Below are 71,860 nucleotides of genomic sequence, written 5' to 3'. Positions count from 1 at the left end.
CGTAGTGAGCGCAGAGCCCGATGCAGGGCTGGATCCCACAACCCTGAGTTCATGACCGAGCCAAAATCCAGAGTTGGTTGCTTATCTGACTGAGTCACCCAGGCGCCCTGGGGTTATAGTTCTAACCCAAGGCTGGAGGGCTCCAAAGCCTGTGCTCATTCATGCCGCCTTGTTTCCAGTCCCACATGGGACCCTGTGCTAGAGCCCAGTGCTGGGGCAGGGAGAGCTGTGTGCAGGTACAGTGCCTCGATGCCTTTGATGCAGCTCTGAGCACTGCGAGGAGAAAGGTATCATATATGAGCGTGACCCACAGAATGGGCAGGCAACCGTCTTCTCCCACCATGAGATGCCATCCTCCGCTGCAGGGTTAGGCCGGCCTGCACTGGAACCCAAGTGTTCAGTACCCGTCAGGCTTTCTCTGACCCTCAGGTCCCTTATCTACAAGAAAGGAGATAGTAATTCTTCCTTCACAGAGTTGCTGAAAAAATTAAACATCCATCTAGAGAGTGCCCAACTCATTCCAAGAGCTGTCTCTCTTCCCTTTGCCCACGAGGAACCTCAGAGCCCGTCTGGTGCCACGTCTGTACCAGCTGTGTGGGCATAAGGGCCTTGATTTCTGCCATCAGTTATCTCCCTCTGCTCTGCTCTTCCTATGGCTTTTCCCCTTGGTCCTGAGGTTTTACTTAACACTTGCTGGTTCCTTACGTGATGTGATAGTTGATTTCATGAGTCACCTCGATGGGCCTAGGGGATGTCCACACAGCTGGTGAAACATTTCCGGGTGTGTTGTGAGGGTGTTTCTAGAGGAGATTAGCATTTGATTCAGAAGACTGAGTCAAGAGATGGCCTGCGTGGGCTGCATTGACTGATTCTGTGCGAATGGAACGAGCGGGTGAAGGGCAAGAAGAACAGAAAGACAAGAACATTTCCTTTTCCTTCTTGAGCTGGGATAGCCACCCTCTGCTGCTTTTGGACACCGGAGCTCCTGGTTCCTGGGCCCTTGGACTTGCAGTAAGTGATACCAACAGCTTTCCTGATTCCCCAGTTTGCATGTGGCAGATTGTGGGAGTTCTTGGCCTCCATGTGAGCCAATTCTTATAATAGATCTCCCTGTCTCTCCCTCTCTGTGTCTGTCTCTCTGTCTCTGTCTCTCCCAGTGTTGTGTGTGTGTGTATCTTCCATTATTTCTGTTTCTCTGGAGAACCCTGACTGACACACATGAATTTCTGCTAGAAGCTTATTAAAAACAAAACATAACAAGGAAATAAATAAGGAGACATTTCATGCAGTGTTGCTTTTGATGCTCTGGGGCCTCAGGATTATTTTCCCTGTGCAACTCAGAAAACCTGGGGGGCATTAGGCATGTGCTTCTTGACACACAGGGTCAAGGGCTCACTGGGATTGGCTGGAAAAGAGGAGGCGCCAAACTTGTTGAGGACACATTAATCCCACACAGGAGTTGATGTAGCTCACAGCCCCACCCATACGGTGGAAGAGCCAATTTATGGCTGTTGTGGTTTCTAGCATTTTCAATGTTATTGGCTAGACAGCCTCATCCTCTTCATCATCATTATTATTTTCTCCTCAATTAATAAGCATATCATGGCACCAATACGAACTTTACTGCCTTGCTTAAGGGTCGCACTATCATCCCTATCCCCAAGCCCTTGCTCTCGCTTTTAAGAGTTATTTGTCAAAACAAGCTTTCACATTATTCTTGGGTGCTTCCATGTCAGGTTGCTGAAGCCCCTGGAGAGGGTCCACCACTGCTGTGCAGACCCCCGGAGAAGCAGCCTGGGAAGCAGAGCAGAGGTGTGTCCCAGCAGATGTTCACTAGATGTTGTGCAAGGAGCATGGGCTGAAGGGCATGAAGTTGGATTTTGGTCAACTTCTACCCCCAGCTCACTGAGTCCTCGACAACAAGCTCCTTCTCCAGTCTGTGGACAGTCTTCGTGTCTCTTCCAGAGCTAACCCACATTCCCTGGATCCTTTCCAGTAGACGTGGTAGGAATGGCCCTGGAGAGGCAGGGATGGGGGGCCTGTTGCTCCTTGTACTGGGGCTGCCCTGTGTCCTCTTCCTGCACCGGACTCTCTGTCCTTCCCCCCTCCATGGCCGTCCCCTCCCCGCCATGGCCACGGTCCAGTCCAGCCCATCCGGAGGCACCTCCGGCTCAGCAGGTTTCTTGACCTTCTGTCAGCTATGCTTCGTCTATTGCTCACCTGCTGGAAAATACCATTTCCTCTGACAGTACTTAGCACCCTGAGAGGGGGAACATGTGTCTTGCCATCTTTCCAGGGTGATACACACTTGGAGCAGGAAGATTGCTGGAAAGCACACATCTAATCCCGCCTCACACCCCATAAATCTGGAATGAGGGTCCTTAAGGTGTGACGTAGGCAAAGGAGGGTCTGTTTTTGAGATTCTGCAGAGCACAGGGCGCAGGGATGGGGTCGCTTCGTGCCCCAGCAGGGAGCCCCGGGGGGCAGGAACCTGGTCTGCTCACTGCAGCTCCACCCACAGCCTCTGCCCTGCTCTCCTTCTTAATGGGCATTTAATGGGAGCTTCTAAAATTAAATCATACATCTAGCTTGGGAATCCCATGAGTTTCAGTGGACTCAGGCATTGAAGACCAATGAGAAAATGTTTCGACAGAAAGGCAGTGGGCAGCGGAGTAAGCAGGGTGGGCTGTAAGTGCATGGAAGGCTTCATCAATTGACGCCAATGAGTTCTTTCCTACTTTGGCTTCTTTCTTTGTGTGTTCATGAGTCATTTTCAGTGGGTGGGTGTAGACTTTGGAGAAGTTGTTCTTTTTCCTTAGTACTGGTATTTTGCTGCTCACCAGTTAGAGCCCTTGTCAATTTTCTCTTCTTTCAGAACATCCGGTTCCTAAAGGCAGAGTTGCGCATGACCAGGCTTAGCAGGTCCCACATCCTCTCAAACTCCTCTGAGTCTAAGACTACAGGACTTACGGCGTATTGTCTATTTTCGGTGAGCTCTTGCTGAGGCTGCAGGCAGTATTTTTCTTTATGGTCTTATAAGAGGCTGTCCCCTGGTCCCCTTTTTATTATTTATCTTCACCCTTGCACTCCCATTCTGGCACAAAAGAATACACTATAATTTAATCCAATTCAAACTAGATGCGATTCAACTTCCTTCCATTCAACCATTTCTATGGCGCTCGTGTGTCAGACGTGACGCCAGGCACTGTTACCCTTGCATTCAATTCCCCAAGTGAGAGCCATCTAATGGGCATCAATTCAGTCCCATTCCTGGGCAGCCACAGAACTGGAGGACACCAGGGCTCAAGAACTAGCCAGGGGCGCAGCCTCCAAAGTGCTGAGCAAGGAAGAAGGTGGGTGCCTCAGATGCAAAAGGAAGTCATTGAGGGAACTGTGTTTGGAAACATGGAGAGGGAAGAAGGGAGCAAGACCGAAAGGCTGGGATAAATAGGATGCAAGAGGAAAAAAAAAAAAAAAGGAGGAAGAAGAGAACAGTGGTCCCAGAGGAGTCAGTGGCTGCTCCAGAATCTCTCCATGGGGCCCAGGAAGTTCCCAGGAGCACACAGAATACAGAACGGCAGGTGACCTGGCCGCACAATACTCTTGGGTGGAGTAGCAGCAGTGCCTTGGGGTTATGGCAACTGAACCCAGGAACATTCTTGAGTTTAGGACGTAAGATGACAGTACCGATGAGTACCAAGAACGAGGCCGATAGGAACGGGAGATGCATGTAGTGGTTGATTGAAGCCAAGGGCCGAGATTTCCAAGTTTCCGTGGGTGAAGTAGGCAATTCCAAGTTCAGACAGGAGATTGTAGTTCTGCTGAAAGGTGGCTGGGAACAGAGGAGTACAGCCTTCAAGATGACAAGCATCCTATCTGTCCCCATGTGGGGGCTGAAGTTTGCAGGGGCAGGTCAATAGGGGGGGAAGGCAGGGAAATGTGGCAGGAGTTAAAGCCCTGGGAGTAGGTGGGTGCATCACACAGGAAGGGATGGCATTGTGCCTGGGGGTGAAGGGAGGGGTTAGGAAGCCAGGTGATGCCCTGATGTCCTAGTTTTTATTTCCCTTTGCCAAGTTCCTTGTGCCTGGTAGGGTCATCAGTCTTCATGACTCCTTCAAAGCTTATCTCAGCGATGGGTACATGACTCAGGCCTGGCCAATCACAGCATCCTTAGCAAGGGACTGGTCCAGCGGCTGGGACCGTGACCCAGGCAGGGTCATTGTGTTTCATCCCATGGAATTTAGTTGCATTTGGGTTTGGTTTTTGCCTTGTTTTTTATTGACAGAGTCCAAGCACCTAGAACAGAGGCTTTCAGTAAATATTTGTTAAATGAGTGGGTGTAGATGTTGGAAAAATGTTTGCATCTGGAATCAAATGGTTGCCAATCTGGAATCCTGTGATGCTGAAGCAGCTGGTGACCGTCCTGGCCACCCCATGGGGTGAGATTTTCTATAGAAAAACACCAAGCCTAGAAAACCAGAGAACAGAGAGGGGAAGAGGCTGAGAGGGACCAGAAGGAGGTGGAGAGGGGAGCAAAGGGGAGGGAGGGGAAGTGATTAACCTCACGGCCCGGAATCCCAGCTCCAGCTCCAGAAGCTTCAGTTCCTCTGGAGCTCCCTTCACCTCCATCCGGCATCTTTTCCAAGCATGCAAGCAAGAAGTCTCCATGGTTCGCTCTAGTTCGCTTTCTGTTTTGTGGTTGGAAGACATAAGACGGTGTTCCTCGGGGTTCTCGTGGCTGTGGGGAGCCCGGGAAGTGGGCCGTCTTGACCCGTGACTGTCACCCGGTCTCAGCTGATAGGCTTCCCGGCGCGAGCTGCCCGCTGTGCAGGCTTGATCCTGCCCCATCCCCTGGGACCTTACACCACACTTTTAAAAACAGCAGTTGTCCTGGGGATTAGGGGAAAGGCTTTGCCTTTTGTCGGGATTATTTTCACGAGGAGCCAGACAGACCACCGGGGTTTAGCCTCAAGATCTCGTCTCACGTCGCAAAGAGGCAGGGCCTGCAGAAGCGGACACCTGTCCACTCACTAGGTCGCAGTGAATCACAGGCTGGGCAGAGCGGCCAGAAGGTGGGACACCACATCCACCCACAGGTGGCTGGACCTGGGGGATCTGCCTGGCACGGATGACCAAGGTGCTGAGAGGTGGGTCCCCAGGGCTGGGGCCGAGGGCACCCAGGGCGAAGGGACCCCCTTTCCTAGCTCTGCCTCTGCAGCCTGAGGCAGGCCACACACGCCGAACGACAGGCAGGACGGTCTCTCTTGTATTAACTGGGAACATTTCGTTCATTACTCATCATTACTTCATATTTAATGAGACTCCAATGTGTGCCCAGCACATTAGTAGCTCCACTAAGGACCATAGAGATGGATCCCCCCCAATCGAATTATTCGTAATAAAAATGGGAGGTTGAACAGATAATCTCACAGTGATGCACGGCTGCCTCTTATCTATTTGCCTCTGCTTTGGCTCCTTCTTCCACTCATGGTGCGTCCTCCACATGGGGGGCCTGAGGGATGGGGGCCAAGCCTCTGGGAGGGGGGGCAAGAGGGACACGGGATGGTGAATGAGACAGGCCAGGCCAGGGCAGTTGTATAGTGAAAACGTTTGAGAATTGGGCTGGAGTCCCAGGAAACCTGGGAGCGAGGAGGGTGACATGCGGGCCACGACGTTTCACAGCTGAAAGGAGGCCCCGACTCTGGTCACCCAGCCGGACACAGAGCCTTTCTCTGTAGCGGTGACTCTGCTTCTGTGATTTTCCACGTCACACGAACTGCTGAAGGGTAACCACACAAGGTGAGATGTGCAGAAAGGAGGGTTGTCTGAATGTCTTTGTTTCTCTTTAAAACGAAAAGCCTTCCCCAAATACGTTATCTGGCTTTGTTGGGTGGCTTTGAAGGACACACCGGTCCTTGTGTCTGCAATGGTCAGAAAAGACTTTGCAAAGAAGCGGATCTGCAGAAAATGTTCCCACTTTCGGGGGGAATCTGAGGGCCTTCCTGTGGAGGTGGAGGGGACGCTACCTCGTGTTCCCTGAAAGCAGGACTCTGGGCTCATGCTTGGGGAGGCCGGGGAGGCAAGGTGTGCCTGCCTCACAGCGTGGATCCAGCAGATGGGAAATGCTATTTTTTTCACTTAGGGTTAAAGTCGTTCATAACCCATGCAAGGACTTTGACTATATTTCAAATGAAAAATACTTTTTTCATCTCATTTCAGATTACAGTGGGGAGAGTTCCTTCGGTGGCACATTTTAGAAACATATAGAAGGAATAACAGAGCAGTAATAGAGTTACAAGTCAGGAGATGCTCATCAGCTATTTGATTTTGGACAATAAGATATTTTCTTTTTTCTTTTTTTTAAAGATTTTATTTATTTATTCATGAGAGACACACAGAGAGAGAGAGAGGCGGAGACACAGGCAGAGGGAGGAGCAGGCTCCATGCAGGGAGCCCGACGTGGGACTCGATCCCGGGACTCCAGGATCACACCCTGGGCCAAAGGCAGGCACCAAACCACTGAGCCACCTGGGCTGCCCCAATAGAATATTTTCTTACCTGTAAAATGGGGAGACTCGTACCTACCTCATGTGGGGTTATTGTGGGGTTATCTGAACGGCGACGTGGTGGAGCATAATATTGCACTTCAGCAAATGGGGGCTCTTGTTGTGCTATTTATGTGAAGATCCTATTAAGTTTAGCCATTCAGAAAGGGGAAGACGGTCCTACAAAATAGCATACAAAGGTTTTGGGATTCATAAGCTCTGTATAAATTGGTTGTATTGGTAGCTCTATGATAAAGGCAACAAAACATTGTGCTTAGTATGATTTCCTTCCACGAGGTAAGTTTGAACTCTGCAGATTATCGAAGGTTCCATGGCAACAGGAATTGTCATTCATCAGCCACTGGACTCTGCAGTAGGATGTCACTCAGCCTTCCCGCAGGGATGAGAGGCTCAGGGAAAAAGGAGTTTTGAGACTGAGCAGTAGGGAGTGGGGACTCCACCCGCCAAAAAGGTGTCTTTCATTTCACTGTCGAGTAAACATGGAATAGACACTGAGCATCTCCGCCGTCCCCACCACCACACCACCGGGCAGGGCACCGGGGTTCCAGTCCCGTGGCCGATGCCAACCCACCCGTGCATTTGGGTTTGGGACTCAGAGCCTGTGGACGATACGGAAGCCTTGAGCCCTGCAATCTTTGGAGGATTCCCCGAATGCAATTTCTTTGGTTGCTCTTCAACCTTCCTTTGTCCCTTTATTTCCACACATCGCCAGACTTCCTCCGTGTGGGTCAGGCTGGCTTCGCCGACCTTCCACTGGCCACTGCAAACAGCCGTCTCCTCTCTTCCTCTTGTTCCCAGCAGGCTTCTCCCAGGGGTTTGCCTGAGTGGGAACCAGGCCACTTTGGAATACACCTTTCCCTGGTGGTCCTTTTATTTTTTTTTAAGATTTTTTTTTTAAATTTATTTATGAGAGACAGAGAGAGAGAGAGAGAGAGGGTGAGATATGATGCGGGACTCGATCCCGGGACCCCAGAGTCATGGCCTGAGCCGAAGACAGATGCTCAACCACTAAGCCTCCCAGGCGTCCCTCTCCGGCGGTCCTTTTGAGATGTCTGACCATTTGTCTACACCCCATGAACCCACAACCTGGTGGGAATCATGGTGGCTTCCTTGCTTCTCCTTTGTCATCTCCAGGATTCATCCCTATTTATGCAAAGACATCTTCTCCCCATCTCACAGATTCTGGGATCCCTGTCTCATCCCTGCCACCAAAGACCCTTAGGATCGCTCCCTCATACATTTGTTAGGGGTCTGGAAATTTCCTCAATCTTCTTGCGGCTGTCTGCAGGCACTCCCATTCTTCAGCTACTCAAAGGGAGCGATCTTTCTTCTACTTTACTTCTATCTTTCAGGGTCATGGTTACCTGCCACAAGGTCATAATCCAGAGCGACTCCACCTCCAAGGTCATAAATTTGGTATCAAAGAGTTTTCAGACAACACTGCGACTTGGAGGAGCTGCTAACATGAATTCACGGAGTTGGCCGGTTGTAAGGTCATAATTGCCTAGAGGCCCATGTCCAAACTAAACATAGCATTTGCCTGATGACAATGCCTTTTATTTTTATTTTATTTTTTATTTTATTTTTTATTTTTTTTAATAATCTGAATTAAAAAAAATTTTTTTTATGATAGTCATCACAGAGAGAGAGAGAGAGAGGCAGAGACACAGGCAGAGGGAGAAGCAGGCTCCATGCACCAGGAGCCCGACAAGGGATTCGATCCCGAGTCTCCAGGATCGCGCCCTGGGCCAAAGGCAGGCGCCAAACCACTGCGCCACCCAGGGATCCCAACAATGCCTTTTAGAATACGGAGGGGAGCTAGTAGGGGGTCAGGGAGAGCCCACGTAGGTGGCATGCATTCTAGAAGGCTCCCCTGTACTGGCTTCTCACCAAAGCAAACCTCTCATCCTGAAACAAAGGCCCTGTCATCACAGGCAGATCCCACTCTCAGTACCTGTCCCTGAGCACTGGTAGCGCCTGCCAGGCCCTGCTGCCTGCAGGAAGGAAAGGAAGGAAAGTGGAAGTTTGGGCCGCTCAGGAGCCTCTGGGGCTGCAGGGTGAGGCGAGGGGCATTCAGCATCAGGATGGTTCCCTCCAATGGGAGCAGATAGGCCTGCACTCCCCTGTGAGCCTGCACTCCCCTGTGAGCCTGCACTACCCTGTGGGCCTGCACTCCCCTGTGAGCCTGCACTCTCCTGTGAGCCTGCACTCCTCTGTGGGCCTGCACTCCCCTGTGAGCCTGCACTCCCCTGTGAGCCTGCACTCCCCTGTGGGCCTGCACTCCCCTGTGAGCCTGCACTCTCCTGTGAGCCTGCACTCTCCTGTGGGCCTGCACTCTCCTGTGGGCCTGCACTCCCCTGTGAGCCTGCACTCCCCTGTGAGCCTGCACTCCCCTGTGGGCCTGCACTCCCCTGTGGGCCTGCACTCCCCTGTGAGCCTGCACTCCCCTGTGAGCCTGCACTCCCCTGTGAGCCTGCACTCTCCTGTAAGCCTGCACTCCCCTGTGAGCCTGCACTCCCCTGTGAGCCTGCACTCCCCTGTGAGCCTGCACTCCCCTGTGGGCCTGCACTCCCCTGTGAGCCTGCACTCTCCTGTGGGCCTGCACTCCCCTGTGGGCCTGCACTCCCCTGTGAGCCTGCACTCTCCTGTGGGCCTGCACTCCCTGTGTAGGCCAGGAAATCTGCACCAACAGGCCGCCTCCCAGTCAGAGCATCCTTGCCACCGGAGGGTGATGTGCCAAAGGGGGTCCAGGCAGGAGTCTTAGCCTGTTCAGGCTGATATGGCAGGAAGCCCCAGGCTCGGTGGTTCAAACCACAGAACCTTACTCCTTACAGTTCAGGATCCTGGCCAGTCAGTTCCCAGTAAGAATACTCTTCCTGGTGTGCAATGTCCTTACTTGGAGGAGGGGAGGGAAGGGGAGGGAGGAGGGAGAGAGAGGGAGAGGGAGGGAGACAAAGGGAGGGGGAGGGAGGGAAAGGAAGGGGGAGAGGTGAAGGTCAGGAAGGGGGAGGGAGGGAAAGGAAAGACGAGAAAGGGAGGGGGATGGAGGGGAGAGGGAAGGGGAGGGAGGATGGAGAGGGAGGAAGAAAGGGAGGGAGGGGGAGAGGTGAAGGACAGGAGGAGGGAGGGAGCGGCAGGAAAGGGGAGGGCAGGAAGGGGGAGGGAGAGGTCTTTGTCATCTCATCTGGACACCCAGCCTGCTGGGGCCCACCCTCATTTTCTCACCGAAAGCTCATCAGGTCCCCAAGGTCCCCTCTGGTACCATCACCTCAGGGGCTAGGGCTTCAGCCCACGTATTTGGGGGGCACCCAAACGTGTGGTCCGTGATAGTACGAGATGATAAGGAAGCAGGTTTTAGCTCCATATCACGATGGACCTCGAAAGGATGATTTTATGTGGTCATTGAACTCACTGGACAGATGTGAGGTGAACGCAGCGTGTGGAGGCCGGTGTTGGGCCCTGGGGGTGCAGGGCGGGACAAGCTCACCTTCCAAGGACGACGCGGACACCACGCAGCCTAATACACCTGCTTTTCCTGCGGTGTCTCTCCTGTGTGCAAATGGCCCCACGTGTCAACACGGTCACGTCGGGATACCTGTCGGCATCCCACGAGTAAAAAATAGACCCGCTCGTTGACGGAATGATAAATACTAAGGCAAAGGGACACAGCCTTGCTTAAAACTTCTGTCGAAGCTGTTGCATGACAAGGGCCAAGGCCAGGCCTCCGGCTTCCGTCTCACACTCAGAGCTGGCTCGCGCACGTGCGGGCCTCGGTGCGGCCTCCGTGTGCACAGATGGCCACCGGCTGACCTTGGCAGTGGCACATCACAGACACGGCCCGAGGCCGCTAGACCACAGGGACTTGCAGATTCAACTGTGAGTGGAAGACGGGGAGGAAAGGGACTGGGGGGAGGGACGCGGAATCACGGAGCACAAACACGCGCGCAGGAAGCCAGCTACACGTGTCACGTGCGGGCAGCACCTCCGGGGCTCAGGCCCTGGCTGCGTCACTGGGCAAATTCTGTTCTCTGTCACAATCTTACTGAGATGTGATTTCTGTACCCAAACCTTCAGGCTCCTGAAGGGTGCGAATCAGTGGCGTCTGGGATATCCCTCCCTGCCGACCAGCATCCTGTAGCTCTCTGTCCCCTGGCCGCCCCTAATAGACTCTGGGTTTCTATGGGTTTGCCTCTCCTGGACATTTCTTACAATGGAATTTCTACAGTATGGGGTCTTCTGTGTCTGGCTGTCGTTAGAATAAAGGTTTTATGGATTTCCCCGCGCGGTGGCCTGCATTAGCACGGCTTTCTTTAGGACTCAATACGATTGCCTTTGTATGAATGCAACGTATTGCGATTACCCGCTTATAAGTTGATCGACCTTTAGGTCGTTCATACTTTTTTGGTGAATAATAATGTTTCTTCGAACATTCACGCAAAAATTTTTGTGTGCATGTTTTTAATTCCCTGGGTGCACTCCAAGGAGTGGAAGTTTCGGGTCTCATGGTAACTCCAGGCTTAGCATGCTCAACTGTTTTCCAAAGTGAAGCATCATATTTCAGCCCTACCAGCAACATGGGGGGGGTCTACTTCCCCTCTATCATTTTATTGCAGCCGTCTTAGCGCACACAACATGGTATCTCACTGTATCCCTATTCCTGTGTGCATTTTCCTCATCACTAATGATGTCAAGCTTTTTAAAAAAACGTTTTTATTATCTGTGTACATACCTTCTTTAGAGGTAATATGCATTCAAATCGTTTGTCCATTCAAAAATAAGGTAATTTGCAATTTTTATTATTGAGTTTTGAGTCCTTTAAGATATTCTGGATAGTAGACCCGTATCAGATACATGCTTTTCAATCTTTCTCCCATTCTTCGAATTTCCTTTTTACTCTCTTGATAGTGTCCTTTGAAGTACAAAATTTTTCATTTTGATGCAGTCCGATCTATCTACTTACCAAAATCGCTCATGCTTTTTATGTCATCTCTACCCAAACCATTGTCATAAACATTCACTTGTATGTTTTCTTCTAGGACCTTTATGGTTTAGGTTTTTACACTTCAGTCTTTGATTTAATTTAGTTTTGTGTGCAGTGTGACTTTAGGTTCTAACTCCATGGTTTTGCATGAGTGATCTAATTTTCATATAATTTGTTGAAAAAGGATGTCTTTGCATCCTTGTTGAAATTTAAGGGTTTTATCTGGATTCTCTATTCTATCCCTTTGACCTATTATGTCTGTCCTGATGCCAATATCACATTGTGTTGATGACTACAGTTTGACAGTAGACTTCGAAGATGGAAAGTGAGAATTCTCCAAGAACAAGTTCTCTTATTCTTTTTCAAGTTTGTTTTGGCTATTCTGGGTCCTTTGCATTTATATATGAATATGAGCATTAGCTCCACAAAGAGACAAGCAAGGATTTTGAAGGGATTGCACTGAATCTGTAGATCACTTTGGTTACTCTTCCAATTTCAACAATATTAAGCATTCCAGTCCATGAATATCGAAGTATTTCCATTAACTTAGGTCTTCTTTAATTTTTTCAACAATGTTTTGCAATTTTCAGTGTACAGTTTTGCACTTAAAAAATATATATTTTTAAACATTTTGTTTTTTATTATTTATGAGAGACACACACACACACACACACAGAGGCAGAAACACAGGCAGAGGGAGAAGCAGGCTCCAGGCAGGGAGCCCGACATAGGACCGATCCTGGGTCTCCAGGATCAGGCCCTGGGCTGAAGGTGGCAATAAACCGCTGAGCCACCCAGGCTGCCCGCACTTAAAATATTATTTTCTAATTTTATTCTTTCTGATGTTGGTTAGAATTGTTTTCTTAATTCCATGTGTAGATTATTAATCTACAGTGTATAGAAATAAAATTGTTTTTTGTATATTGAGCTTGTATCTGACAATCATTTGAAACACATTTATTAGTTATATAAATTTTGTGTATGTGTGCATGTGTGTTCTTTAAGATTTTCTGTGTTCAAGATTGTGGCATCCGTGAATAGAGTTTTACTTCTTTTCTTTTTTTAGGCTGGATACCTTTTATTTCTTTATCTTGCCTAATTGTCCTGGCTAGTAAAACATTGAATAGCAGTGCTGAAATCTTAGGGGACAGCATTCAGTTTTTCATCAATAATTATGATAATATTAGCTGTAAGTTTTTAATAGATCTTTATCAGGTTGAAATAATTCCTTTATATCACTAGTTTGTTGAGAGTTTTTATCATGAAAGGATGTTGAAATTTGTCACAAGATTTTTTCTGTGTCGGTTGACGTAATTATGTGTTTTTGTTCTTTTTATATTAATTTATTAATTATTATGTTGGTTGATTTTTGGATGTTAAATTATGGTTGGATTTCTGGATTTCTGGGTTAAAGGCCACTTAGTCATGTCATAGAATCCTTTTGGTAAACAGTTTGATAGTATTGAGGATTTTTGTGTTTATATTCATAAAGGATATTGGTTTGCAGTTTTTTTGGTGATGTCTTTGCTTGGTTTTGATATTAGTAATACTGCCTCATAGGATGAGTTGAAAATTGTCTCTGCCTTTTCTGTTTTTTAAAGGAAATTTGGAAAAGATTGATGTTAATTAAGTCTTTAACATTCAGTAGCATTTACCAGTAAAGTCATGTTATTCTGGACTCCTCTTTGTGGTTAGCTTTTCTGATTACTAAGTCAGTCCCTTTACTTATTATAGATACCTTCAAATTTTTCTTTTCTTTTTGAGTCTGTTTCAGTCATCTGTGTCTTTTAAGGAATTGTCCATTTCACCTGGATTGCCAATTTGTTGGCATACAACTGTTCATAGTATTCTCTCTAGTCCTTTTTATTTATGTATGGTCAGCAATGATCTCTCTTCTTTCATTCGTGTCCTTAGTAATTTAAGTCTCCGCTCTTCTGTTTCAGTCTCAGTAAAGGTTTATCAATTTTGTTGATCTCTTCAAAGAACAAGTTTTTGGTCTCAAAAATTTTCTCTATTGGTTTTCTCTTCTGTCTTTCATTTATTTCTACTCTCACCTTTATTATTTTTCCTTCTTCTTGCTTTGAATTTAATTCATTTTTTTCCTTTTCAATTTTCTTAAGATGGACGCTTAGGATACTGACTTGAGATCTTTTCTCTTTTTTACTGTAAGTGCTTATAGTCATAAATTCTCCTCTAAGCACCGCTTCAGTTGCTTCCCATAAATTTTGGTATGCTGTGTTTTTGTTTTCACTCATTTCAAAGTACTTTCTAATTTTCCTTGCACTTTCTTCTTTGACTCATTGATGTTCACATTTTAAAATTTGTCAGATTATCTTATGTCATTGACTCATAATTTCATTACAACTGTGGTCAGAAAGTGCACATTTTATGATTTCAATCATTTGAAATTTGTTAAAGCTTGCTTTAGGTTCCTAAATTATTGTCTATCCTAGATATGTTCTTTTTAAAAAATATTTTATTTATTTATTCGAGAGAGAGAGAGAGAGAGGCAGAGACACAGGCAGAGGGAGAAGCAGGCTCCATGCAGGGAGCCCGTTGTGGGACTCGATCCCAGGACTCTGAGATCACGCCCTGGGCCAAAGGCAGATGCTCAACTGCTGAGCCACCCAGGGATCCCCATCCTGGATATGTTCTATGCATACTTGAGAGGAAGGTGTGCTGTGATGCTGTTCAGTGGAGTCTTGTGTAGATCTCTGTTAGGGCTAGTTGGTTTGTGGTATTGTTCAAATCTTCTATTTCTTTGTTGGTCTTGTACTTAGTTGTTTTATATATTACTGAAAAGTGGCATACTGGGATCTCTGATCACTGCTGAATTGTTTCTTTCTCCTTTCTTTTCTGTTAATTTTGCTTCATGCTATTGTGAAGGTAAGTAGTTAGGTGCCTATGTGTTTAAAATTATCATATCTACATGGTTATATTAAACTCATGGATTGACCTTGTTATCCCCTGCAGCCCCTTGCAGGCAGTCAGAGGCAAACATGGCTCAAGTTTGGGGATACTTGCTTCCCTGCTCCATCTAGCTCATCGACTGCTTTCAATTGCTCATCAGTAGATGTAACTACATCTTGTTATAGGAGAAGCAGATGTGGAGAAAGAGGAACTGAGTCTTGAAGGATGAAAAGAGCTTAGTCAGAGCTTAACCTCTTAGTGAGGGAAATTTAGACATGAAAGTAGAACAGAGCAAAACGTGTTCAGGCTGGTGTATTTCCATCAGAGTGGTTGGAAGGTAGCGTAGGAGGAGGCTCACTGTGAGGCTGAGAAAACACCAGGACAAGATCTTTTTTTTTTTTTTTAATTTTTATTTATTTATGATAGTCACACACAGAGAGAGAGAGAGAGAGAGAGAGAGAGGCAGAGACACAGGCAGAGGGAGAAGCAGGCTCCATGCACTGGGAGCCTGACGTGGGATTCGATCCCGGGTCTCCAGGATCGCGCCCTGGGCTAAAGGCAGGCGCCAAACCACTGCGCCACCCAGGGATCCCCAGGACAAGATCTTGAAGGACCTAGGAAGTCAACCAAAGGTGTCAGATTTTATTCTGATGGCTCTGGGGCTCCAGAGGAGGATTTTAAATAAGGGTGTGATTGCAGATATACAAGTCAGTAGTGCACCATTCTGGCAACGTGGAGAGCTCACTGCTGGGAAAAAGCAGAACAGTAAACGAAGAGCAAATGGTGAACAATGGAGTAAGGCAAAGAAGCGAGGCACCCTGAGAGGTGCAGAGAAGTGTATTTTACAAGACTTTGGTGATTGTGGATGAAGAACAAAGCTGCCGCATTTCCACCTTTAGTGAGTACGATTCAAAAGAGGTGGAGCCTACAGAAATGAGACCACTGTCTTTTAAGAGAAGGTGGTGAGACTGCAGAGCTGAGGGGCATCCAAATAGAGGTGCCCACTAAGCTGTCACATGTTAACGTGAGGCGTTCGGGAGATTAATCTGGGGTGGGTATGTTTATTTAGGGCGTATTTTCTTTTTTTTTAAAAAAAAGATTTAGTTATTTTTATTTTAGAGAGAGAGAGAGGAAGTAGGAGTAGGAGTAGGAGAGGGGAAGAGAGAGAGAGAGCATCTCAAGCAGACTCCTCCTCTGAGTGTGGAGCCTGATGTGGGGCTCGATCTCATGAGATCATGACCTGAGCTGAAATCAGAAGTCGGACGCTTCACCGACTGAGCCACCCAGGTGCCCCTGGGGTGTATTTTCATATAAAATTTAACTATATGAAGCCAGAGAAGAAGTGAGATCATGTAGGGAGAGCATTTAATTGAGATGAGTGTGTCTGCAAGATAGCTTTGGAAGAAAACAGCATTTGAAACAGGGCAGAGGAAAGAACTGCAAGAAAGATCCCGAACAAGCACAATCAGTAGAGCTTTCTCTGTCTTCCCCTCCAGCCATGCAGCACAGAACACACACAGCACAGTGTCGTGCCAGCCGTCAGCGTCCAGGGCGGCCTTACGGGAGCTTGTGACATCCCAGGGCAGCAACTACAGTGTTTGGAATCTCTTACTTTCAACAGATGGTCTGAGCTGTGGCTCGCAATTCCTTGGAGTATACATCAAGCCTGTTCTTTAAACACATATTTAGTAAGATAATATTGTTTTGGAATCAATTCAACATGCCCCCCGCTTCCTAAAATTGAGACCATTGGCCACACTGGCCTAGCCCCGGAATCAGTACCTTTTCCTCTTTGGGGCCCTTTGAGCTTATCCTACATCCATATGCCTGCAAATAACGGCCCAGGGCCCATCTTTTGTTCTGGAAATCTTCATTTGACTCTTACTGTGTTTGTGATGGAGTAGTAAACACTCAAGGTCTAAGTTAACCAACCTTTAAGTATTTAGAAGAGTAACTGCACCAAAGCAAGCAGTTAATACAGATGAAGTATTTTATCATTGTCCCTACGGTTATTTAGCGGAGGCTCACTTGCAAAGCCAAGGGATTGGGTGGCACGTGATTGTGGGCTCACTGCACATGCTCCCCATTCCCCTGAAGTGCCCGTGGCCCAGGTGGCCCTGTAGAGCGCTCACTGAGACAGCAGACCCAGCACAGAAGAGCAGTGCAGGGTCTGAGGAACCATGTGACGAGGCCACACTAGAGGGTTGCAGGGCTAAGAGTAACCGGAAAATGACCAGGTGGTGACATCTGATCTGTCTTCAGAGACGAAAGTGAGCATTGTGCTCACGTGGGGTCAGCCCTGCAGCTCCAAGTGGGACCTGCCCCAGGCTGCGGTACTGCCTGCTGGAGGGTGTGTGCCCTGCCCTCCCCAGAGAGGGGCTCTGCTCTTTTGATGCTATTTTTTTTTTTTTTTGAGATTTTATTTATTTGAGAGAGAGAGAGAGAGAGGGAGAGAGAGAAACTGAGAATGAGCAAGGGGAGGAGCAGAGGGAGAAGCAGTGTCCACTGAGCGGGAGCCTGATGTGGGGCTCAGTCCCAGGACCCCGGGATCATGACGTCAGCTGGCAGCAGACACGGAACGACTGGGCCACCCAGGCGCCCTTGTTTTGATGCTTTTTCTTTCCTGTTCTGTCCACGAGCACTGGCGGTGTGTCCAGCGTGCTCAGATGAGGCGGCTGCTCAATGGCCGGACACCCCGGGTGGAGGGAGCACAGCTTGGTCGGGGGCCGCTGTGTGCTTGAGAGAAGAATCCACCGGCTTTGGGTGATGGACTGTTTCTCTGAGGCTTACCCATCCTCTTCATCCCAAGTAACGTGAAAGAAGAAGAAAAGTGGTTCAAACTGGCTTGATAGGTTTCATATGTCCAAATTGTTGATATTTTGGACAGAAGAACTCAATAGCGTGAGTGCGTTTGGCAGAGACTGGAATTGAAGCAGATTGCTAGATTCCATTTTCGTAAAGTCTGCTTGGTGGGGGGGTGCCTGGGGGCCTCAGCGGTTGGGCACCTGCCTTCGACTCAGGTCGTGACCCCAGGGTCCCGGGATCGAGTCCCACGTCGGGCTCCCTGCATGGAGCCTGCTTCTCCCTCCACCTGTATCTCTGCCTTTCTCTGTGTGTCTCTCATGAATAAATAAATAAGATCTTAAAAAAAAAAGTGTGTTTCTCCCCTTTGCGACCCCAGGGCAGCTCTTGTTTGCCCACAGGCCAGGTATTTCTGTGTGTGACTGCTCTTTGGGGTTCAGGCTGGTTGATGGGGTGGGAGTGGGGGAGCCTCGTGTCACCAAGGCAATGACTTGAGCATTTCCCAGGGCAGCCCGAACCCCGCAGGGCCCCCGCCTGACTCTGGCCACCAGCCCACAGGTGACAGCCCCCTGACCCCGAAGTGCCTAGGACACCCTCTGACCTGCCCACCCCACGCCCCTCGAAGGGGAGAGAGAGCCTAACCTGACTTGAAAGATAGTTGGCAGGCAGTGCGTGCAGAGTCCCCGGGGAGAGATGATTGTCCCCAGAAGTGAGTTTTTCAGGGAAAGCCAGGAGACTTCACAAGCACGTGGGGCATCATAAATGTGGGAATTTCTGAAAGTCTAAGGAGCTAAACTTTGCAGGTGTCCCAGAATCACGAGGCGTGGGTAAGTCAACATGCCCCGAAATGCCTGGTTTTCTCACTCAGTTTTGTGAATTTAGCCATTTTCAGCAAACCCCATCCCGTGGTCACAAATCCTGTGTCACACCCCCCGCCCCCCGCCACCGCCGGGCCTGTTGTGAAGCACCGTGGGGCTAAGAAAAAAAAATCAGCAATGAAGTCTTGCAATATCTCCTTACAGAGGTGCTTCTTAACTTTGGCTACAGATTGGAGTCCTGGGGGGACCTTTACAAGCCCCGCCGCCCAGACTAGGGTCCATAGCGGGGGGGTCGGGAGGTGGGGGTGCCCGGCAAGCTGTCCTCAGAGCCTGGCTCGGTGCTGCCTCATGGGGAGACCCCTCAGCTTCTCCTGCCTGCAGCACAGCACCCGTGCCCACCTCTGGTCCTCGGCGCTCCCTTCCCCTTCGGGTAAGCAGCCCTGGCACAGGACGGGTTCCCTCCTTCCTTCTGCATCTTTGCTCAGGCCACCTGGGCCTTTGGGGCCGATGTGGGTTTGAAGCGAGAGAAAGTTAATTTTTTGCTTTCTTCCTCATGGGCTCATAGGCTGCAGTGTTTTGACTTTTGTTTTTGCTTTTTGGTCGAGAGATGCAGAGGGCACTGCAGGGGTGATGAGGGGGACAGCAGTCCTTTCCCGGGCACAGGGACAGGGGCAGACAGCAGGGGCTGTTGCCGGCCCCTCGCCCAGGTCTGCAGTGGACAAGCTCCTCGCGGGGATGCTCAGGGGGCCAGGAGCCCATCCTAGGCCTGCTGAGAGGGCTTCCTTCTGGGCCTCCAGTCTTCACGAGAAGCTGGAGTTTCCAAAGAGCTGGAGAGCCTTTGAGGCGTCACGGGGAGGCCACAGCCATCCGTCCAGTTCAGATGCTATTAGATTCCTCTCAAAAGGGGTTTGGGAGACAGAATGAAGGGCTGTGCCTTCCAGAATGCACACAGCATTATAGTTTAGAGAACCCCCTTGGTGCATTGCAGGTACTGATAATGCGGAAAGGAAACGTATTGGTGGTGAGCGGCAAACCTTTTTTATGGGGACACCTTACAAGAACAGGCCGGCTCTAGGGGAACCTGGGTGGCTCAGTTGGCTAAGTGTCTGCCTTTGGCTCAGGTCATGATCCCAGGGTCCTGGGATCGAGCCCTGCATTGGGCCCCCTTTTCAGCAGGGAGTCTGCTTGCCCCCCCCACCCCCACTCATGCTCTCTCTCTCTCTCAAATGAATAAATAAAATCTTAAAAAAAAAAAAAAAAAGAACAAGCTGGCTCTGCTTTGGTTCTCAGCTCCGTCTGCATATTTTGGTCACTCCCAGCGGGACGGTCCCCAGCGACACCACCCATCACCCATCAGGCAGTGAGCCTGAGCCAAGAACCGTGTGGCTATTCACCGTGCCCTTTGTTTTCTGTATCCCGACCCTCGGACACCTGGGCCTTCGCTGACACTGGAGTTGCTACTTCTCCAGGGGAAGCCAGTTCTTAGAGATGCAACCCAACCGACCCAAAGCCCGAATGCCCCCACCTCCTCTGTCGCACTCTGGGCCACTCTTGTGGCTGCTCCAAACGCCCCAGGCCTAGGGACCAGACAACTGGGGACAGTCCCTGCCCCCCACAGACCCCACAGATGCTACACAAAGTAGCCAATGCTAAGCCTGTTCATCCTGCCTCGCCTGTTCTTTACTATGGAAACCACGAGGAAGGATCTTCCCCACATTTCCCCGTCTCCCTCTGCCTCCTGACTGACCTTGGTGCTCCCCTGACGATCCCCCACGGTCTGTCCCCTCCTGTTGGGATCTGTGAGACACAAACCATCTTTTTAATGGCAGTCATCTCTTGATCTGTTGACCTCCCCGTACCTCAATAATCATAAAACCTATAAGAAAACAGCCCAAGAGCTTGGCCGTGTATCAGCAAGAGGTTGGGGCTCTCAGCCATCTCAGATTTAGAGACGTTCAAGGACGCCTTTTCTACCACATTTGCCCGTGAAACAAGGTATGCGGCTTCCATGGCCTCACTGCTTCGCACTTGACAATGATGTACAGCCACCACGCTAGGCCCTAAGTACAATCCTCTAAATCTATATTTCTTACTGAGCCAGATTATTTGTCTTTCTGACAATATTAGGCCTTGGAAATGTAATTTTTTAAATTAAAGAACTTTATAACGTGGTTCTCCAGAAGAGCTCCATCCAGCCCAGATGAGGACATTTGTCTCCAGCTTTGTCCCCTCGGTGATATTTTAATATTACATAATTCACTTAACAATGCACCTATTCATTATGGGCGAATCTCGCCACCATCTTCTTGCACTGCTGCTAATTGGCTAGTTTGAGGAAAGTTTTTCTCGGTTAAAATCCTTGTCAGTTTTCAGAAGTAATTTGCTTGGCATTAGCACCAAATTAAGATGTTTTCCAGAAGACGTTCACAATTTAAGCCGCACACTGTGAAGGATTGTACGACGCATTGGAGACGAGATACGTAGAAACCCCATGCACCTGTTAGGAGTGCAGAGGATCCTGGAATGAGAAGCCCAACCAAACACCAGGCTGGCGGAGGGCTCAGAGGTGTCCCCAGCCGGCAGTCTCTCTGACTCCACCTCCCGTGTCTCTCTTCTGCCCTGGCTCTGCTCCCCATAGGGCCACGGTGTGCGATGGCAGGGCTGGTCTGAGTCCTTCTGGGGCAGGTCGAAGAGTGAGCCCTGCAGTTGTTCATCCTCCTCATCGTCAGGTGGGCCGATCTTGTGCCAATGCCTGGGCCCAGGTGGATGGGCTTCTTGACCGGCCGCCCAGAGGAGAGAAGGCAGGACTCCTGGGAGAAAACCAGGGTCTGGCCCTAAAGGAAAGGCCCCAGAAGCTGATGGCAAGCCACACGTATGTCCATTATGTATTCCTAGAGGGATGCTAGGCGATCCAGTGCTGAATAATTTCTGATATAAATCAGTACTCTTGTCATTCTCATTCTGTATTTTGGGAAAGGAAGCATTTGTAGAAACAGGGAGCAATTCTTACACATAATACAGGTTACTAAGGTGTGCGTGTTATGCTTCGAGTAGAGCACCTCATAAACCTACTTGTGTAAAGGATATAAATGCAAGTATATGAAGTATGTAAATAAGTGTGATGCTTTAAGTCATGAATTAATGAAAAGATTCTTCACTGGATTCTTTTCCTTTAACATATCTCACTGTGACCTGAGGTTCCCCATGGTAGATTCTCTTAGGGTTGTTTTGGTAAGAGCACTTGGTATTTTTCCAAAGACAAATGAGAGAAGTTGCTCAGCTATACCAAGAGGGACGTCCCGCCTTCCCAGCCTCCAGATGACCCACAGTGCAGTGCTTAATAGTGCTGCTAGCACATGGAGAATGTGTCGGTAGTGGTTGTGTACTCTAAGTCAAAACCAGAAGGGACTTACAGGGTGTTAGGAATGCTCGCCCAGGAATAGCACTGTCCACTGCACCTTTCTGTGATTCTGCAAATGGTCTAGACCTGCTCTGTCCCCTCTGGTTCCCACTAGGTGTATGTGGCTATCGGATCCTCGATGTGTGGCAGGTGCAACTAAGAAACTGAATGTTCAATTCCATCTAATGTTAATTAATTAAAATTAAAATTCAAAGAGATACACATGACTGGTGGCTACCAACTGGGGCCGTGCAGGTCTGGAGCATTGGCACGATGAAGGGGAGGGACGTTTGCTGTTTGGAAGTATTCATAGCTTCTATGTCATGTAAGAAAAAAGAAAAGGACTTGATCAGGAAAAATTCTAGATCTCAGGTGTATTTAACTGTTGCGCAGAAAGGCTTTGCATCCGGTCTGTTTGCAGTAATTACCAAGGACCAAGTGGGAGCTAGACATCGAAGACGGGGAACCTGGCCTCCCAGCTTCTCACTAGCTCAGCCAGCATCCTCGCTGTCCTGGGAATCCCGGGCGTTAGCAGCCCTCTTTAATGCGGTTGTCCAGCAAGGGGCTGAAGCTTGGCTGTCATTTAACCTCCATAGACTTAACTTTCTCTTGCTGAGGCTCGGCATCTGCCAGCTTCACTAGTGCATGTGGGCACATGGTGTGTTGAATGCTGTTTCTGGAGACAGATGGATCTGCCAAGGCAATTATGCTCTGTTAGAAAAAAGCTTCTAATGCTTAGCAATTCTGAATATTATTTTATCTGAAAAAAAAAAAAAGATGTCTCATAAATGTGCCTCAGAAGACTGCAGGGTTGACCCTAACGAAGTGTTAGCAAGATAGAATTTGAGCCCCGGAAGGACCTCATCCCGTGAGTTCACTGCACAGATAGGAGGATGGAGCTCAAGGAAACTGATGTGCCTCCAGCCATGAAGTTAATTAGTGGCAGAGATGAAACTAGAATTCAGGTCTTCTGGTCCAGCTTTCCTTTTACTACAAAATATGGCTTATCTGTGGTTCTGTGGAAGGCACATCCCACTTTTGACAACATTTCCACATTAGAGACAAGCTACTCTATTAGCAGTTTTCTCCTAAATCTTCATGCCTCCTGAGCAGATAAAGTCCATTTCTGATGAAAGAATTTAACTTAAAGAACGCACTTCACTGCATTCAAATAAGCCCTTTAAACATCCTGCACTTCAAGCTTTTATTCTAGATTCCATTGTAAGGTGATAATGAGGAGCTGAAAACTAATTAGCTCATCAGACAAAACTGTCTGGTCTGCCATCTGCTGAGTCTGGAGAGTGATAGTCCCTGGTCGAACTGAGAAAAGGGACTAAATATATCAATTTTCCCCTTTCCTCACCCCATTCTTGCCTGGTTGCATGATGGAGAAGGGGTAATGGAAGACCCTGGGCTAGTTTGCCCTGCCAGTCGGGGATGCGGTCACACATCTCTGGTGTGGATGTCAAATCCAGTGTTTCCAAGTATTACCACAAATGTAGTTGTATGGGGTTGTCTTCATTGCTGTGAACCCCCTTCCAATATACGTGTCCCATCATTTGGGGAGGATGAAAATCATTTGAGGGTCAATGTGCAGTTTTCACGTTAGTCAAGTTGCCAGGACCCCAAAGTCTCCATTGGCCAGGTGTCTCCCACTTAGATTTGGAATGAACCCTTGAACTCTTCTCTGTAGATGACCTCTCTTATCATGAGCTTGAGTGGCTCTTGTCTCTGGAACTGGGCAACCTTTCTTTGTTTATGCAGGCATCTTGTCTTCTATTTTACTGAGAACCAGACTCAATCAGCAGATTGGCTTCCCCAGAATTGTCAGAGAGCCAACAACTGTTGACCTTTACACCGGTATTGACCCAGTGGGCACTAATTAGCTCAGAACAGGGGCCCTTCACTTATTCAGTCTCTGTACCCTTGGCTCCGATTTTCAGAACCCTCTGGGAGAAAAGTCTCAGCCTTTGGCAGTCTACTTCAGATGACAGGGCATGAAGTTTATGCAAGGGCCCGTCTTGTCAAATGATCCTGGCTGTCATTTTCATATTATGATTCAGAACTGAAAAGTCAGATTCCTTTGAAAGTTATCAACCTACATACTCATGTCTAAACCAAAGCAATAAGAGAAACAAATTCAAAACTGGAATTCAAAATTCCAAATTCTTGGTAGGGCATACACCAGAAGGTAGTAATGCTAAATAAATCATGGAATTTTGGGTTTTGGGCTAAGATGGGACTTTTAGGATATTCTTTCTCTTAAAAGTGAGGGACATTATGAGCTCTCTAAATTGTATTCTGAAAAATTCACATGACTTGTATTTACACAGCGCTTTCATATCAACTCTTTTACTTGAAATAGATTTTTGTTGGCTCCAAACACATCAACCACAATGGGCTCAGTAATATGTCAGAACTCCTCTGTGATTAAAAATAAACCACCACAAATCAAACAACAGCTACCACAGAAACAGACAACCAAGAAGCTAACAAAGTGAACAAAGCCCAACTACCCAGATTTGATCTTGAAGTGTGTTAATTCAGGTCTCTTAATGAGGCCTGAATGGATTTCCAGTTTATTTATGGCCCCATTTCTGGTTGCTTCACCATTTTAAGAGAGCACCGAGTGGCCATCCATCCATCCTTATGATAACTTAAGTTTCCTGACCCACCACCTTCCAGCCTCCAGAAGATGAGGACAGTGATTCTGCAGCATTGCGATGCACTGGTCAGCATGAACTGGGTACGCTGCCGATCCTCCCTGCTTTGCCCTTGTCTTTGTTCATTGGTCTGTCATTCTGTTCATTGGTCTGTCATTTTGTTCATTGGTCTGTCCCGCCCCTAGACCTTTAGACTGTCCTTCTCTTCTAGGAACCATACTCACTCTGCGGAAATTATGATTTTGATCAATTGTGGACCCTAATTCAGGACCCTAGATCCTTGTGGGTCCTGAATTAACAGCCTCTGAGTTTGTTGTAAACACAGATCTGAGAATCATGACCAGCCCTGGAACTAGTTTCCCCGATGGTCGTGCCCACATCTTAGTTCTGACTGTCTTTCTGGGCCGTGGGATTATTTGTCTCTTTTTGGCTCCAGGTCCTGATCCTCCTGGGGCCCCACCTCATCACCAGCTCCTATCCCACAGAGACTCTCATTGGGAATTATCTGAGAACAGTTTTCATCCTCTGATGGTGAGTGGAGAACACTTCGGTGGAGCCTTGTCTTGGATAGGGATGCACTGATGTATTGGTTTTAATTATCGTGTGTGTGTTTTTCTTCCTCTAATAGTTTATAAACTCCCTTCAGAAAAGAGTGAATTTCTGATTCATCTCTTTCTGATTCATCCCCTGATGGGCCTCAGCTAGCAATACATTACATTTATTAAATTAACAAGTGCATGAACATGATGTAGAACGGCTGAGACTTGGGATTTGCATTTAAAAAGTCACTTGAGTAGGGATTGGGGATCTTTGACAATCAAACAGTAAAGTTTGAGAGAGAAAGAGACACTGATCAGAAATGCAGTAGACCTTGTATTACCAATGGTATCTTCCAGCCCCTCAAAGGGCTACCTAACAATTGTCTATGCCCTACTGGCTGAGTCTTGTTTTCCTTGCATTTGTAGAATGGGAGGTTGGTACCAAAGTCATGATATTATTGGGAGACATAATTTAGATAATGTATGTAAAACGCATAACAAATTGCTTGACTCGTAATAAGCCCTCAATAAATATGTATTTCCCCACCCCCATTCTAACTCAGCGGAACTAAGACATGCAAACTGTGGGTCTTGGTTATGAGCGGATCACAGAGCAATGACATTTAAATTCAATTATTTTCTCTCCATGTTTTCTAAAAAGGGAAATTGGGGTAATTTAAAAGTAAGAGTATTTGTCCACAAGGAAACAAAATAAAACCTTTTCTAGTTCAGCCGTGATTGCAAATACAAGATTCACCACCGAACAGAAACTATAACATTTCTGGAGTTCAAGGGGAGTTGGGAGATGTGTTAAGAAATCACACTTGGAGGGAAGAGCGAAGTGCTGCTTCTGTTCTGCCAAACAAGAGGAAACTAAAGAAGTTTCTCGTGACAATCTTTTAATCGGGTCCCTGAGTCAGACAGTGGAAATGTTTATTTCATAACAATGATCCTGAATAAATATTGAGCGCATAGCAATGAAACTCAATTAATTGAAGGTCATTTTCCCCAATTCCTTCCCTCATTTCTAAATGCCTCCGACTCTAAATGAGCTTCCGATCTCCTTGAGCCTGTGTGGCCCCCTCTGCACAGGGCTCTCTTGCCGGCCTGGGGCCTCGGTGACTTATTAGTGACTGATTTATTCATGTTTCTCTGTAGGTTGTGAGGACGAGGACCATCTTGATAACTTTGGAGCCATGATGGCCCACGGGGGTGCCTGGCACAAAGTAGGTGGCCATCAGTGAAGGGACAGGTGAGCGCAGGTCAGGAGCAGTGCTCACAGCTCTGGCTGTGCTTACGACATCTCCGGGGAGCTTTTATGTAATACCCGCTCCTGTGACCTTCCCGGAGAATTCTTGATCCAGTTGACGTGGAGTGAAGAGCTGCCGTAGGTATTTTCGTAAACTACTCGAGTGATTCAATGTACACTTGAGGTATTGGAGCTGAGAGCCAATAGGACAGAGTATAAAAATATACTATTCAATTTAAGTATGTTATAGTATAATAGTAACTAATTACTGCATTAAGCTAGATAGTGCTTAATGAGGAGGGCAGTCCTTGTCCTTGAACAGCTAGCAGTATGTTGGCAAGAGATGGGTAGTCATTCAATAACCACACGGCACAGCGATGAGAGAACTAGTCTACCAAATGTGTGCAGTGCGCCAGGCACCAGGCCCTTTCCAGTGGGCATCGCCTCAGTTAACCTCTACAACCACCTGGGAGAAAGGCAGTATAATGATTTAGTCCCATTTACAAGATACGAGAATTGAGCTGAAGCGAATAGAAGAGTTTGAACTCGTTTTCCAGTGAGCTTAACATCGGTACTTTTATTTTGGGGGAGGGCGTAAGCTTCCGAGGTTCCCTTTTTAGACTCTAAAGTACCCCCAAAGGGGACAGAAAATATACCAGGGGATGCACTGGAGCTGCTCGTATGAAGCCTGGTGCCTGCATTGGGTACCTCTGGGCTTAAATAAAGGGGGGGGGGATAGCAGGTGTCTGGCTGGCATTAAAGGTGGAGCTGAGTAGGCCCAGACGTGGGAAACATCTTGACTAAGAGTCACGATGAGGAGCTAGAAGCTTCCTCATTTTACACATGTGGGAAATGAGGGTCAGAGTTTAAGAACTTTAGTCTAGGAACCAGGATGCACACCCAGGAGGGCTCTGTCCTCTTGCTGCCCTGCTTGGATGGCCCTTAGCAGTGCCAAGGGAAGTCTGGTAGATCTCAGATGGGACACCCTGTTACACTGAAGTATTTGAGGAGCTGGTGTCACTACAATTAAAATTTTTCGTTTTAAATCCAGACGTGGGCTCAGTGGCCTCGCAGGTATAACTCGGGTGGTAGGAAGCAAGGTCTTCTGGCTCTCAGCTCACTAAATGTCTCCTGACCCTCCACAGACTCATTCCTCGGGTATTGATTTTAGAGTCGCAAAAGATTTTAAAGACGGAATTTTATAAGCTGCCAAAATAGTAGAGTTCCTTGTTTTACTTTATTTCCCTCCTACTCATGACTCCCACGGCTTCACTCTATTTCACACCACCTCCATGGGGAGCTACAAGCATCGCATCCCTCAAGTGTTTGAGTTCCAGGTCGTTCCATTCGGGCAGACTTTTTCTTTCTATGCAGTGGGGGCCCCACTGTGCGCACGCACGCACACACACACACACACACACACACACACTCTTTTTTTGTTGTTGTTGCTTCTTTTGTTTCTTTATCCACATTTAGGTATAAACCAAAGTCCTGGTAAGTATTCATCAGCATTTCTAGAAAAATGCATCTGGAAATGTCCAGCGTAGGAGGGCCTTTCATATGGTTGGTTGCCTCCTACCATCGGGGGGACTAGGGGTTCAGGAATCATCGTGCCGGGCCCACTAGGGGCAGCGCCTGGCCTGGTGCTCAGAGTTCCTACCTCCTCTCCAACACATCTTTATTAAGAGGCTGTCAGGTCCCAGGCACTGGGAGTTTGGATTAAAAAGAAACCAGCCTTCCAAGGGTTTATAGCCCAGCAAGGAGGACTTTTTCAAAGGCAGGGATGTGCCTAAAACATTTCCTGATGGTTTTCTGTTTTAAGATCCTTTGAACCAGACCTGTGAAGGAGAATCAAAATAACCCTTAAACAGACCCCATGGAAGGCTTGTGCCACTCCAGTGTTCCTAGAGGGATGTCGGAGGGGATGTCAGGGGGACCTGTCCCCATTCCGGTCAGTCTACCCGCCAGCTGTAGCAGTGATCTCCAGCACGCTTCCCAGAGGCTTGGGCAGGCAGGAGTCCTAGGAATGGGCTGCATCTAAGCTCAGGCCAGGACCAAGTGATCCCTGGTACCTAACACTGAAGGTAAAGATGATGTGCTCCTCGTCGCTAGGTTAAAACCAGGGAGGCAGCCCCGGTGGACCAGTGGTTTAGAACCACCTTCGGCCCAGGGTGTGATCCTGGAGACCCGGGATCGAGTCCCGCATCGGGCTCCCTGCATGGAGCCTGCTTCTCCCTTTGCCTGTGTCTCTGCCTCTCCCTCTGTGTCTCTCATGAAAAAATAAATAAAATCTTAAAAAAAAAAAAAACTAGGGAGGTTGATGCTGAATTCAGGAACACATATAGGCTGGTTCACGCCTTCATATTCTGGGGTGTCACCACTCCTTGGCTCTGGCTCAATCACAGTCGCTCGCTGCTTTCGCATCCACCCAGGGACAGCCCATCTGTAGACGGCCTTTTCAGCGTGCCTCCATCAGTCATCTAGAACCTCTTGCTGCAGGGGGCTCTTTCTCTTTGGACCCTTACTGAACGCTACCTGTCCAATGACTCATTTCCTTAGACTTACTCTTCTTGAACCTTCTAGGGTAAAATCACTGACCTGATAAACGGTGGCGAGAATTGTCTCCGATGCTTCACGTGGTCTCTTGTGAGCAACGTAGGGACCTCATGATTTTTATTTTGTCAATTATTTATTCATCTGAACCTTCTCCCCAGTTTGTTCCCAGAATGCACGGAAGCCATCTTTCGCCCAGAAGAGGTACGAAAAATGACATTAGCAATTGGGGTGAGGAAGACCAAGTACGAATGGGAGCAGGAGACATACAGTATTGGCCCAGACACAGAGGCATTTGACTCACTTGTTTGCTAAAAGAAGCCACAAAGGAGGTGCTTAGAGCGCTGGGAGCCATGGCTCTGCATCTTTGTCTGGAGAGTCACCAGCGGCAGAGAGTTAGACGGAGCGTAGGGTTTCTGAGCCTGGAGCCCCGTCCGTGCTCAGGTCTCACACCATGAAGTTGGCCCTCCAGGTTCCTTCTGGATCACAACATCCTTCCTCTCACTAGAGACAATCACTGTTCTAATATCTACGTTATTCTATATGTTGGCAAATTGGACACCAATAAAAAATAAATTTGTCAGTAAAAATAAATAAATAAATAAATAAATAAATAAATAAATAAATAAATAAATATTCTCATAAAGAAAAAAACCAAAAACAATAATCAACTCCTTGCCTTTTTTTTTTTTTTTTTTTTTTTTTTTTTTTTTTTTTTTTTTTTTTACAGTTCATTACCTCCCTGTGCATCTCCCTAACAATGGATGGTTTTCACTGATTTTCTGCTATAGAAGTGAAGCTATCTGGGGAAGCTTTTCATCCCCACATTAGTTACTTCTGCTAGCCTAACCCACGGTGTTGCCTGTCGTTTATTATCATTGTCAGTTATCGTCATTGCTCTGAATTACATCCTTTTATGAATATGGTACAATTTATGTGTTCACTTGAATGCAGATGGATATATGGGCTACTTCCCATTTGGGGATGCTTTGATTATTATCTCACACTTATTTGTCCCGATCTCCCAGGAAGGCTCTGGCCCCCCTTTGCCACGTTGCTTTAGGGTCTGCGAGCTCCTGGGATGGGGATGAAGCTGTCTTAATTATCTTTGAATTCCAGCACCTATTGCAGGCGCTTTGTGGCCACTCTTGAAACAGCAAGATAGAGGAAACGATATGATACAGCGGTGATGATATCAGGCTGTGAATTGAAGGCCAGGTTCCAGCCCGTTGTAACCAAGTAGCCCCAAACAAGTCAAATCAAAGGGAAATCTGTTTATCATTTTCTTCAAAATTTTCAAGAGGCTCCTTTCTGGTGAGGACTGCATTGACTTGACATCTGCAGAATTTCCCAGGACACACACAGACCTTCATCCGAAAAACCTAAGACAGAGAAAAAGAGGAGAGAATGAGAGTATTGGAAGGCGGTGTCTTGCCTAACTGTGGTAGATAATTCTTGTGCTAATCAGCACGTGCTTCCTAATTTGTTTTTTTTTTTTATTTTTTTCTAATTTGGTTTTAGAGCTACTAAATATTGTTTCTCCAAGAGGAAGTGGAGAAATCAGTAAGAAATAGGAATCAGAACCTAAGGAGTCATTGTTAGGAATCTAGGCATTAGGAAGGCATCTTAGCTTCGAATGTGCCAACAGACCACGGGGAGCAGGCTGGAATGCAATCCCAGGGTCAGGGTCAGAGTGGGCTCCTGGAGGTGTGGCATTGCAGGCAAGGGAGGGGTGAGCATGTGACACAGAAGCCAGCAAACACCGATCTTTCTTTTTTTTTTTTCTTTTTCTTTTTACGATTTATTTACTTATTCATGAGACACAGAGAGAAAGAGAGGCAGAGACACAGGCAGAGGGAGAAGCAGGCTCCATGCAGGGAGCCCGACACAGGACTCGATCCCAGGACCCTGGGGTCACACCCTGAGCTGAAAGCAGATGTTCAACCCCTGAGTGACCCAGGGGTCCCCAGATTGATCTTTCTTGCGGCTCTCCCAGTTTGGTTTTCTCCCTCCATCTTCCCAAGACTTTCTCCCCAGAGCTCGACAGCACAGGAGGCATAGTTCCACCCTCCTGAAGTTCTTGACTTTCCGCCCGAAAGGCAGCCGACCTCGTGGTGTAACACCCCCTTTCTGTCCAGTGGAGTGTAGATCCGAGTGGCCTTTGGAGCTGGTGGGCCCCGTGGCCCGTGTGCCTTCGCTCACCTGCTTCACAACTGAGCCCGTGTGGATCCTGGTGTCCGACGGGGTGGGCATTGGGAGCAGTGAAGACAACGCTCCCCGCATTTTAGCTTCTTCTGGCTCAGCCGGCGGCTGTGTGCGGGGAGGCCGGGCAGGCCGATCCGCGGGCCTGTGCCAGCCCCATCGCTCCTGCAGTCCAAGGCTGCTTTTCTCCTGATGAATTCTTGAATTTCTAAGCAAACATTTTGCCAGTGCTGGTGAGCCAAGTGGCACACGGCTCTGAGTCGCTGTCGGAGTCTGGCTCGGCGCCTCGCTTTCTGGTCCCGAGGAACCACTAACAGAGCAAAGCTGAGGCCCAGGAAGACAGACCCTTCTGTGTTTGTTTATGAGCTTCCAGGAGAGCGGAAACAACCCGCCAGCTCGGCTTCCTCGGGCCAGTTGAAGCGAAACCTCGGGCCAGCAAGGATTGTCCACTTACCTTGATCATTAAGGCACAGAAAGATCCCTGCAGTTTGGCTGTGATGCCTTCCAAACCGAGGGTGTGATGGTCTCAGCGAGCGGGTGTGGACGGGGCTTTGGATCCATCAGGCCTGTGCGGTGATTTCTGAGTCACCTCTGGACGACAGAAATGGGCCCCTGACCCGGCGCTCAGAAACATCTTCCTGTGCTGAGCAGCGTTACAGCTTATCTTCTGCTTAATTTTTATTCTTGAAGCGTGACCTCTGTGGTGATGGCCGTGTTTGTGAATTCAAATACAAGTGTGGCTTGTTGGCTCTAACGGGTCCAGGTGATAAAATGTGGAATCACCTGCTTTTCCTTGTCTCCAACATTTGCACAAAGCTCCTTTCTGGTGCAGAGTGATCTCAGGGGAGTTTCCCAGAGCGCAGGGCTGTTTGGGCCGTCGACGGATGGAGCACAAAGGCCGTGACCCTGCGTGCCCTGCATCTGGTCTTCCTGGTGAGCCACACGTGGGCCCGGGCACAGCAGAGGCCCACCCATGCGGACAGTCCTTCTGCAGAAAAACGAAGCTCTGCGTTTTCCTGCTCCCCCCCCCCCAATCCAAGGTTTATAAATAAAAAAATTGAGACCAGGCCAGTCTATTATCCTTGGAGTATTATTCATGATTCTAGGAAAGAACACTCAGCAACCAGGAACTGCATCAGTTAGAGAAACAACAGCAAAAAAGTCACAGGTGGGTAGACTTTTCCAGAAAGCTTGCGACCTTGTTGAGTAGCTACAGAAATTGATCATAAATGCCAGGCTTGGAAAGTCCTGCCTCTTGTCAAGAGCTTTCATTGTACCCAAACATACAAACAGCAGAGAAATGCTTCAGTCCCCGAGCTCAGCTCTCCACACGGCTCTTAGAAACCACCTTGTAGGTTGTGTGGCCAACTTGGCGCAGAACAGCCAGCGGGCCCCAGCAAGCCCTTGATTAAATGCCAGTCATAAAGAGAAGAAAGAGAAAGAATGAAAATAAAAAGGAGGGGTGAGAATGAAAATAAAAAGCATGTGCTTGGTGACCGAGGGGCACCTTAAGCCAGCGGAGGAGCCTGTTACGCTGCCCACTGCCCACTCTTGGGCTAAAAAGAGCAAGCAGCCATGGGCGGGAAGCAGGACTGACCCGGGCAAATGGGGACGTCGAGGCATCATGGGCCGGGAAGCCGGGGCCGAGGGCTGTGCTCTGGAGGGCTGAGGGTGGCCCCGGGTGAAGGAGCCCGGCTTCCTTCAGAGACCTTGCGGGGGCCCAGGAAGGAGCCCCAAGCCTCTTGGCGGTGCTGGCGGCTGCGTGCAGGGACCTGGGTGCTTGCAGAGCTCCCGAGATGCTGGCCTGCCGCTCTGAGGCTGGTACCTTCTGCGCCCAGCACCCATGGTGCCCACCCCCGCCTCTGGCACCCACCGGTGCTCCATCTCTGTATTTACAGGTCAGTTTCTCCTTTTTGTCTGTTTTTTTTTCTTTCATTTTGGTCTTTAGATCTCAAATACAAGTGAAATCAGAAGGCATTTGTCTGACTTCCTTCGCTCGGTGTGATGTCCTCGACGTCCACCCGTGTTGTCTCAAATGCTAAGATCTCACCCCTTCATTACACCTGGAAGCCTCTGCTTCTGTTGGAACTTAGAGGGTTTTAAATTTTTTTTTTTTGTTTTATTTGGTCAAGTTTCCCTGCTGCCAGCGGTAGGCTTGATGATGTGGGTGCTCGGCAGGCCCTGAGGGAAAGCGCCGTGATCTTTGGGCCCGGAGCCAGGTTGTGGGATGAAGCCCCGCACGGCGATTGTGTGGTGCGCAGGGCACGTCTGCTGCAGGCCACGGTCACCGGCAGGGGGCCCTGCGGAGGGCGTCGGGGCCTAGTGCAGTGGCCACCTCATGGGGAGCACCAGGTTTCAGGGGTGCACGACTCACGGGGCATGCCTTCTGCCTCTTGGGGTGGGGTCACCCCACTGGTGCCCGTTCGGCCCCACAGGCGGCCCCAGGAGCCGGAGGCTGGCAGGCGAGGCGGAGCAGCAGGCGCAGGTAGGCACGGGCGGCTCATGTCCTCAATACCATGGGCACGTGTCCGTGTGGCGGTCCCAGGGGGCGGTCCGGGCCCCGGCGATGACACTCGGAGCTTGGCAGGTGAGCAGCTTCGTGGGGGGGGGGCAAAGCCTGTCGGGGGGTCCCTGCCCGAACCGTGGGCAGACTGCAGGTGCTGCTGGGGGAGGCCAAGGTCAGGGAGGACGGAGGGGCCCGTCAGAGCCGGGTCTCGGCGGGGCCGGTGGGGATGGGGACAGACACCCAGGACTGCACGTGACACGCAAGGGATGCGGTTGCTGCTGAGCTCCGGGCTTGCTTCCCAGGGAGGAAGGAGCTCTGGAAATCCAGGAAAATGAAAGTGCACGGATAGGGTGACCCAGGGAAGTGAGGCCTTCTGGAAAGGCCTTCTCGACACCGGAGGCCGCCCTCAGGCTCCCGGCCGACCCTGGGGTCCTCCGCCTTTCTCCTGAGCCCCTCCCCCCTGACTGCACCCCGCCAATGGGCGCTGTGCCCTTGGTCCCCCTGGGGCTCCGCGGTCCCACCCCGCTAACAATAGGAGAGCAGATGGAAGGAAGCTACGGGAAGTGTGATTTGTGATTATCGAGGGGGGAGGGGGGCACCCTCTGCTGGGTCACTGAAGCTGTTCATAGAAGAGGCAGGTGAGGCTCTCCAGGGCGACGCTGAACGTGGAGCGGCAGGACGCTCAGGGACCAGAAGATGCTCAGAGGAGCTCATTCCTGCAATGCTGCATGGGCTGCATGGATGGGGCTGGTGCTCCCAGGGGCAGGATGTGCACGAGGCACTTGGCCCAGACCCACTCCTCGGGGTGGAGCTCCTTGGGGCTCCCACACACTCCCTCCCTGTGCAGGGGGCGGGGGTCACTGCTCCTCTCCCAGCCCCAGCTCTCTGCTCCCAGGACTGGTGGCTCTCCCAGCCCCGGGCACTGTCCCCCCTGAAGTGGCCCGGCCGTGGTTCCCCTATTCCACGCCTACACGTGGGTGATTCGTCCTGTTTGTAGAGAAAACTTCCTTGAATCACTCTGTTTCTTGGCACAGAAACTATTAACCTCTGAATTAGAAAGGAAACATCCAGAATGGGGGGCCCCTGGTGGCTCCGTGGTTGAGTGTCTGCCTTTGGCTCAGGGTTGATCCTGGGTCCCAGGATCGAGTCCTGCGTCGGGCTCCCCATAGGGAGCCTGCTTCTCCCTCTGCCTGTGTCTCTGCCTCTCTCTGTGTGTCTCATGAATAAATAAATAAAATCTTTAAAAAAAAAAAGGGAAAGAAGCATACAGAATGAACATAACCAACAAGTCCCAGGAGAGATCGGAGGGACACTAAGGTACGACGTCAAAAAGAGGGATCTCTGAATGAGCTCGATGAGCAAATACTAAACACCTTGGAACATTTTTAAAAAATAGCTTTTTTTAAAAAAAAAAAAAACATGATGAAAGGAGAGAGTTTGATGTGAGAAAAAAAAGGTTTATTCTGACAGCATTTTCAATTCAATACAAGGGAGCGTGTTTTCTGAAAGCAACAGCAGACAGGGCCCCAGTGGAGAGAACACCCGTATGTGCTGAGGTCTTGGCTGGGGAGCTGGAGAGGCGATTAGAAGGCAGGAATTCTTTTTTTTTTTAACAATAAATTTATTTTTTATTGGTGTTCAATTTGCCAACATACAGCACAACACCCAGTGCTCATCCCGTCAAGTGCCCCCCTCAGTGCCCGTCACCCAGTCACCCCCACCCCCCGCCCTCCTCCCCTTCCATCACCCCTAGTTCATTTCCCAGAGTTAGCAGTCTTTACGTTCTGTCTCCCTTTCTGATATTTCCCACACATTTCTTCTCCCTTCCCTTATATTCCCTTTCACTATTATTTATATTCCCCAAGTGAATGAGACCGTATGTTTGTCCTTCTCCGTAGGCAGGAATTCGATGCCTTTCAAGGCATCTTTCAAAGTCAGAATCCACAAAACAAAAACAAAAACAAAAACAAACAAACAAAACAAAGTCAGAATCCACGCTTTCACCCACTAAAGGCTCTGCGTCGTAGGAAGAAGGCCATCCACCTGCTAGAAATACGTCAGAACAATGTGCCGTGATGCCAATCCCGAAACCGAGCCAGGACTTGCATTCCCTAGGTGCCTCCTGCCTTTTGTGACCTGCGGTGGGGCGCCTGTGGGCTGGGCCTGGACGGTCGTGGTGGCAGGTTGGCGGCGTCCCAGGTGTCCGGGAGCCACGCTGGGTAGGGACTGTGGCCAGACCTTTCACAGACCTTTCACTCGGGGGTGGCTGGTGCCTCTTCAGACCGACCCACGGTCCCACTAATTCCCTTGCTGTCAGCCAGTGCCATTCTGCTCACTGAATTGTTAAATGAGTCTGTTTAATTGGCCGCCAAACACGACTCCGGCCAGCGGCGGCATCCCACAAGCTCACTGCATCCCAGGGTGGTGGGAACAGGGCAAGCCAGGAGAACCTCTGGAAGGAGAATTCTTCCTTTGCCTGAACGACCTTTAATGAATGCCGTTTTGCTTCAGCATCAACTCTCAGGCCCTCTGGGGCTGGAACCACAGGGTCCGCTCCCGCTTGCTTCCCTTCTGGGAAGCATCACAGCCGACTTTTCCTGGAAATTGATACCCTGAGATGGGAAGACGGTGTCCTTCGCTTTGGAGATTTATGTAGAGGCAATTTCTCAAAGTTCCTCATTGTTGTTACTTTATGATACGTTGGTCTGTGCTTTGAGGAGAGGTGGAACATGTTTACCAGGTCTACAGAGTATTCACTGTGCAGGATGGTTTTGTTCCTCTTTTCCCTTGAGAAATGGAAGCATAGGCTCTGCTCAGGATCTAGGGAGACAGGTTGATGGAAAAAGTCTCCCAATCAGACCAGAAAACAATTATATTTTTAAGTTGTCAACCCTAAGCAAGATAAAGCCATCGGGCCAAGGACAGGACATCAGCCCAAACCACCTCACTTACCCAGTAAGATTTGGGCAGCAGAGACTGAGGGGGATCCCGCCTTCTGACTCTGAGGTGTGCAGCACTGGACAGCTGAGAGGCCACCCAGGTGTTCAGGTGGTACCTCGAGGTCAACACTGGCCCCTTGGATCAAGAAGCCAACTCTTGGTCAGGAGGATCAGTGTTGTAGGAGCTTTAGGCAAATTCCCTTAAATAAAGAAGTCCAGAGTAATTTAAATTCTTTTCAAGATTTATTTATTTATTTATTTATTTATTTATTTATTTATTTATTTGAAAGAGAGAGAGAACAAGCGAGCATGGTGGGGGAGGGTAGGAGCAGAGAGAGAGGGAGAGAGAATCCTCAAGTGTACTCTGTACTGAGTGGGGAACGCAACGTGGGGCTCGATCCCACCTCCTTGAGATCATGACCTGATTGCAAATCCAGAGTCAGATGCTTCACTGACTGCACCACCCCAGGACCCCAGAGTAATTTTTTTTAAACTTAGGGACTAGGTAGGATTAGGGGGAAGAGGGATAGGTGCTAGAGCCATCTTTCCCTTCTAGAACCTCTTCCAACAAGGAGAGCCGCTCTCACATTGCTGTTTCTAGTGTCAGGTGTTTGTAGTGTCCGGTGCACGGGGTGTAGCTGGGGGGCTGTGGGGAGATGGAATGGGCCATAGATGTGTTGTTCCCAGAAGACAGTACCAAATAATAGGCACATCCCTGAAGGCGCGCTGCCCGGAGCACAGCATTTTTGTGAAAAGTGAAGGTTCGTGGTGCATGACATTGCCCTTTGTGGATGTACTATGACCAGTTAGAAATTGTCATAAAAAATGAAATGACCATAATCTGTTAATTCCTTCAATAAGTTAAGTGTAGAGGGTTGAAGTTGCGTGACATTTTTATGAGGCTACTCTGGTCCTCATTGCCTCTGTTTGGTAAAGCCTGAAAGAAAATGTGATAAAAGATGTCAGTGTACTTCAGGAACACTCCTAAATTTTATGTGAAGCTTTACATTATGGACCTAAGGTCTTGTGTAAATGGTAAAAAATTTAGAAAAATGACAAAAAGAAGGCCTTTCAGCTTGCTGACATGAACAGAGCTGCAAGTGGAAAATTTCAGCTAATGGATTCCATCCAAACTGCCCCTGTGATTCTCCTGTTGCTTCGTTTTCCCCTGCCTTAAATAAAAGCAATGAATACTTGCACTTTATATACTTTGTCCTTCTGAAAGTCTCTCTTGATTTATGCTTTATTTCACTAGGTGCATTCGTGGACTCCGAGAGATCGGCATAGAGAGAAGGGCTATTACAATCTCCAAGGGACTGATGATGAGTGAGCTGAGATCAGAGATGTCGGGGGAATATCCCAGGGGAAATAGTCAGTTGGTGGAAACCCCCGGGTCATTACCTGATGCAAGAGGCCAGGAAGGGCAAGGTGTCAGGAAAGCATGTCTAAGAGGAACAGTGTCGGGTGCCTCTTCAGAGAGGAAGACCCTTGGGGGCTATGTGTCCATCAGAGATCTGTGGTTGGAAGTCTGATGACGTTTGCACAGAGACCAGAGAGCGATTGGGGGGGTGGGGGGAAGCCGTGTGAGCCTGTGGTCAGGAACATTCCAGGCCTTCCAGTAGGGCTGTTGTGGGCTTGTGTGAAGCTCCGCACGGCCAGTGCAGTGGGAGCACAGGAAGCGAGGGGCCCGCCAGAGACAGGAATCCCGTGGGGTCTTAGAAAAGGCAGAGTCTGAAGAAGGTGGATGGCTTCTCGCCCAAGTTAGACGGAAAGTCAAAGGAGGAATTAAGCAGATGAGCGGTACAACCTGGGTCATAGCTTTAAATAATGCTGCTGCCCACAGGGTGCGTAAATGGCCCGGGGAGACCCTCGTGGCACTATTTTAATAGTCTAGGTGAGGGAAGGGAAGGCTTGAGCTTCAGGGGTAGGCTTCCCGATGGTGATAATTAGTTGCATTAGGGAGGATATATCTTGAAGGGAATAAGATGTTTCTGGAAACCAAGAGACAGAGCTCAGTCACAGGGCTCTTGCTGCTCCTCTGCTCCCTGAGACCATGCCAAGCAGAATTCCAGGATTTCATAGAAACCTTCCGGCCTTGTGCCCGGGGTGGGATTCTTTGGCACGGCCACACGCTGTCCTGTTAATTGAAGGGCTGGACATCAAGGGGTAGGGGTTCTGTGCATTTAAGCTCTGTGAGTAGAACTGAAAACAGTTAAGGGGTGGGAGGAGTATTCACCTTTCTCCTTCAGAAGGATTGGGTGGATATGTGGGGGACCCTTAAACTCTCTCTTGTTTGGGGCTTGGAATGGCAAGATTCTTTGCCTCATCTAGTCTAGAAAAAACTTCCTTCCCTCCCTCCCTCCCTCCCTCCCTCCCTCCCTCCCTCCTTCCTTCCTTCCTTCCTTCCTTCCCTTCTGTCTTTTTCTATGGGTCTATGTTATGAAGAAGGGCCACACAACTCTTGATACCACTTACTTAAAAAGAATACGAGTAGTTACAGTTTTTCTAATTTGATCTACTTTCAAAGGGAAAGGAACAACATGCCATGGTGCTACACAGGGTTCTCAGGAATTTTCCAAGGGTTTCTATGACCCAGAATTGTAGAAATATTATAGACTATTGAGCGAGACCTTGACACAAGAAAAATCGATAACATATTATAGTTAGAAATACCCAAGAGGAAGAAACGGCCAAGGGAGACAGTTGCCGGTCAGACCAGAGGCTGGCTTAAACCTGCAGTTTTCTTGCACTATTTTCACTAAGTACCAAGGAAAGTAATGGCGTCTGACTTTTTATTCTTTTAAAAAATATTTTATTTTTTTAGATTTTTTTTTAAATTTTATTTTAATTCCCATTAGTTAACACACAGTTTAGTTTGTTAGTTTAGTAAACACACATATTAGTTTCAGGTGTAAAATATAGTGATTCAACACTTCCATACGATGCCCAGTGCTCATCACAAGCATGCTCCTTCATCCCATCACCTTGGTGTTTGACTTTCTATATGCACGTGGATTTATCCATTTGCTCATGCAGCACATTCAGGTCCTCTAGGTGTCAGCCCTCAGCTAGGAGCTTGGTTCAGAGGCAGAATCAAGCTGGGGCCTGCTTTGAAGACACTTAGGCTACATTTGCATGATGGCCAGTTTCAATATATTTGTCATGAATTTGGATCATAAAAGTGGCCTTCAAATTTCCCGGTGCTTCTTGGCAGCATCACCACCTTCCAAATGGGCTTTGTGCTCAGGGGTCTGGCTTCTTCTTTCACTGTTTGCCTCCATCGGGCCAGGCCCCCTGCTGACTACTTGCCCTAATCTTCCATGTGTCATAAGTCCACTCCACCTTGTGTCTCTTCAGAGGAATCATCCCTCCCAGCTTCTAGGCAGTGGGTTAACTGTTGGACACATGGGGTTCTTTGGCCAACCTTCACCTTAGTGATCTTGTGATAGGTCTTTGTGAACTTGCGCAGTGAATGGAAAGAGCAGAAGAGACTGCCCAGCCCCTGTGAGGATGCAGAGAATGACACAGATGTCCTCATGGACCACTGTCTTAGTCAGCCCCGGTTGCCATAACCAGACACCACGGATGGGGTGGCTTTAACAACAGACATTTTTTTTTCTGACAGTTCTGAAGAATGGGAAGTCCAAGATCAAAGTGTTGATAGGTTTGGTTCCTGGTAAGGATCTGCTTCCTGGTGACCTTGTCCCTGCTGCTCACATGATAGGGGGAGAGAGACAGAGATAGAGAGAGACAGAGACAGAGAGAGACAGAGAGAGAGACAGAAAGAGAGACAGAGAGAGAGAGAGGAAGCTCTCCTGTGTTCTTCTTAAGAGGACACTAATTCTATTCATGAAGGTTTTGCCATCACAGATGCAATTACCTCCTGAAAGCCTCATTTCCAAATACTATCACACTGGGGATTAGGGTTTCAACATACAAATTTAGGAGGAGTGCAAACACCCAGCCCCAACCTCAGACACCAATAAACTCAGTAGCAGAACCGCCCGGAGAAGCATTGCAAATGAGAGCCCGAGTTGATTGGAACAGATAAAGAGGTGGAAGCAGGTAGGGAAGTATTTTGGGAGAGGGGATCCTTCCTGCCTACGCATGGATCACTGACACCTGTTGGCAGTCGAGCCTACCCAGCGAGAGGCAGATTTCTTGAAACCGTTTTCAAGAGCGGTGTTCACATTTATTTATATATTACTCGGTTCTTATGTGGCCCTTCTGTGTTGGAGGAAGCTGCACGACCAACATTTCTGTAATGAACTTCAGGCTAATGACACGCGGCGCGCGGAGGCTCCACTGCAGTTCGTTAAAGAAGTTCTGGGCCAAAAGTCGTATTTCATCTCGATCTAAATATATCTGGATAATTACTCACTATGAAGCGAACTTAGAAAAAGGTGTGCTGTCAGCTTTCCCAATTAATGAGTCCATATGCTTTTGTTTTTGAATTAGATTTTGACTGTGGTAACACATTGTACAGTAAGTGTCCCTTCCTGGCCTGTTCTGTTTCCTTTGATTGACAGGCTTGTTTGTTTGTTGTTGTTTAGTTTAGCCGGCGCATAATGAATACGAGAAAATAAAGAGCTGTCTGAGGATGAGCCTTAATGAGGGAGACTTTGAGAGTTCGTTTGATGGTTTCTTGAACTCCGTAGGTTGGATAGTTGGAGTTGAACACCAGTAAATAGTACAAAAAAAAAAAAAAAAAAAAAGAGCTAACTGCACGCCGGGAATAACCGAGCTGCTGTATTAAGAGTTTTCCTCCCTGTGTCATGAGAACCAGTCCTCGGCCCTTTGGACATGCATCGCCATCCTTGTTTAGTAGAAAAGGGGACTGAGATTCAAGAGCATTAAGTACTTGAACTGAGTGGCGTAAAGTGTTGAGAGCTGCACACCAGTCACACGAACCAGAGTGCTCAGGGTGTCTGCACATGGCAGTGTTGTTGTATGAGTAGAGGTGGGGTGTGTGTGCCCGCGTGCATGTGTATGTGCCTGCGTGTGCGTGTACGTGTGCACGTGCCTGCGTGTGTGCTTGTCAGAGACTTAAATCAGCACGGCCTTGGAAAGATCGAGTAAAAGCTACTGCGTTCTGGGAGGGCATTTTCCAGTTTGTAGGACCCGTGGAGATCGAACAAACCCAGTGGAAGATGAGCGAAGGGACCAGAAACCAGAAGCAATGCCTGCTGTGCCTCAGTTACAAGGCGACCTCAGGCTTGGCGACAGAGGAGCCTACGTTACACTTAGTGAAGTCCGTGGTCAGGATGTAGATGCTGGTGTTAACGAGACCGAGGCCAGCTTCACAGCTAAAAATCATTAAAAAAGAATCATTAATATTTATCCAGCAGTGCCTACTTCATAATAGTTTGGGGAAACTCTTACAAGGACTAACAGACACGTGTGTCCATGGAGCAGGCCGCAAGCTGGATGAGGCTGCGGGCAATGGTCGCCAAGCACAGGCAGGAATGCCTCCTGCACCGGCCCTGGGGCATCCACCCCCATGTAAGTCTGATGCCCCCATCCTGGGGCAGGGGGCACCACGTGGGGCGGTGTAGCCAGCAGCTCCGCAGCGAGGATGCCCGTCCCCGTCAGCAGTGGTGCTTACCTTGTGACACTGGGCATCGTGACACGGGGAGTGAGGCCGGCAGCCAGGGGGCCTGGAGCCTCCAGGGCCGGGTTCCAGTCCCCAGCACACAGCTGACTGGTGTGTGTCTTCGGAGGGGACACGGGGACCGTTTATTAAATGCTCACATGCCAGGCACACGATATGTGCTAAGACTCATTTTCTCAGAGTTTGAAAGGTAGACGTTAACGTACGTCATCAGACAGATGTGTCGTCTTGCAACTGAGAGGCGTGGGGCTCAGGGTGTTTAATGGCTCTAGGCAGTGACACACCTGGTAAGCAGCATAGATGACAGCAAATCTGGCTGGCCCGGCCTACAAGCCCTGGTCCTGTGCCCCCTCCTTGAAACCCGGACGTTTCCTGTAGGGCGAGTCCTACGGTGTGTGTGTTCATCTGCCAAGAGGGACTGTTGCCACCTTGCTCACAGGGACACTCTAAGGAGGAGGTGAGGAAATCTACGGGCTGTGGTGTGGTGCACAGGCACGTAGTAGTGCTCAATAAAAGTAACTTCCCTTGGTCCCTCGGTGCTGCTCTCTCCTGTCGTTCTCAGGTTCCACCTGTTTCGGGACCACAGAGAGACACTGTCTCATCCACAGGCTTTTCAGGCCAGGTGGGCCATAGGGTTACTGTGGGACAGGACCTGTGGGCCAAGTTTGAGCCCCCCGTGCGGCTGCAAAAGAGGAGGCTATGGATTTGCCTTAATGGTGACGGCACAGGATCCATCTTCACGTCAACTCTGGTGGAGCCGATGCGGGCCATGGAGCCAGGTTCCCTTCCCACCTCTCTCCTCTATGTCGTTGGCAGGTTACGAGGGATGAGCTCTGACCTCCACACGGGGGACGTCTCTCCTCCGTGCCTGGTTAAGGCTGCGTGCCAAGGTCAGGGGCGCCTGAGTGGCTTAGTTGGTCAACTATCCAACTCTTGATTTTGGCTCAGGTCACGATATCAAGGTTGTGGGATGGGCCCTGCATTGGGGTCCATGCTCAGCAGGGAGTCTGTTTGAGAGTCTCTCTCTAAAAAAAAAAAGTCTATGTGCTAAGGTCATACAAGGCCCTACACAGCCGACAGCGGATCTCTGGGCCTCAGGACTTTGTCCTGCAGACTTGGGTCCTTTCTTACCACCACAGACTTCCTTTACCTGCTCTCTGCACTCCTGGGTCCCTGGAACGTGCTCTGCATTGACAGAGGTACAGACAAATGCATGCTGAGAAGGGAAAGAGGAAAATCAACCTGTTGGGGTTTCCAGGAAAGATATTTATCGACTGTTGGGCTAGGTTAGAAATCGGAGAGGACAGTGGGTTGAATGCACTTTGGGTTAAGCCTCTAAATACATTTGTGCGTTTGGCAGGGAGGCCAGGAGACTGTTTCCCTTGGCCAAATCCAGCGTGAACATAAAGGTGTGCCAGGAGCCCTCTGTCCCAGTGGGTGGGATAAGTGTACAAGGGTGACTAGCGAGACCCCGTTCTGCATCTCCCAAGGCAAGCGCTTCACCTATCGTGTCACTGGGAGGCGGAGCAAACAGGGCCATCAGGGCCCGCCTCCCCCTCGCTTGCCTTCCTCCGGGGGCTGTTCCCACCAGACACGTCATCTCTGCCACCTGAACCAACCACAGCAGAAATATCCCTACCCCCTGCATTTACTGGGTGAACTGCTCCATTCTCACCTGGATGCTTTGAGAAACTATAGCTCGGTGCCTCGGGGCCACCAGCCTAGTGAGGGATGGACGTGATGGACGTGCGTCCCCTGTGACCCGGCACGGCTGAGCCTGTCCCCTTCCCAGGAATGTGGCTGTGGTATGGAGTGGTCAGAGACGGAGACGGTGGGGTCCCCTCCTCCACAGATAGTGCCCTGGGGTGACGGTCTCTTCCATCACCTGCTCCCGGCACCTCGACCCCAGCGGGTTCCCTTGTGCGACCCTCGTGCGTGTGTCTGTTTGGAGGTATCCAGCATCCCTCAAGTTTCTTTAGTGATTAAGTCAGCCGAAATGATCAGTCTTGCTTGAATATAAAGAACCTTAGGACATGGGAACATCGATAAAGTCATTACTGAGATGTAGGCTTCCCAAATCTTGGCTTATACAAATCACCACCAAATGGTGCTGGTTTAATATCTCCAACCACCAAATAAATGCCTGATGTGAGACATAGGGATGTGGTGCGTCTACACCCGCAGAACGGTTCAGCACCCACCCAGAACTAGCAGGGGGAGCAGCCACACGCAGAGACGCGCGTCGCCACACAGTCACCCTGCACCTCTGCCCAGGGCGGGTGTGGGCATCCGGGTGGCCCTGATGGAAGCTCCTGCCGCAACCCTCCGGTCTTCCCCGCACCCCTGCTCCCTCGCTCCCAGGGCTACACCCGATCCTCCCGCTTCAGACTCGTTCAGCAGGGGTCCCAACCCTGACTCTATTTCTATTCTCGGCCAGCTGTCCAGGCGTCGGCCTCCTCTGGCCTCATGCGGGTTTGTCCGGTGTCCCCGAGGCTGAAATCCAGCCTCACTGTGCCCGTGGTTAGCAGGTTCCTCCCCAGAAACGACAAAACCCCGTACATTCCATACTGGGCTGAAGGGTCAGGTCCGCGGGCTCGAAAACTGCATTCTGTTCCATAACTTTCTTCCCCAAATATCCTTCCGAAAGCCTAAGAGGCTCCTCGGAACTCGCTTTGGACACATGGGTGCGACTCAGCCTCTCTCCTAAAATGTGAGGAGAGCGATGAGCAGAGAAGTCTCGTGGCTGCTCCACATCAGCTAACAAGCCGCGGGCAGAGCCCAGGCGGAAACCCAAGGCCTTCGTCCCCCCTCCCGTTATTTCACTTTTTATTAATTTAAAACTGATCTCTGGGTCTGTAAAGATTTTCCACGTGCATGCTATTATATCCCAGTCAGCATTACGCAAAATCTGAATGGAACTCGGACAAATTAATTGGATGTTTCAGGAGGGGGCAGCCAAGTAGGCATTTCACTGCTTCTCTTTGAGGTCCTAGCCCAGAAGATTTTAGAAAGCGGAGAGGAAGAATGCAGTAGGAAATGCCGTTTCCCACGCAATAATGTACAGCCCTGGGGATGGGGGCAACATTTTCCAGTAAAACTGCACCTGGGGGGCGGGGGGGCCGGAGGAGGCGGGAGGCAGCGCATTGAGAAGGAAACGTTGAACGTTGGCGGCAGCAGAGGATGGGGAGACCTGAGGACCTGCTGGGCCGTTCGTGTAACGTCTCTCGCTCCAGCCTCACCTCAAGTTCCTGATTTGGTAGGTTTCAGTGAGGCCCAAGAATTTTATGTTTCTTTTTTTTTTTTTTTTTAATATTTACTTTTTTTTTTTTTTAATTTATTTTCTTATGTGAGAGAGAAAGAGCATGTGGGAGAAGGGATAGAGGAAGAGAATCTGGAAGCAGACTCCCCACCAAGTGCAGAGCCCGACGTTGGTTCTGTCCCACGACCTTGAGGTCATGACCTGAGCCAAAACCAAGAGCTGGATGCTCGACGGACTGAGTCACCCAGGCGCCCTGAAGTTCCCAGGTCTAACAAAGTTTTGGGTCACACCGACACTTCTGACTCACCTACCTTTTTATAGTTCATCATCCCGTGCTCAACATGATTCTTATTGTAAGAGAACTGCCCTGATTTTCACACGGTCCTAGAAATTCTGGAAGGATTCTGACTACATGCCACCTAATATATTTGCTACAGATATTTGCCACCCAAATGCCCTGGGTGTTCCCAACCAACGGCCATGTTCCTATTTTGATGATGAATGTTAGCTCCATATCCTATTGCGTTTCAGACGTCGAAGACACTTAGGAGAAGAAATGCACCGATGTCTACCGATGTCTACTCAAGATATAAATTTGCTTGAAAACCTCATCAAAAAAACGATCGGGCTTGTTAGAAAAAGAAGAGATGCAAGGAGATAAAGTCCAAAGAGCTCAAAAGTCAAGTGTCCCGTGACTGTCCCTGCCCCGGTTACAGGCAGACACGGGGTGCAGCCCCTGGGATCCCGAGTGGGGCAGAGAGAGTGGAGCTGTGTGGGATGTTCCTTACCCCACTCCCTCCCTGGAGATGCTGTCCTCTCCCAGCTGTCCTCTCCCCACCGCCTTCTGTCGTTTGGGTTCTGGTGTCCGTGTCTGGCATGTGCTGTGCCCTCTGCCCGAGGACCTCGCATCTCCGGGAGAGTGGACGGAGGCCGGTGGGCAGTGTCCCCTGCGCTGTGGGGGGTATTCTCAGTACCGGTCACATCTTAGGGTCTCCTGAGATGTTTCCTGTGCTCGTTCCAGGGCCAGAGCTCGAGTTGGCTGTTCTGGGTGCGTGAGACATGCGCCGAGGGCACCTTTTTCTCTTCTTCTTCTGTTTTCTAGACCTCGCAGACAACTCCGGGGTGCAACGGGGGTGATGATTGCTAGATCGTGAAGTTCGGTCCCCGCAGCAGCAGCATCTGCAGCACCGGAGAGGTTGGTACAAAGGCAAATTTGGGGTCTGACCCCCGCCTCTGACCAGAGAATCAGAAACTCTGGGGGCAGGGCCCAGCCGTCTGCATTTTCACGGATAGCGCAGGCCGTTCTGAGGTTTGCCGCGAGAGCCACTGACATGAACGAAGAGGCTTTGTGGAGAGAACGTCATGAAGCCTAAGGACATACGCGAATGGTGGACAGAACGCTTTGCATGGAAAAAAAATCCACTCTTTTGACATGAACATCCCCTTGTTTGCCTTGAATAGAGTCTCCCTGTTGCACCTTCATTGTCGGTAGGGCCTGTGCGTCCACAGCAGGACAGGGACAAGGTCGCCCTATTGAGGGCTGGGCAGCGGGGGCATGAGGGCCTGACGGGGGGAGCAGTGGTCTCCTATGCACAGGGTCAGGGCCCTCTATCCAGCAAACGGGGGGGGGTCTTCACCTCCCTGCTCCTCCCCCAGGGCCCCCTACCCTGATCCTCACTCGGGCCACCGCACAGCTTCTCTTCTCTTTCCACATCTCCCTCCCATGGGGTTGATGGTCTTGTGACTAGTGGCCCTTCCCTGTGGCAGAGAGGTGGCCCCTCCTGGGGCAGAGCTGGTGCCCAAGGCAGCCCTCTGTCCCTCATGCCAGGACCAGGGTTAGGAGAACTAGTTTCACAAGAGCCAGTAACACTCAGGAAGGCCCTGGGGAAGCCGTCACATGACTCTCCAGCTGCAAAACAATATTATAAATATGCTCTTAGAAACAGGTGTTTCTGGGGGCCCCTGGGGGGCTCAGGGGTTTAGCACCTGCCTTGGGTGACCCCGGGGTCCTGGGATCGAGTCCCACGTCGGGCTCCCTGCATGGAGCCTGCTTCTCCCTCTGCCTGTGTCTCCGCCTCTCTCTCTGTGTCTCTCATGAATAAATAAATACAACCTTAAAAAAAAAAAGAAAAAAAAAGGTGTTTCTGTGACTGGGGGGAAAGCACCCACTTTCTCCCAAAGGCTGGGTCTCCAGGGTGCCTGACACACTTTCCTGGTCAGTAGCATCAGGCCATTTGGAGTCAGGCCCAGGTCCTATGTTTCCTACAGTCGCGCCCCTTAGGAAGGTGGGACGGGGTGGGGGGAGCCCTTAGGTACTGGGGGTTGGTGCAGAGGCAGGGGCATCTAGCAAACCAGACGTAGGCACTCCTGGGGGTCGTGCGTGTGGACGTGTCGTCTTCCTTCGTCCTTACGGCAACCTCACGCGGTCGGCACGGTTAGTGGCCTCCTTTACCAAACGAGCTCATCAAAGGCTCAGTGAGGCTGAGTAACTGGTGGCCTGGGGCCGTGTTCCAACCCAGGCCCGGGGGATGCAGGGGCTCGTGTGCTTGTGCTCCCCGTGGCCCAGCCAGGGCACGGCTCCTGGGCACGCGGATCCCTCCCGGCGGTCCCCGGGCACCACGTGGAAGGGAGACCCGACGGGACCAAGAGGTGCTGTTGGTGCAAAGGACACACGGGACTCCCACCTGCTATGAGAAAGAGAATGAACGTTTTACAGTCATTACACATTGAAACGGCAACACGTCGGACACGTGTGGCTGAAACCACGTCGTTGAAATGAACTCCGTCTGTTCCTTTTCATTTTTTAAATGTGGCCCCTGGAACATTCCGTGCGTGGTTCCATTGCTGCCGGATGGCCCTGTTCCGACAGAGGCTGCTCACAGCAGGTGTATCCTGGAATAAGGGGCCCGTGAGGCAGTTCGTCTGCACCAAGGGCCTCCCTGGGAATCTGAGCTCCAAGACTGCAGGTCCCTGCAGCCGAGGTAACTGGACGGCAGGCGACAAGGGGGCCGGGACCTGGCCTCCCCCTCTGGCCCCCCTGCAGCTGAGCCCGGGAGCCAGGCGGTGAGTGAGGGAGAGCGATGGGGACTGATGGGGCAGCAGAAGCCCGCGTCCCCCTGCCTGTGGCGTCGCAGGTGCCTGCCCGCTCGAGGTCACGCACACTCGGGCTCTCACTTCCCCCCGTCCCCCCGCTCGTGCACCCCCACTGCGCGGTGCCTGGTCCAGGCCACGCTGCCAACAAGAGGTGGGGGCCGACTTAGCTCCGGGCACTGCTGGGAAATCGGGTGCAACGTGTCGGGGCCCTGCGGCCAGGAGCCCGGGGTGCCTTCGCTCACCTGCCCCGGGAGGCGCCTTGGGATGGCGGGGAGCCTGGAACCTTCGCGGTCGGCGCCAACTGCTCCCAAAACCCAGAGGACCCGGCCGCCCAGCGCTTCTGGGTGGCCGGGCAGCTCAGACACAGGCTTAGCGGACCCCCCACCCCCCCCGCCTCCCTCCGTCCCAGTAACTGCGGGGCACAGGCTTCCTGCCTCCGAGCCAGAAATCAGAGCGTCTCAGGAGCAGGATGTCCTGCTCCGTGTACTTCGCTGCTTCAATCCCACTCTTTAGGCCAAGGACGTGGGCTGGTGTCAAGCTGCCTGAACGGGGGGCGGGGGGGGTACCACGAACGTGGCCGCCCTGGAGGTCAGAGGCCTGAGGTCAAGGTGTGGGCAGGCTCCCTGTGCAGGTTCCCCGGAAGGGTCTGTTCCAGCCTCTCCCCTCACTCCTAAGGTCCCCCCACTTGCGGCGACATGAGGCCTGACTTCACATGCCGTTGTCCCCGCCTGTGTCCCCGTCTCCAAACGCCCCCCTTGTGTAAGCACCGCGGTCACATTGGGTTAGGAGCCCGCTGGACCCCGCGGGGCCTCCTGTCCGCGCACCTGCAAGGGGGCCGTTCTAAGGTGTGGAGGTTAGGGCCTCACCTGTGAGCTTGGGAGGGGCACGGCTGACTCATAACAGACGCGGGCCCACACGCCCCCCCGCCCCCCCGCCACCTGCAGGAACTCAGGGGTGCCTGGATCTCTGTTCCTACCCTGTGCCCCACGTCCTTGCTGGTGCGTTTGCCAGTCACCTTCCCGGCCTCCAGCTTCCCAGGAGCTCTGGCTGTGGGCCTGTGCCGGCTGGTGCACGGCCTGTGGGGCACCTGTGGGCCGCACCCGCCTGTACCCCCACTCCCCAGACCGACCCCTCCAGCCCCGAGTGCTGCCCTCAGCCGCCCGCACGGGGAGCCCAGCCTCGGGATCTGCTGTCTGAGGGGCAAAGCCCGCGGCCCCACGTGCCCCTGGCTGCGCCGAGAGCAGTGGCATCTCCTGCCAGACAGATGATCTCTGCTGACCGATGTGTGGCGTCCCAAGGTTGGGGGCAGCTGAGTGGCTCCATGCATCACGCGGCAGCCCTCTGCATCCGTCCCACGTACGAGGCACCCCGTGGGCCTCCCGGGTGCCGGCCTAGCATGAGGCTGCTGGTGGGGGTGGCCGCCGCTGCTTACGGGGTGCTGGCTGGGGGTCAGAGGCCTGCCCAGCAGCATCCCTCGCCCACCCACCCCCCTGCTGGCACGCTGCCTGTCGGATCCCCACGCATTAATTCAGAAGCGCGGAGCCCTGCTCTCCGGGTCTCCGGGTCACGGAGCCTGGGGGCAGCTAGGAACAGGTGCCAGTCTGGCCGGCGCGTCCCCTCGACGCTCCGATTCTCCATCTGCACCGGCCTCTGGCTCATCCCCTCTGAGGAGGCCTTGGGGGTTCTCTTGATGCTCTAACAGGGGCTTCGCCTCCCAGCCTCGAAGTGCATTTCCTTCCCCCAAACCCCATGGCTCTACCCTCACAGAGGCAGGACTGCCTCAAGGGCCCTGGGTTCGAGGCCTGTAAGAAAACCCCTCTCTGGGCCGGGGGGCGACACAGCCTGGGCCATGGAGTCAGGAGCATGGTCAGAGGGTGCGAGCAGCACATCTGGCCCTTGTTGGCACGTGGCTGCTGCCTGGCTGGGTCCCCAGCATCGCTGGTGAGGACGGAGGCCATCAGCCCAGCAGCTGACAGTAGGAGCACCAGGCAAAGGCTGGGGTTTGGGCTGTGGGGTTTGCACCATTTGCTTCCTTTTGCCTCCTTCAAGGAAGGGGGCTCTATGGTGACTTCAATCACGATGAGCCCCCAAAACCCAGAGGAGGGAAACAAACAGAAGGAAGAGGGATGAGAGCGATGGTAGGTCCTAGCTGCCCTCACCCGGAGGAGGCCTTGGAGGCTCTGAACCACAGGACATCGTCTCTCCCTGGACGCTCGAGCTCGTCACCCTCCATGCGGTCGCAGAGAGCAGGGCCCGGGCCCCTGGCGGTGTGGGCAGCCCTGATGCCCGGCGGCTGCGCTCCCCGGAGATGCTCTCCCTAGAGGACGGAGACCCAACCATTGAACACACCATGCTGGACGCAGAGATGGGAAGGAGAGTGACTGGTTTCTTGAGAATGGAGTAGGCCAGGCCCTGGTCAAAGAGCTGGAAAAATCTAGCATCTCTGAAAAATCTGTAAGAAGCAAGTAGGTCCGGGCAGCCCGGGTGGCTCAGCGGTTTGGCGCCTGCCTTTGGCCCAGGGTGTGATCCTGGAGACCGGGGATCGAGTCCCGCGTTGGGCTCTCTGCGTGGAGCCTGCTTCTCCCTCTGCCTGTGTGTGTGTCTGTCTGTTTCTCTCTCTCTGTGTCTCTCATGAATAAATAAATAAAATTCTACAAAAAAAAAAAAAAAAAAAGTAAAATTAGAAGCAAGCAGGTCTGATTTTCCAGAAGGCTCCCGAGTCATGACTGAGGACTTGGGCGTGCCAGCGGCCACTGCGAACACGGGCGTTGCAGTCTGATGCCCTCCCAGGTGGGGCCCAGCCCCCTTCCCGGGCAGGCTGGGGACACAGGGACCTGGCTGCTGAGCCCTGGGCTCTGGGCAGGGAAGGCCAGGCCAGGAGGAGGGGGCGCGGCTGGGGCAGCCGAGGGCAGCCGAGATGGGCGGGCGGGTGCGTGCAGGTGGTGGCAGCGGCAGCTGGGATCTGAGAGGTGGGCTGGCTCACCTCCTTCCTCCTCCTCAGGCCAGGCTGCCGAAGCCCTCCTGCTTCCTTCCAGGTGGCCTGGTGCTTTCCTCAGCGGTTCACTTTGCTCGGTCAGAGCCCTTTGCACTCCCAGAGCCCGCTGGCCACCGCCCCGCGATGCCGAGAGCCAGGGAGCCTGCGGGCTGGCTCCGGCTGCCTGTCACGAGAACCCCGTGGAAGCCTCGGTAAACACTATTAGTCCTGAACGAGTGATGATAGCGAGATCAGCTCTGAGCTGCCGATTAAGCTTAAGCTGATCTAAGCTTCGGGCTAATGGAATGATCTATGCATCGCGCTGCATGGGAACAAGGAACGGGCACTGGACACCTGCCACGTTTCATAAGCAAGTGGAGTTAGTTATGCAAATACCACACGAGGCAGCAAATGGCTTTTTGTTTCCTGGAACAGTGCGCCTCGGCAGGCAGGCTTGGTGGCGCTGCTGGCCTTCTGCGGGCCCGAACGTGCACATGCAAAGGTGTAGTACAGACGCCTTCACGCCTCCTCCTGGAGTCCCTGCAGTTGCCATTGGCATTTGGAGGCTGTCAGCACGCCCGTGGAGAGCAGAGGAAGCTTGTCTGGAAGTGGGCAAACTGGAACAGGCCCACGCATCGGCGTTTCTGAAGCGTCCCGGTGGCGATGGCATAGCCAGGGAACACCCCAGCTCAGGGGGGTCGCTGACCCTGTTTCCACCTCTGTCCAGGCAGAAGGTCATGCGCTGAGCTTAAGAGCTATTGAGGGGATCCCCGGGGGGCTCAGCGGTTTAGCGCCTGCCTCCGGCTCAGGGCGTGATCCCAGAGTCCCGGGATCGAGACCCATGTCGGGCTCCCTGCGTGGAACCTGCTTCTCCCTCTGCCTGTGTCTCTGCCTCTCTCTCTGTCTGTGTCTCTCAAGAATAAATAAAACCTGTAAAAAAAAAAAAAGAGCTATTGAAATACTGATGATGCAAAATAATAGTATCTCAGTTAGGCATAAAAGGAAACACTCAAAAATGCTTTATTGACCTGCATGAGATGGGTGGGCATTTCGGAGAGCGTGGAGAACACAGGCCGAAGAGTAATCCAGACGCACAGACCCTATGGGCACGGAGAAAAAATCAGGACAAACTCATTGTTCATCAAAAGGAGTGAAATCACAGTTCTTTCATGTTTTTTCAATTGATACTTGAATAACTTGGAGCATCCAGTGTCCTCTTTCTACAGGACACCCGGTGGCCTTCTTACTCTATAGAAGCGACAATCTGGAGATTAATTGAGAAGAATGCTGGAATCCACAATGAGGTTTTTTTTTTTTTTTTTTCCCAGCAGGACACACATTCTGGAGGACTGGACCGGTGCGTTTCAAAGCATCTCCTCCGGCCCCGACGTTTCTAGATGGCGTAACCAGGGGAGTCAGGGTCTTTCCTGGAGCAGATGCTGAGTATGACTTTCTGTCATATGGTCTCCAGTGACAGCAGCGATAGAAGTAGGTCAAATTCCCCCGATCCTATAAACTGTGGCTGTATGGTCCGGGGGATGCCATAGTATCTTGGCGATCAAAGATCCTGCAGCCTTGACCTCTAAAGTCTGTGGTTCTCCCTTGCTGCCTGCTTGGAAGCTCTGTCCACTGAGGTCCCTCTTTCAGGATTATATAATTTCTCAGACATAGATGAAAACCCCAGGGTTGTCTAGCTGGTACGTGTGAGGCCACATAGGGAGGCTCCTCTCCCACGTCCCCGCCGCGTGGGCACCCAGCCAGCACTGGCGTGCATCCCATGACAAGTGCACTCCCCACTTAGATAGCTCAGCCCATCATCCTGTTTCCCTGGCTCCTTCTTCCACTGACCATAAATATATTCTCTTGCGGCCCTCGTTCTAGATATTAGACGCAATCGAGATTAAGCTAAAATCACTCTTTCTTCTGCATAAGAGATCCTCACCCCTCTCAGTTCTTAGTCATTTGGATGCCAAACAGAAAAACAATTCAGGGAGAATTTGGATCAAAATCAACAGGAGCTTTGCTTCATTTCCCTGCTCTGTTAGTCATGCCCCTCCCTGCCAGTCAGGTAATGGGGTAGCTTCCGTGTCACGGGTTGCAGTGTTGTCAGCCCCATGCGCTCCCCGGCATTGCTCGGACCAGCCACCCTTTTCAGTTCCAATTTTCTCTGGTTCTGAGAGCCCCTGATTTTAGGTGTCGAGGAGACGGTGGCTGTACTTCTTGGGAACCACAGCGAGCATGCGGCTTCTGGAGGGACCCAGTGAGTCTACAATGCCCTCTGACGGAAGACGCACACTACGTCCAATGGAAAAGTTATTGAACGTTGACTACTGATGAGAATCGATCCAAGATTCTGTTCCTTGAAGACAGTGATCATAGAGTCCCTTGGATTTTCTCTCCTCTTTGCTCCTCATATACTCCCTGGAAATCTTCACACGTAGCATGCTTGGGAGCTTCCCCTGACGCTTTTATTTCCTCTGCCCTTGTCCCAGCTTGTCTAGACATCTCTGGAGCATGGACTTTGAAAGGGAACAGAAGAATAGTTCAGGTGGGTGCTGACGGGTCCTGACATCCCGCTTATGCAATCTTTCACTGGCAAATTGTTGCCAACAAACCCATTAAGTCATGCCGTTCCCACCTTGCAGGGCACTGAGCAACTGATCCAAGGAAGGTGAGATCTAAATTGAGAGAGTTCATGCAGGAAACTCCAGTGTGGGGAATGGCAATTTGGGGAACACTCCTGAGCCACGTCGGTATTAGCAAAGCCCAGCACAGGTCAGGAGGGATGGGAATGTGTGCTTGTGAGCTACTGAGCAGGTGCCAGGCATGGCGCTGGTCTCCTTACCCCTGGGTCCTTGTATGTATGCACCACAGTGCAGGTGTGGGACTGCCATCTTCCTAAGCAGGAAGTGAAGTTGGGGGAAGAGACTAAATCCCCCAAGATCACAGCCCAAAATCAAAGTCTGTTGGGCATTGCTTTGAAAGACTGCACAAACAGTTAAAGTACTTGGAGTGGGACGCCTGGGGGGCTCAGTGGTTAAGCATCTGCCTTGGGCCCAGGGCGTGATCCTGGAGACCCGAGATCAAGTCCCACATTGGGCTCCCTGCATGGAGCCTGCTTCTCCCTCTGCTTCTGCCTGTGTCTCTGCCTCTCTCTCTCTCTCTCTCTCTCTCTGTGTCTCTCATGAATAAATAAATTTTTAAAATCTTAAAAAAAATAAAGTACTTGGAGTTACTTTGGGTTGCTGGACTGTGTCTTACAGAATGGGGTGCCATCCTCAACCCGGGGCTGCTTGAGACCAGATGAGATTTCTCAGCAACTTTTGCTTCGCCAAGTTCTATACTATTCTCGAGGTACCTCTCCACCTCTCCTCCCACTGATGTTTTTAGGAATCTGTCTGGAGACAGTTCTTTTATAGAGTAAGGAGCTTAGGTTCTTTCCCCAAACCATTAAGGATTCTTTGAGGGCTTCATAGCCGGTTTGATTTTTCCACTGAATTCTTCATCTCCACTCTGTAACTTTGCTTCTGTGAGTATTGAATTCTCTTTACCTGAATTCAATAAAAAGGTTGATTACAGGGCTTCTTTTCCTCTCTTTTCATCCAAATTGTCACTAAGAGAAGGGATCATACAGAGAAAATTTGGGGAAGGAAGCAGGAGAATGAAGGTACTTGGGTGTACATCACCCAGTCGACCAAACATAGACAGACAGCCAATACCCTACTCATATTGGCTACCACTGGTCTTAGAGGTCGGTCAGCTATGCGTGCTGCCCAGAATTTCTCCCTTGTTGTATTTCTCAAGCCCTATCACCAGAGATGAGCCCTCTTCTTTCTCATTATTCTTTTGAACCCACCACACACACACACACACACACACACTTCAGAAATAAAGATCTACACATACAAAAATACTAAAAGCACAACTGTCACATATCACAGTTGTACAAATGCAGATTTCTGTCATTCCTGTAGGTTTTCTAGGCTTTGTAATTCTTCTCTAATGAATATTTATTGCTTCCATTGCAAGGAAAAGGAGAAAAAAGGGAAGTAGTATTTTTAGTTTAAAAGGAAGTAATGTAAAAGAGCTCTTATTTCAAGGGAACTGCGCCGAGAATAATCTTTCTTACCTTGCTGTTCATTGCTGACCTCAAAGTGTTCCATGTTTCAATCTTCTTGTTTTTTTTTTTTTTTTTTAATGTCTTAGGAGAGCAATCTAGCAGGGGGTCTGATAAAAGAATTTGAAAAAGAGGGCCTTTTATATGTGAAACCTTCCATGCTCCTGGAACAGAATCATGCCCGCTCAGCTAGTAATTGCTCCAGGCTTCAGGAAAGACAAGACTTCCCCACTCCAGAAGATGAAGGGCTCTCCGATGGTAAAACCCGTTTCAATAACTGATTAGTGTTTGGAACTGCTAGTCCTTTCCTCTTTCTCTCTACCCTAACTCCTGTGAGGGTTCATACCCCCCAGTTACGTGCTCAGTTGAAAAGACTACAGTGGCTGGTGAGTTTGGGCTTCTAAGATCTGGGAGACATTTGCCTGTTCTGGTCCCTCCCCGTGGAGTCTGAGCCTCACGGGATCCCTCACGTGATCCCGGGGTTCAGAGCCCCCTTGCCCTAGGCATCTCCGCCACCTTTCTTACATGTTTTCTGTGAGTCCCCATCCTGTACGCACCTGACGCTTGGTTCTGCCCATCTTTGCAAACCTGTCCTTCCCTCCTGTGTACTGAGCTTGTGTCCGGCCTCTTCCCCCAGGGACTAGAGCAGCAGCCCTGGAAAAATGGAAAGGTATCCAGAGTGGCAGAGAGACTGGAAGTCAGCTTTGGGTCACTCCCCATGCCAATGGCAGGTTCTAACCTCTCAGAGCCTCTATATCTTCATACTTAAATAATTTCATGATTATTTTTCATTTTTCTAAATTTTATGATTTAAAATTTTATGATTTATGATGACTCTATAGTACATCGATTATGTATACAGTAAAAAGTAGATGGTATTTATTACCATTCAATCAAATTTCCCCCAAGGACTTAGATGTGAAATGGAATTGTCAGGTTTTCCTACTTGGGGCTGACTTTGAAATATTCCTCCACCCTCGGGTGTTCTTGGAAGCACACCCTTGAATCCTATCTCTTGGCTTTTGCCTGTACCAGCCTGTGCAGGCTCTACAAGGGGGAGATTGATACTCAGCCATTCATTACTCTCCACAAGCTGACCGTGGGGTACTGAGAAAACACCAGGATATTTTTGAAGCATATTGCATTGCGGTGTAGTAATAAAAGGATTTTCTCCCCTCTTTCCTTTGCAAGATTAAATTTAATAAAAAATACCATTGATTCTTTTTGTAGAAGTCAAAAAAATGATTTTAATTATTATAAAATGAAAAATATAACTGCCTACATCTTCCAGCCAATGAATCATCTCCCCATAGGCGAAGCCACATGGAAAGTCTTATCCTAGTCAGAAAGTATCATGGTGAGAATATCATTATTTCTTAATGCAGTGGCCTGGGCATTCATTAATTTTGTCAGAAAATCGTTATAAGAAATAGCTTTTTTTTTAATGAAATAAGATGGGTTATCATACACTGCACTTTATTGCTTGCCTCTTCTTAATCATGCTAAGAAAGTATTCAAATATTTTCATTTTCAAATGTAAATTGTGCTATACAGTATAGTGATATGCCTTTTTAATACCTTTCTCTGGTAGTAGTGGTACTTTTAAAGTCTCTTCTACTGGCTTCATATCTCTTCCAGGAAAGCATGCTCAAAGTTGAGTAAAGAGGGTTGCCTGGAGAGCTATGGCAATCCGAGATGGCATGTCTTCACCAAAAATCTTATTGTGAAGATGCTCTAATTCAAGATATCTGTACTTGCACAATCAGGGATTTTTTTTTTTTTTTTTTTTGAGAGCCCTTAATTGTTTAGCTTGCTGCATTTTAAACCATTACATTTTTTTTTTCTGGTGTACAAGAGAAAACAACAGAAACATAAAGTGCATTTGCTCAGACAACTCACTTGCCACGATTCAGTTTGATCCCATTCATAGAAAGAGTAGCAGATTGTTGAATATGAGTTTAAGAAAGAATCTCAAACATCTTTTAGAATTCATAGCCCCCATCCCTGTCCTAACTCAACATGCACACATTGTTTATAGATGAGAGCATGGGAACGCTGGGGGCTAGGGGATGAGACTTTCCAAGGCCAGAGAACTCTTGTCTTTCCCATTGCTAGGGTCTCCTTGCTGGAGGCTCTGTTGTCCCTAGGTCTCCACCTGATTTGAGTGTCTCTCCAATCCCTCCATTGATTTACTAGGGTTTTGAATTAAAATTGAAGATACTTCCCTGCAGATATCTGTAACAGAGGATTAGTGTGAGGTTCACAGGGTTCTTAAAAACCTGCTAGACTATCAAAAACAGTTGTTCCCTACATGTGATAGAAAAATGAAAAAAAAAAAAAAAAAGGCTTTCATCAGTGTTCTTCTGGGTGCTTTCAAACATTGCTCAGGACCATTGATCTTGAGCCTGTTCCTGTCACCTGAGTCCTGTAGCCTCCAAGATGGTTTCTGTCCATGATGCTGTAGCAATTGGGCTTCTGCATGGCTCAGGAGACATTTCAGAGGGATGTATCTCACCCAAGATGCTTTGTAGGCCTCAGGGATATTACTTCTGAAGAGTGAAGATCTCCAAAGGATGGTGGGAAACCAAGTGCCAATTTCAAAGTCACAGCCAGATGTTGTGAAGCTTGAACCATGTGTTTATTTATCTTTACCTTCTCTCAACATTGATTGATTGCCAGCTGTGTAATGGCCACTGGACTAAGGGCTAAGCATTCAGTCAGAAAGATAGACATACTACATTGTTTTCTAAGAGCTGGTTGTGTGACTGACAACCAACTAGTAGTTTGTATCCTAATAAGTAGGATCAATGGGAAATTCAGTGTCTTCTGGGAATGATAGAAAAGGGTGTCTAACCTGAGAGTAGGATACGGTCACTTTAAACCTGAAGGGTGAATAGGGATTAGGAAGGTCTAGTTTGTGAGGAAGAGTCAACCAGAGGCATGAAACAGCTCTGCAACAGAAAGGTAGATTGAAGGAATTCCAAAACTCCTGCGTGGCTGGAGTGTCCAGAGCCTAAAAGGGGATGGCACATGATGAGTTCAGAGGTGGAGGCATTTTGAATTTGATCACCAGCCCAGATTTTTAGGATACAACATAATACTTACAACATGGCTGATACTTTAAAGATACTTCTAAAATCACTTAACATCCTACTGGGATGGCCATCCATAGAACAGAGCAGCACAAGGGAAATTATGTAAGGTGATGAAATAATGGGGAAGAAGAAAAAAGTTCTAATGAGAAGTGAGCACATAGAGAGAGGGAACTCAGGATGGTTCGTCATATTGGGTGATGACTACGTGGATTAAACTTGCCTGAAAATTGGCAGAAAGGTCCCACAAAATGTGGTTGCTTTTTCCCATTGAATTATTATTCTATGAGAGGAAGAGATGTGGTTGCTAATATCAGATACTTCTCATGGTATCAGGTGTGTCTACGTCTTTGTTACTCTTCAGTATTCCCCTTGGGTCTTTGCCTGTGACTGGGAAGACATCTCTACATGTGAAGCAGCGGAGACACTTCTGATAGCAAAGCTTCAAGTGTAGTGTTTCTCATAAATCACCAATATTGGAATTACTTGGTTGTGATTGTTAAAAATGCAAATACCCGAGCCCTATGTAAACCCTACTGATTTAAAGGGGATGAGTCCCTGGACTCCGTATGTGCAACAACCTCCCCAAATGCTTCTTAGGTCCACACGATTTTGGGAAATATTGATTGGGAAATATTTAGTGTGCCTGTACTTATATTTATGCAGGATGAAGAATAAAATAGGCTGTAATTGCACCAGCCTTGGGGGTAATCAAGGAGTATTTCAGACATGATTTAGTAAGGGAAGCTGCCTGCCAGGATCTGTTTGTCACCAGTGTGCAATGCAATAAGGAACTTGTGCCAGACTATAAATCAGTTACTTCACTAAACCAATGCTTAATTCAGCTGATTTTTTTTTTAAACTAGTAAAACTTTCCCGATGCAGGAAACACTATGTAGATTTACATCGTGGCACCAATTCCTGATTGCATTGCAGACAGACCTTTGTTTAGCTCTAGTCAAAGGCACAGTAGACATGTGGTCTTCTGAAAGGCTTAAAAAATGTAAAATACTTTGGAAAATGGCTCAAATATATGGAAAGAGATTCCACAATCAGAAAGAACGGATGCTTACCTGCCTGTAAAATATAGCAGTGGCTTGACCAGTTGGCTGTAACTCAACTCACGTAACACCATATCAGTTATAATTATTGTGGGACACAATACATTTGCTGTGTTAGGTGAGGTGGCTAGAGTCAGAATGCCTGTGGCCTTCAAAGGGCTTCTGAGGGCCCAGTCCACATTTCCTGGGATAATGGGACCCTCCAGGTGGGCTGCTCCCTTGTTCTGATCAGCCACTTGGGGGAAGCTTTTGTTTTGCACTAAATAATATATCAACATTAAACTTTTATTCTCAGGCCATAGGTCTCTGGGTCTCAGGGAAGTAGACACTGGGAAGAGTGGAAAGTTTCCAGTCTGGAGTGGTTGGGTGATCACAGTGGCTGAGCCTTTGGGAAGAAGAGCTGAGTAGCTACTCTCTGTGGAGGTGTGCAGCCTTTGTAGAAGGGCAGAAGCGCTGCATGGGGAAGAAGCCAAGCCTACGTCAATACAGAGCACCATCCTGTGACTTGTCATATCCACAGATGGGGGATCCATGAGACACAGGCAATTCTACTCATAACTATGATGCATCAGGATTGTTAAAAACTTTCCAGGCATTTTACCTGTAATATCTCATTGCAGCTTGCAACAACCTGGTGACCAGGTATTACTTCACTGAGAGGAAACTGTGTCCAAGTTTCTTTTTTTGTGTGTGTGTGTGTGTCCAAGTTTCTATGTGGAGTAAATGGCAGAGAAAGGATTGGAAGCAAGATTTGCAACCCCTCCCCTCCCCGCCCCGGGAGAGGCTTGCTCCTAATCAGGAGGTCAGAAGCCCCGAGGCACTGAAACTGAAGTAGGTGTGTCATTGCTTTATTCCAACATCAGTGCTCAGGTCTACGGAGCAATTTATGACATTTACCTGATGGAGCGATAGACATTTAGGAACGGTTGCCTGGAGAGTGAGAGGAGCACTTTATTCAGGTTGGGCTGTGCCTTCAAGGATTGAACCCTTGGGGTTGTTCTTGAGTGTTACATTTACAGATGTTTTATGCCATCTCACTGAAAGTTTTTCCCATATTTACAGTTTTAGAGACTTTGTATATAAACATTTTACAAGCAGACAATTAAAGGAAATATCATTATTAAATATCAAATTTCTGATTGCATTTGTATCTCCTTCATCATTTTCTTAAGAGGCCAGAGAGGGATGATTGGAAATGTCACATACCCAGAGACAGTCATCGTGGTCCAGACGAAGAAAGGCCCCAAAAGTGCATCTGACATTTATGAATTATTGTCTCCAGGAAAAGCATTTACTCAGAACACAGTTGTTACACCTTGACAGATGTTTCTATCTTCCAAGCTATTAATTTCAAAATATTAATAATTTGTATCAATCTGTAGACTTGCAAACAATTTGTAGAAATGTAAGTTTATATCTTAATTATGTGCCTTGGTTTGAAATTTAGGTCAGAGCATGCACATTTTATTTGTAAATGTTTTCCTTCACAGGAACCTAGCACTTATAAAATTGAAAGCTTTAGGCTCATCTCATTTGGAAGCTATTTTGTGACGATCACCGAGTTTCAAAGGTAGCAGAGCACTTCACATCAATATTATTTTAAAGTTAAATCTAGAAACCTGACTGGGAGTAACATTTGACTTAGGTGCTGTATAGATTTCCACTCATTTGCAGCCTTTCCTATTAAATCATGGCATGATAATATCCCAGATCTGGGGGAGGGATTTACCTGGCATGCTTAGATAGAGCCACACACACATAAATATCCTGAGGTGTATGTATCATATGTAGCTTTACATTTGTGTAGTGAAATATATATTTTATATCTGTATGATATATAAAAATATTTCTATGAATTTCATGTATAGTTTCACGGATTCCAAAACTTGGTCAACTGAGAATTAGAGTAAATGAAGGTTAAGAACCTGCACCAGGTATGTAACGGCTTTGAGATTGAGCCAAATTGGGGCTCCATGAAACTACTCTCGTTGCATGAGTAACTCCCAGGGAAGTGCTCCCACTGCATGAATAACTCCTGCGGAGGTGCTCCCACTGCATTACAGCTCCCAGGGAAGTGCTTCCACTGCATGAATAGCTGCAGCAGAAATACTCCCACTGCATTAGTAGCTCCTGCATAGGTGCTCCCACTGCATTACAGCTCCCAGGGAAGTGCTCCTGCTGCATGAGCAGCTCCAGGGAAGTGCTCCCATCGCTTTAGTACAGCAGAAAGCCTCTATATGCTGGGTTCATTGTGAGGGTTTATGGACTCCTGCAACTTGGCAAGCTTAGCCAACGAGAATGCATCTTTTTAAATAATGTATATTAATTTTATAACAGCTTGACTATTGGGTTAATAAAGAAAGGTAGAGGACTTCAAACAAGTACAAACAACTCTCAGAAGCATGTAATATCCTAAAGATTACAAAGAGGAACAGGAAGAAAAAGTTGGCACTGTGACAACTAGTCAGGGGCAAGGGAGGGCTTTATTCCTGCTAAAGAACTAGAAAATCATCAGTAAAGATGACAGAAATCCCATTTTGTTATACTAAGGGGCTGGGCCGTGTAAGTGGATGCAGGATGAGGAACCAGTGTGTGTACCTGCAGGGGATGCTTTCTGAGGAGCCCCAAGGGTGTGGTGCTCAGGGGAGGGCCCAGAACTGGGGGCCCAGCAGATCCTTCTATGACGATGGGGGCCCCTAAACAAGGCTTGGAGAACATGTTTTTATTGATGAGGAGATAGGCCTCCCGTTCCAACAGATCTTTTCAGGAAAACATCTGATTTTATGGGACACTGTTCTTTTACATAAGGACTCCGTGCACATCAGATAGGGCTGAGCCAAAGGATATAAATTCGGGCCCTGCTGAGGTTATTGTCTACGTGGAAAACACAATAACACCCAGTATTACTAGAGTCCCTCTTCTGACAAGCTTAGATACATTCTATGAAGAAAAAATGCTTTCTGAACACGCCGTGATGAAAGACCACAAACATTCAAGGCGATCGTGATGCATGCTATTTTTTTTTTTTTTTTTTGCCATTTTACTTAAGAAGCATCTTTATGCCTCAACAGTTTATGTTCCTGTGCTAGGGAAACAAGTTTCATAAAATGTAAGTACAAAGCACACACTGGGAAATTCAAAGCACACACACTGAACTACTCTTTTGGAGACGGGGATGTTTACAAACTTGTTGAGTGACACTGTGAGAAGTCAATGCTGATCCACTTCCAGGGCGAAGTGGCTCCTGGACACCTAAGCATGTGGGGCCCTGTCAGAATGGGACACTTCTCCCTGCGATTTTTCCAGACTGCGCCTACAGTTTTGTTTGCATTGAAGTTTGGCCCCAGGGACCGAGCCAGTGGGACCGAAACCCACTGGTTTCCTAAGGCACCAGCTGCACACTGTGCCTGCAAATCGGACCCTAGGGTGAGGCTGCACCGTTGGACACCAGACACCCAGCTCCCTCAGGACTCTTCAGGGCAGCGCCCTCTCCCCTGTAGGCTGCTAGGGAAAGAGAAGGTGGTTTTCCTTAATGGCAAACGATGCAGCAGAGGATGCTCACAGGAGGCCGAGTGCTACCTAGTGGTAATTTATGCCATAAGCATGGACCTAAGTCCATCTTCCCAGCACATTTTGAAGATGGGACACATGCTGAGGTCATGTGACGTTGCAGACAGACAATGCAGCCGTCCAAGTGCAGCCTTGGAGCCCAAAGGCCAGGGTATTTAGGGGGTCTGGGTTCCCACGGTGTCTGGGAAAAGCTAAGGTTGGGTTTCTAAATAGAAAAAGTCTAAAATTCTTTTTCCCAAGGGAATAGCTTGCTGAAACTGCCCAGTGCAAAGCCCTTGAGGCTGCTACCGCCACTGGTGGCCCAGAACTGTCACATCTGCCTGCGGTCCACGTGGCAGGTGCACGGTGCTGGGTCCCACTCCGCGTATTCTTTGCATGAGACGTTGTCATTCATTCGTAGGGGTTGGAAGGGATGGGGGGAGGCACTTAATTCTCGGAACGTTCACCACTGATTTCCATGAACTCGACCACTGTGTTACTGAGTCTTCCGTGAGCGAGGAATGGTGCCAGGAGTCCACAAAAGCGAGCAGTTCTTGCTCACACAAAGCAGGGAGGGAAGACATTAAACCCAAGTTTCAAGCACCTGCTCTGGGATGCTAGACGATTCACTTACCTTTATTGATCTTCAATTACTTATGTCTTAAATGGGTACAAAAATAGGTTTGTAGATTTAATTAAAGGATGATTACTTTTTTTAAAAAAAAGGATGATTATTATTCTTTTTTAAAATTTAAGGTCCCAAACACAATACTAGAATGTGAATCTTATTTTTTTTAAGTGATACACAGCTGTCACCTTTCAAACCACATAAATAATAAATTAGGGTCTGTGTCACCGCGGAAGAGCAATCGGCAAGGAACGCACCTGTGCTGCACACGTAAAATTCGTTTAAAACATACAGAGCTTTCTGTTTTAACGCAATCTGGTTCTGGCCCTAACCTTACGTCTCCGCATTTCATGGATATTGAGGTTTCCTCCCATGCACGACTCCATCCTGCGATACGGGCATTAGGATAACGTAGAAAAGCAAGTGCAGCGTCCGGGACAGTGACCAGCCTGAGGGGAGACGGCAAAGACGGGGACCGTTTGGCCACAGAGAACTCCGAGCAGAAAGTCCAAGGAAAGATTTTTTTAAATTTTCTTTAAATTGGGGGGGTTTTCTTTATTTCCAGTCTGATGTTGATAGAGCACTGCTAGGACAAACTGTACGTTTTGCTTATCTCAGGGTGTCGATACCAATCAGGGTGACTCACTAGCTTGCTGGGCCGCACCGCAAAGCCGCGCAGCCTGGGTGGCTGGCCCCAGAGACGTGCATTCACTGTCCTGGAGGCTGGAAGTCCAAGGTCGAGGTGTCCACAGGGTTGGCTCCTTCTGAGGCTGCGAGGGACACATCTACCCCAGACCTGTCTCCTTGCTTCTAGCACTTTCTTGGCTGGTGGCAACGTAAGTCCTATGTTCTCACCCCTGTGTGCCCCCTTCGTATAAGGACACTCGTCGCATCCGGTGAGGGGTTCCCTCTCCCAACACGACCTCATCTTAATCAACTACATCTGTAGGAACCTGCCTTTGGGTAAGTTCACGTTCTTGAGCACTGAGGGTTAGGACTTCGTCATGTGAATTGGAGGGGACACGCGTCAGGCACAACAGGACCACTTTATCCCACTTTGTGTCCCGGGACACCCCTCGGGGAGTGGGAAGAGTGGCGTGGGGCAAGGTGAAGAGCAGAGAGAAGGAGAAGCCTCAGTGTCTGAAAGTGATTCCCGGAGGAGTCAGGAGAGACCCAAGAACCTGCACGCAGCTGAACGACGTGTCGAGAGATTCTTTTTTGGTGACATCGAGAAGGCCCTCCTGAGCAACTCGTGTGTTGTGGGGAGGATCTTTGGCGTTTCTTGGCTTGCAGCAGCACCACCCAACCCCTCCTCCCTCTTCACGTGGCCAACTGTCTGTCCTTGTCCTTGGGACGGTCTCCAAATTTCCCTTTTTATAAAGACAGCCGTCCTATGGGATTAGGGGCCCAACCTCCCCCAGGTTGACCTCATCTTGACTAACTGTACTTGGCACAACCCAATTTCAAAGTACATTCACTTTCTTACTTACCGGGCATTAGGACTTTATCACATGAAGTGTTGAGGATCACAGTTCACCTGTAACAAGAGCTTCTGTTGGGAGCTAAACTGTACTAAGTCCACCGAGCTCGCACAGAGGGACAGCGCCACCCTAACCACAGTGTGCTCACCTCCTGACGTTTGCATCAATGGACAGCAAGTGCTGTTAAAATGCAGGTTATAATGCGGTGCTTCTGGGATGGGATGGACAGCCTGCATTTCTGACAAGCCCATGTTGGGGGTTGAGGGACCCCTCTGAGCAGCCAAGGCTTCTACTCCCTCAGGAGCATCTGTAGGCTGAAAAGAAAGATGTACAAGGGACACCCAGGTTGAACAGGACTCTCAGCAGCTGTGCAAAGTCAGTGCTCATGGGATGCTGAGAGGAGCCCCGGATGCTCAGATACTGGGGAGAGATGCCAAGCTGGTCTGCGTGCAGCTAAAGCAGGTACCCAGCTGCAGGCACATATGCTAATGATCGCTAATAAGCCCGTTCCATGACCTGATTTCTCTGTCCATCTCACATAACGTCATTAGTCGGACAGATTGCACGGGGCTGCTCGCTCTAATTAGCACGACAGCAGAGCCTGATGAGCGGCTGCAGAGTCGCTGAACTCAAGGCCTTGGAGCCAACGGAGCCCGGCCTCCTCCGTCCCGGGTGGGGGCCCTGGGCCCTGGGCCCTTTTCCCAAGGCCCTATTGCTGGGACTCCCCTGCCCCGATGCTCTGAGGCTCAGGACACCCGGGGCACCCAGGGGATGGCTGCGGTGAGATGCCACCCCTTGCCTTCCTAGGAAAGCTCCTGCTTTCCTCTGTTGTTAAGGGGTCCAAGCTGGAGGAAAAGAGGGACCAAATGCCAATAAGGGGAGAAATTCCCGGGGGTGAGCAGGCCTGAGCGGCCGGGGCAGTTGGCAGTGCTAGGAAGGGGCCCTCAGGAACCCCCACCTCCCTGTGGGGAGGCCCCCAGACCAGGGCAAGTGGGGATCCCGCGTTAAAATCCAGCTCCAGAAGCTTGGGTGGGAGACCAGGCCCCAGCAGCAGCCAGCGAGCCGCTTGTCCCTCACTAGCCGGGTGGCCAGGGACAAATCCCTACCATCTCCAAGCCTGTGTGCCATTGAGGAGCAAGGACTGACACTATTTTCTTTGTGAGGTTTTGGAGAAGATTAAGTGAAGTTACTTATGTGCACGACAGCGTGCAGTCCACGCAAGCTCTGCTCGAGGGCCACCAAGCAAGCGTCTCCATGCAGCTTTGTAATATCCTAATTACGAGCTATTAAAAATGTACTTTTCTTTCTTTTAGGTGCAATTGCTCTTCTGAAGCGGGTCTGCCATGGATGGTGGTCGCGATTTCTTTGCTGGGAGTGGGAACAGGGTGTGTTCGTGGTAGCCACACTCGTGAGACGCTGAGTACAGCGTGTTGACTCTCTCTCTCCTTTTTTAAGATTTTATTTATTCTTGAGAGACACAGAGAGGCAGAGGGAGAAGCAGGCTCCACGCAGGGAGCCCGACGCGGGACTCGATCCCGGGTCTCCAGGATCATGACCTGAGCTGAAGTCGGACGCTTAACCACTGAGCTGCGCGGTGGCCCATGTTGTCTCTTTTACCAGGACCATTGTTAAACATTGTTTCTACAAGTCCGCAAAACGCAGTGGTTCTCAAGCAGGGTGACTTTATCTCCCTCCCCCAAGGAGACCATTACCAATGTCTGGAGACCTTTTTGGGTGTCATGACAGGGGTGGTGCTCCTGGCAGCCAGGGGTACGGGCTGTAGATGCTGTTAACCACCCTACAATGAATATGAATTGTTGGGCCCTAACCGTCAACAGAGGCATGGTTGAGAAAGCCTGCATTAGAGGAAGTCAGCCACATACGATTAGAATTACCCCAAATTACCTTCGATGAGTAGGATATGCATTTATGAGCCATTAATTAAGGGACTTTTTCTCCTATGGGCCTTATCTATTTCAGCCTGTGCAACACTGTAAAGCTCCGCTTGATTTCAGGGTGAGCCACGTGTGGCACGAGGATTGCATGCATGTGTGTAATGTATGTGGGTATGTATGTAACGCCCTTCAAAAGCGAGGTGATGAAAACATGCTCCTGTCTTAGAGAGCCGGTGCAAAGTGTTACACACTTGAAATGTAGCTTTTTTTTTTTTTTTTTTTTTTGCATTTAGCTATTTAGCTATGTTTGAGGCAAACTGAACCAGAACCTTGACATTTTCAGACCTTCAAGAACAAACTTGCAAATAGCACCTAGTTTGTATTCTCTGTGTTTGATGTGATGATTAGATGAGGACCTATATCAAATAAAAACAAAAGCGCACTGAGATATGAACACAGGGCTGTTGACTAGGTTTGCTGTTTCCCAGACACTGAGATTAAATTTGTGCCTTAACAGCATTTCTTATTTCAAATACCATGGATGATTAGAGTTATTTCCAAACACAAGGAGTTTATGACACCAGGTACCACTGTATTGGAACAACTATTTTGGAAAAAAAAATCACGGAATCTGACGGGAGAAATATTTCCAATTAAATAGCCAATCAAAATCACTTTCTAGGCACACAATATTACACAACACTGCACTGGTTTGGAAAAATGAAACAAAATTATGTGAGCTATTACATACAGTTGTAGTCTCAAGGATGTTATGATATAATCATGTGGGAAAACCACCAAATGATTTATTCTTTCATAAGTTCAACCAGCATTCTTTTCACTTTCTTGTGCTAGGCTCTGGGGATAATGGATGAAAATGGGTGTTCAATGTCCTTTTCCTACCATGTTTCCCTCCCGTGGGGAAGATGGACATGGAACATGCAATATGAAGTGTTCGGGTGGCAACACACCTGGCTTTGTGTGTTGCTAACAATCGTCAGATGACGTGAGGAGCATCACAACTCATCCTGTGGTTCCTCCAAGTGAGAAGCTTAGGGAGTCTGGTGAGTTAAAATGAGCAGGCCATTCTCGGGGGCCAAGGAAGACAAGGTGTTAATAAGGAAAGGACGCCTGAGGGAGACATTTGGCGGGATGAGCACTGGGTGCTATGCTATATGTTGGCAAATTGAACTCCAATATTAGAAAATTTAAAAAAATAAAAATAAATATTATTTATAAAAAAGGGAAAAGATGCATCCTCAGCGGTGCTTGTTGGTGGAACGGGAGTAAAAATGGGCAATGAGGGATGAATGATCATTTTTGTCTGACTCTAACTGCATATTCCCTATAGGAAAACCTAGGTGACTTGGAGGGGAAAGTCCTGAAAAGGTAAGCTGAAGGATGCTACTAGAAAATTCAGTTGGTGGCCAGACCTCCATTGGTCTGCATTGGGTTGGGTATCACTGGTGCCCATTTGACCAGTGTTGGACCATGTGGCTCCCTGTGCGAGTGCACATAGCTCCAGCGGAGAGATATTGCCTTTGATCTATGGATCATCCTACTTCTAGAACATCGTGCTGGACCAAGGACTCTTCTACCTTTCCCTTGGGGGTGTTAACTGTTCCACGCGGAATGTGCTAAATTTATTTTCTAAATTTTGGGGTATGTCTTATTTTTCCCAAGATGCAATCAGAATTTCAAAATAGCTTCTTTGTTCAAGGACCAGATGAAAGCAGCAGTTTGCCCAAATTTGAATTTCCCTTCACAGCAGCCAGCAGTGAGCATGTGCCGTAGCCTTTTGTGAATGTAAAGATGTCTTTAAAATAGAACTGGAGTGTTTTCTAGGCAGCGTTCGAGACAAAAGTTGGAGCTAAAAGGGACCTGAACATCTTGTGACTAATTATTCCTCCTTTTCCTGTGCGGTGATTGGCATTTGCCTCCATTCATAGTCTCGAGAAATAATGACCCAGCTGAAAAATTAAACACAAACCTCATCTAGGCTCCATCTCTGAGAACTCCTGACAATGCCTTTCAAAGAATCTTGGTTTTTGTCTCTCTGGAGGCTGAGAGGGAAGAGAGGATCTGAGGCTTCCCTCCCCACCTGCTCATAGACTGGGGGGCCGAATGCCCTCAAATCCACAAGCCACTGATTCATTCTTCATTCAGATCCTTATCGAGAACTCAATTAATGGCCTGCTAAATCTGAGCTTGCTCAATTACATTCCGGGGCCCATCGCTAAAAACTTAAGTAGCTTTAATTAGTTTTTATTGAAAAGCATAAATAATGTAAGTATTGACTCTCTTGGATTTAAATTTCGGTTATTGGAAATACTAAGGCATTGAGGCATTTTCATTACCGCCTGAGTGTCTGGTGAATCACGGCAGGATGGCTTTTTAAAGATATCCTATAAAAGTTCCCTGGTCTGTTATATGAGGCACCACTAAAAGCCACACTCTCCTTGTAATTGTGAGCTTAACAGTTTTAATCTGTTTGGATATGGGCCTGAGGAGGAGAAGAGAAAATATCTAGATTTCTATTTGCTTTTATTCTCTGACCTTGCATAGCACCGTACCCCTTGTGTCGAAATGCCTGATTTCTGTGGGTTCCCATTGGCTGGAGGCAGTAAGCTGTGGGGGTGTCAGCCAGACTGTCTCCTACAAGGAACGTTCTCTACTCCCACCAATACTAGGGGGTCATCTGTGGTCCAGCAGGTCCTTCAGCCAGTCATGCGGGGAGTCTCTAAACGAATATTTGGTTAAGATGTTGGAATGAAGCTTTCTAATCCTGAATCCGAGTGGGCCCTTGGCTGTTCCACCTCTGGCATTCAAAGCTGATTCATAACCATCCAAAGGCATTTTAACACTGAGCTGACCATCCACCTGCCATCCCTGCCTTGCTCCATTTTTGTTTTTTTCCCTCTGAAACATCAGGTCAACTCTGGGGGCATGCCCATTGTCCACAGCATCCCTCGCAATACGACTTCTTTCCAAAGAGCTTGTGTGTTTATCCTGGAAATAAATACATTATCAACTTGCAAGAAAAATTTCAGCATAGAAAAGCACCGTCAGGCAATAAGTCTGTTTCTTGTTGTCTTGGCAGCCCGGGAATTGGTCTGCATCGCAAAGGAAGGCAGTGTGCTGAATTGCTTTGATAAACTAGTCCGGGCTTTCACAGATCCGTCTCTCTTTCTGAGCTGCGCACACATTACTTCTCTGAAGATGGAGCTAGAGATATTTCACAAAGACAGCAGAGTTTATGAGAAAAGAAGGTGAGATAAATCCCTATCTTTTCTCGAAAAGAACCGATAAGCCATGTTTTTTCTTGCTTGCAATTTTGGAGTTGGACATCTGTAACTCATTAATTATCCACAACTGTCGCTCAAATCAATTAATTGAAAGAATTAAGGTACATCTTAAGGAGAAAACCAAATTTACTTTCTCTCTCATTTTCCTTTTAACTGAGAGCTGCAATCGATCACAAAGTTGCTTAAAATCTTTTGTCTTGACAGATCACCATATTCCTTATTTCCTGGGAGTCACTGTCTAGTATTTGGAGACTGAAAAAACGCAGCTTCTTGCTGAAATCTCCTCTCTCTCCCTCTCATATCCCCTTTATCTCTCTGCACTTTGCTATGCTTTTTTCTCCAAACTGCTTCCCTTATCTCTATTATTCTTTTCCTCCACATAGAGGAGCTATTGCTGCTTTGGTCCTAATCAGAAATTATAGCAGAGAACAATAAAAATACTTATATTTGTATTTATAGATTGAATTCTTAAAAAAAAAAAAAGGACCCTTCTTACCTGGTTTATCTCTGAAAGAGAAAGGAACTTATGGACCATCTGGTTTTACGCCAGCTTTCTCATATTGCTTAGCTTTCTGTTTGAAGTGGATCAAATACTTGGCACTCTTGCAGTGGACTCCTTCTGTGCTTTCACCATGAACGGAATATTAGAATTGTTCAGTTCAGCATGTGCTGAAATCAACAGAACTGTTGTTTGTGAAATAATTACATCATAGTTTAGTAAAATCAGATTGTCCTTTTTTTTTTTCTCTTTCTTTTAAAATAGCATCTATTATGGGGCACCTGGATGGCTCGTTGGTGAAGGGGCCAACTCTTGGTTTCAGCTCAGGTCATGATCTCAGTGTCCGGAGATCAAACCCCACATCCAGTGTCCACACTCAGCATAGAGTCAGCTTGTCCTTTTCCCTCTGCTCTTCCCCCTGCTTGTGTTCTCTCTCTCTCTCTCTTTCTCAAATAAATTAAAAAAAATAAAATTTATTAGAACCCCTGCTAAAAGAAGTCAAACTCTCCCTCTTCGCCGATGACATGATACTCTACATAGAAAACCCAAAAGCCTCCACCCCAAGATTGCTAGAACTCATACAGCAATTTGGCAGCGTGGCAGGATACAAAATCAATGCCCAGAAATCAGTGGCATTTCTATACACTAACGATGAGACTGAAGAAAGAGAAATTAAGGAGTCAATCCCATTTACAATTGCGCCCAAAAGCATAAGATACCTAGGAATAAACCTAACCAAAGAGGTAAAGGATCTATACCCTAAACACTATAGAACACTTCTGAAAGAAATTGAGGAAGACACAAAGAGATGGGAAAATATTCCATGCTCACGGATTGGCAGAATTAATATTGTGAAAATGTCAATATTACCCAGGGCAATGTACACGTTTAATGCAATCCCTATCAAAATACCATGGACTTTCTTCAGAGAGTTAGAACAAATCATCTTAAGATTTGTGTGGAATCAGAAAAGACCCCAAATAGCCAGGGGAGTATTAAAAAAGAAAACCATATCTGGGGGCATCACAATGCCAGATTTCAGGTTGTACTACAAAGCTGTGGTCATCAAGACAGTGTGGTCCTGGCACAAAAACAGACACATAGATCAGTGGAACAGAATAGAGAATCCAGAAGTGGACCCTGAACTTTATGGTCAACTAATATTCGA

This window comes from Canis aureus, chromosome 21 (assembly GCF_053574225.1).
Source record: "Canis aureus isolate CA01 chromosome 21, VMU_Caureus_v.1.0, whole genome shotgun sequence".
NCBI classification, from domain to species: domain Eukaryota; kingdom Metazoa; phylum Chordata; class Mammalia; order Carnivora; family Canidae; genus Canis; species Canis aureus.
The sequence above is the reverse complement of the archived record's forward strand: the minus strand, read 5'-3'. Positions refer to the sequence as shown.